The 70,690-nt window shown below is 48.6% G+C and overlaps 2 protein-coding genes across 2 annotated transcripts; one reads left to right on the forward strand and one right to left on the reverse strand.

Annotated features, from left to right (window-relative positions):
• The first annotated feature begins 29,193 nt into the window (after window positions 1-29,193).
• Window positions 29,194-42,146, forward strand: GTF3A (general transcription factor IIIA). The gene is made up of 10 exons (XM_047073073.1): window positions 29,194-29,242; window positions 30,222-30,421; window positions 32,633-32,733; window positions 36,543-36,639; window positions 37,034-37,122; window positions 38,385-38,458; window positions 39,678-39,758; window positions 40,277-40,506; window positions 41,593-41,652; window positions 41,884-42,146. The coding sequence occupies exons 1-10, from the start codon at window positions 29,194-29,196 to the stop codon at window positions 42,046-42,048; spliced, it is 1,146 nt and encodes a 381-aa protein (XP_046929029.1). The 3' UTR covers window positions 42,049-42,146.
• MTIF3 (mitochondrial translational initiation factor 3) lies at window positions 42,094-59,343 on the reverse strand. Its single transcript, XM_047078099.1, has 4 exons — window positions 59,252-59,343; window positions 46,316-46,776; window positions 43,297-43,451; window positions 42,094-42,349 (listed from the first exon to the last, which is right to left on the reverse strand). The coding sequence occupies exons 2-4, from the start codon at window positions 46,773-46,775 to the stop codon at window positions 42,131-42,133; spliced, it is 834 nt and encodes a 277-aa protein (XP_046934055.1). The 5' UTR covers window position 46,776; window positions 59,252-59,343; the 3' UTR covers window positions 42,094-42,130.
• Between the last annotated feature and the right edge of the window lie 11,347 nt (window positions 59,344-70,690).

Genomic DNA, 70,690 nt, shown 5'->3' on the forward strand with positions numbered 1-70,690 from the left:
CCGGGAGTTCGAGCCCCGCGTCGGGCTCTGGGCTGATGGCTCAGAGCCTGGAGCCTGCTTCCGATTCTGTGTCTCCCTCTCTCTCTGCCCCTCCCCCGTTCATGCTCTGTCTCTCTCTGTCTCAAAAATAAATAAAATGTTAAAAAAAAATTAAAAAAAAAGTTTTAACAAGGATTTGCATTATTGCAATACACAGATCTTGGTCAGACCCTCACTCAAACAAAACAATTATTAAAAAAAAAAAGGTTTGTATCAAAACCAGGGGAACACCCATGCTGTGCATTTAATTAAGTTAAGGAGTGTGTGTGTGTGTGTGTGTGTGTGAGTGTGTGTATGTGTTTGATAATGGTATTGAGAAGCTATTTTTTTTTTTTTAGTTCTTTTCCTGTGATGACAGATTAAATCATGATTTACATTGGCTTCCAAGTAATCCTGGTGGTGGTGGGAAGGGAGATAGATGAATTAAGATGGCCATAAACTGATGCTTATTGAAGCTGAGTGATGGGTACTTGGAGCTCACTTTATCATTCTATTAACGTTTATGTTTGTTTAAAATTTCCCATAACAAAAAGCTCTAAAAAGAGAAAGGGGTTTCAAGTTCTGAATTTTTTGAAGCGTGGAACAGTGTAAGACTTTTTTAGGGGCGCCTGGGTGGCTCAGTCGGTTAAGCATCCAACTCTTGGTTTTGGCTCGGGTCGTGATCTCACGGTTCGTGAGTTCGAGCCCCACATGGGGCTCTGGGCTGACAGTGCGGAGCCTGCTTAGGATTCTCTCTCCCTCTTTCTGCCCCTCCCCTGCTCATGCTCGCTCTCTCTCTGTCTCTGTCTCTCTCAAAATAAATAAATAAACTTAAAAAATATATATGACTTACAAAAATCAGGTTTAGCAAAGAGTGGGCACTTTGTCTAAGGAAATTTGCAGTCAGAAGTGGGTACGACAGAAGTCGCAACAAGAGAGGAAATGCTTTGCAGTGGGCAGAGTACCAACCTGGCCCAGGGTCAGGTACATTTCCTAGTCGTTCTCGCCATTAAACATTTACCTGTAACTGAACTACATCCTCTCCTGGGACTTAAAGGTCCAATACAGGCCTGCCAAATGCACACACCCGAGGAGCTCCCGAAAAGCTGGGTTTAAATATTCTGTTAGCCTAGCATGTGGCCCAGACGTTTGCTTTGGGTGGTCCTTGAAGTTTGTAAGTGTTTCAAAAGGACAGAACAAATAAGATGTCATAAGTATCCCTTTTATGGAACTCCTTTCACTTCTCAGTGACGTATTTTTTCAAAACAAAGAGCTATCATAGGCTATAGACCGTATACCTCCTAATTTATCCTTTCCACACTTCAGCACTTAGGTGATTTTTGTTCAATGTGTTTTTTTTTTAATGCTTATTTATTTTTGAGAGAGAGAGACAGAGTGCAAGCAAAGAAGGGGCACAAAGAGAGGGAGACGCAGACTCCGAAGCAGGCTCCAGGCTCCAAGCTGTCAGCACAGAGCCCGACGTGGGGCTTGAACTCAAGAACTGTGAGACCATGACCTGAGCTGAAGTCGGGCGCTCAGCTGACTGAGCCACCCAGGCGCCCCAATTTTTGTTCAATGCTTAAAACCAGCATTTAATCCCACTGATTGGTACCCTCTGTCCATGGCATAGTCTGAGGACTGGGAGATTGAGGTCTTAGCTCGCCAGAAGTTAGCACTTTGCCAGTCCTTTTCAAAACTTAAGAGATTGTGTGAGGAAAAAAAAATACAGATGGAACTGGATAGTTGGAATTAGGGAGGAGGGAAATAAATACATTCCCTTTGATTCCTTTTTAAATTTAATCCTGGCTACATATATTACCTGTTAAACAGGAATAGATATAACTACTTTGAGAAATAGCTCTGTATTGCCTGATAGTAAAGACAGAGATACGATGACCCACAAACCCAGCTCCTGAAACACACTTTGAAGATGCAATGTAAGTGCAACGAAAAGGATAAATACATACTTGAATATTGATGCATTGGATAAACATGCAGCAATGAGGATGAATAAACCATGGCTACACTCAGTAACACGGATCAATAGTACAAAAGTGATGTTGAGGGAGGAAGCAAGACAAACAAGAATATAGTTGAATTATTTCTGGACCAAGTTGTTTGCGGATCACGCAGAGATGTTACAGTAGGGAAAACAGTGATCAGAATACTGAAAAATAGAAATGTGTTAAACTCTATAAGTAACTACAAAGGATGTGATCATCATAGAAGACGGGATAGTGGTTGTCTTGTGGGGAGGGGGAGAGAAACCAGAAAGGACACATAGACACATCTGGGGTTCTGGAAAGGTCCAACTGATCATCCTGGTTGGTAAATGCATGGGTCTACAATGTAAAGAGACTTATTAAACTGAACATTTATTTATATGCACCTTTGTGGATATGGTTTGCACGTCTCAATTAAAAAGTTAAAATAGGCAGTAGGGGCGCCTGGGTGGCTCAGTCGGTGAAGCGTCCGACTTCGGCTCAGGTCATGATCTCACAGTTCACAAGTTCGAGCCCCGCATCGGGCTCTGGGCTGACAGCTCGGAGCCTGGAGCCTGCTTCGGATTCTGTGTCTCCCTCTCTCTCTGCCCCTCCCCTGCTTGCACTCTGTCTCTCTCTCTCTCTCTCTCAAAAATAAACATTAAAAAATTAAAAAAAAAATAGAAGATGAAAAAGCCAGCTACAAAGTGGGATAAAATATTTACAAACCCTAGATCTAAACAAAAGACTACTATCTATAATACATAAAGAGCCCCTACTACTCAACAGTGAAAAAAGCAAACAATCTCCTTGAAATGTGGACAAAAGACATTGCACTGAGGGCGTACAGATGGCAAACAGACCCACGGGAAGATGCTCAACGTCATTAGCTGTTAGGGAAGTGCAAAGTATAATCGCAGTGAGATCCCACGCTGCATTTGCCAGGACGGTAAAAACGAAACGCAGTGCCAACACCCAATGCCGATGAAGTTGCAGAGAAACTGGATCATTCACCCACTGCTGGCGGGAACGTAGAATAGTACCACCACTCTGGAAACAGTTTGGCGTAAGAACTAAACGTGTAACTCACCTATGACCCAGCACTTGCACTCCTGGAAATCTATCCCGGTGCAATAAAGACTAACGTTCACGCAAAACCCCGTACACCAACGTCTATCTGTAATAGCCCCGAACTGCAACCGACTTGGATGTCCTTCAATAAGTGAACAGACAAACCAGGTACATCCGTAGCGTGGAATTCTACTCGGCAATAAAAAAGGAATACACCACGGAGACACAGCAACTTGGATGGAGCCCCAGAGATTCATCTTTTTTGGTCAATGACCTACCCGGCTTTTTGCCATTTCCCCGGGCTCACTGGACTTCTCCAGTCCTTCCTTCTCTGTACGTCATGTGTCTCTGATTTCAGGCTTATTTTAAGGCTTTGGCTGTCAGGAGCCTGAGGAGAAGTTTGAGGAAACGTGCCACGGTTTCGTCCACCGTCTTAAAAATGGAGATTTAGAGCAACGTGCCATGTTTACAGTGAAATGCTCTCGAGTCTTTTTCGTGCGCAGTGCTGAAACTATTTGGTCTCGGGACCCCTTTAGATCCCTATAGGTTACTGAGGACCCCAAAGAAGTTTTCTCTATATTGGGTTCTGCTTACTCATATTTACCATATTAAAACAAAACCCAAGGCATTTAAAAAATATTGTATTAATTCGCTTAAAAATAACAGGAATCAATCCCTTACAATTTAGCGTAAGTATTTTTTATCGAAAAGAGTTCCATTTTCTGAAACAACCTAACATTTAGTGAAAAGAGTAGCTCTGCTTTCCATTTTTTTTCCATTTTCCATTTTTCCATTTTTCCAAGTCTCCTTAAATGTCTTGCTTTCTAGTTTGCAAATCTCTTTTAACAGCTGGGTTCTCGTGCCTGCGTCAATCTCTTCTAATCTGTTGGTTGGGTTGATATATGTAAGGAAACCCAAATTCTCACTGCCATGCGGTTGGAAAAGGGGGGACACCCGGAGGACTCCCCGGAAGTGAGGGCTCCCCCAAGGATCCGTGGACCTCACTTTGAGAACCACGGATCTAGTGGCTTTCCTCACGTCTCATTTATGTTCTTCTTTCCTCCAAGTTGCAAGAGCGCACGAAAAGCTTGACTTTTCGTCCAGGTCTTTAGAGGGCTCTGTCCTCTTAGGCAGCGCAGGGGATAGCACACCGAAAATACGGTAATGAAGGAAAATGGCACCTCCTTAAGGCTTTTTTGGTGGGGAGAGGGGGTGATGTCTGTTTTTTCTTAAAAAGAATACTCTGAAGACGAGGTCTGAGTGAGCCCAGGAGGCCCCAGCATTTGGCCGAACTGAACAATGCCACGAAACCAGCCCGAGCCCCCGAGGGTGCACAGGTGACCCAGTCCTGGGAAAACGGGGCGTTTTAAGCAGCTATGTAAAAGCAGCGTCTATCTTAGCTTTCCTTTTAACGAGATTAGTCTTGCTTTTCCCCTCCTCTTTATTTCACTGTCGGCAGGCCACCTCTTGGCTCTCATGGTAATGTGATTAGCTGGCCTGTGGCCCACACCGGGACCACTGTCACAAAGATCTCTGCTTACTTGAGTGCACCTCTTTCCTGAATGCAACATCTTGTGTTTATAGTCACAGGGGTATTGTTAACTCTTGGATTCCAATAGAATGGGATATTTACGACCTCCTCTTACCTCCCCCACCCCCATAAAAGTCGATTCAGGGAGACATTTCGGGAAGAAACAGACAGAAGACAGATGTGTTTCCTTCCCCAGATGCTGAAGAGCCTCAACTGTTCTGCATACGTAATGACTTTTTATGGCTCCTTGCAAATGCCTCTTCTGACTTTTAAAAAGGTGCCAAAGTCAAAGTCAGATATAGGTGGTTACTGAGAACATTTTAGCCATCTCACCGGACGCTGCAGCTGGCTAGAACCCCTCTGGCTGAGGATGTATAATAAGCGTGCGTGCCTTTCACATTTTTCCAAGGTTAGCTGTGATTTCTTCGCGTTTATATTTAAGACTGGGCACGTCACAGACGAAACGGTACGGCGTCTTATTCGGCCACCAGCTCTCTTTCATAAACGTATCATGGGTTCCGTAGTTGTTTTAAAAGCAGTTTATGTAAGTAAAGCAAAAAGGAAAGGAAATTAATGAAGAATGTGGACCCTCACGTTTGTTTGCTTTCACAAATATGTTATTATCGTGGTTCTGATTTTGTATGGCGCTTTACAAGTTGTAACTCTCTTTGACGTACGGTCAGCTCACGCGATCTTTGCAACAGCACTGTTTTGAAGACGCTTCTTTTCTTTTAATGCAAATCGTTAAATCCGATCATCTCTGAAGGGAGAGTGTGGTTTTAGTGATTTTGGTAATTTGGGTTGAACTGAACGGAAAATGTCCAGGAGCGGGAGAATTTTTTTCCGTCCGGAGCGCTGCATTTTTTATCAGCTCTTTGCTGTGTTCCTCTCACCTTCGAGACGGTCCGCTCAGAGTTTAAAGCACTTTGATCCCAGCGCACAGGGTCTTCAATAAGCACTTCTGGCTTGATTTCAGAGGGATACATACAAGAGTTTTGGGTGCTCCAAGATCTGTTCCTACTGGCATTTCTCCTTCAGAGCCGAATCAATCAAATCCATCATGGATTAAAAAAAAAATGGCAAGAGAGAGCAGAGTCCATGAGTAGGTTTCACCAAGAACACGTATCATTCTGCCTACAAGATGCAGTTCAAACATCCTGTCCTCGGTGAAAGTCCTCGATATCCCCCAGTCCAAAAATGCTCTTTTCTGGGCTCTTCAATTACGTGTGCTCACTGGTAGGCTGACAAATGTCTAACAACCAGATCTTGGCAGCAGTGGGGGGGGGGGGGGGGGAGGGGGATGGGTAGAGAATGAGCCCTGATTTGTAGTGTTTGTGATTCTCGTGGAATAAACACTCTGGCTGACTTCAAACCACCACTGAGACGTCACCGAACCCAGAGTTGATAAGATGGGCTGTTGCCCACCCAGGCCCTTGTTCCAGCACATTTCTGCGTGTCCTTGTGTTTCTTCTGCTTAAATTATGAGTTAGATGCCCACAAGTTTGTCTCTCCGGGGAGATTTATAGTTAGGGAGAAGGCGAAGAGAGTGCCCTATGTCTTTACACGATCCATTGTGCCTGGCACAGTGCCCCACAATAAAAACTCCCTGTAAATTGTCCCTTAATTGCGTCTTTACTGTTTTTAGTGTTGCTGTTGTTATTGTGAGTTCATATGAATCGACTTTAAATTTACTCTTAGGAGACCTTCTTTCGTGTTATCTCATTTGCTGCCGACGAATACAAGGATGTATGAGAGACTATGAAAAGCGGTATGGTCGTTTCTCAAAAAATTAGAGACAGATTAACGCTACTGACCTGTATACTTAGAAATTGTTAAGTGATAAATTCTATGTTATGTGGGTTTCTTTTTTTTAACCACCTTTAAAAATTTTTTAAATAGAATTACCCTATGATCCAGGAATTGTACTTTAGGGTATATCCCAGAAGAATCGAAAACATGGACTTGAACAGATATTTATGCACCCATGTTCATAGCAGCATTATTCATAATAGCCAAAAAGTGGACATAAGTCAGTTGTCCGTTGGCAGATGAACGAACAGACAAAATGTGGCACATATCCAATGGAATATTTATTATTCGGCCTTAAAAAGAGCATTCTGACACACGGACCTCATGGATGAACCTTGAGGGCATTATGCTCAGTAAAATAAGCCGGTCACAGAACAACAAATTCTGTATGATTCCACCTCTATAAGTACCTGTATACTTTTTAAATGTTTATGTATTTTTGGGAGAGAGAGAGAGACAGAGCGAGAGTAGGGGAGGAGCAGAGAGAGAGGGAGACACAGATTCCGAAGCAGGCTCCAGGCTCCGAGCTGTCAGCCCAGAGCCCGACGCGGGGCTCGAACCCACAAACCGTGAGATCGTGACCTGAGCCGAAGTCAGACCCTTAGCTGATTGAGCCACCCAGGTGCAATCTATATAGGTGTCTAAAGTAGTCAGAAAGGAGAATGGTGATTGCCGGGGGCTGGAAGGAGGAGAGAACGGGGGACATCGTGTTCACTAGACGCCGGGTTTCGGTTTTGCAAGATGAGAACGTTCTGGAGGTGGTTGGTGGTGATTGCTGCCCACGATGTCTGGAGCCCAGCGCGTGGTGTGAATTTCCTAATCTCTCCTCCTCTTGCTCTTTCTCACTCCACAGAACATCTCTCCCCCCCCCCGCCCCCCTCGTCTTCCGTGGCCGTCACTCTCCTCCGTTCCTTGTCATGTGTGTGCGCACGCAATCCCCGGCAAATACTTCTCAGTCACCAGGGTGATAAAATGCATCATCTCAACTACAGTGATCCATGGCTTCCTTCTGCAAAAACCCATCTTTTGTGGGTCTCGTTTTCAAGGAGTCGGGGGTAACCCCTGTAACTGTCTCCGGTGAAATCCATTGCCCTCCTGGCTTGGATTCCCAGGACAGCGGACACAGGACGAGTCAGAGGGGGTGCGGGGAGGGCCACATCTCTTTCGGGCCCCCACCTGCCTGTGAGGGATCTCGGGGGAGTGCTTTTGAAGCACCCCCGAGGCAGAGTGGGCAGTTCAGCGAACCGGAAGCCGGGAGATGTGGGTTATCATTTCGGCTCAACCACAGAATTGTGTGGCTCCCGGCAAATCATTTCCCCTACATTCATTCAACATTTAAGAAAACTTTCCGTATCTGAACTTATTTATCTATAAACCGGGAATCATACAAGTTCTCTAGTTGTTTTTTTTTTTTTTGTATAAAGTGCAAATGTATGGGGTTGTGCATTAAAAGCACAAAGTGTGATATATGCCCACATATGTAGAGAGTGTGAGAGCCCTATAGTGTATCTTGTAGACACATCGATGTGAAGTATTATATTTCTTTGCACCTTAAACTGGTGACCTCGTGGCGGCTAGAGACCTATAGGTACTTTACCATGCTGATCCAAATGTAGAAACACTTACTGTTAGCATTAGCATGAAAAATGCGTGTCAAATATTTATTAAACTTCCATTTTTGTTGTGTGCTGGTCCTTGTAGTCCGGGTGGTTATTTGTCTTTGAAAACAGGGTGGTTCAGTCGGCTAAGCGTCTGACTCTTGATTTGGGCTCGGGCCATGATCTACCTACTCCTAATGTCTTAGGAAAGGCTCTCAATTCCAGGTCCTGGAGGTGACGTCTCACCTAACATCTCCCACATTTCTGAGTTCCGAAAAGTTACAGAAATCTCCGGTGACCAAGTTTTCTCCCCCACTTTTATCCATCCAGGCCGTTGTGGGTATAATACATCGTCTTATCCTCAGAGGTGAAATCTGGCTAAAATGTAGATGGGAACATTTCAGTAAGAATTTCCTTCCGACTACTTCAGCCATTTGATCTATAACTATTGAGGGCATATGTTCAGAGGACAGGTTTCTCCCTCGGGTTAAGGATTATCGAGTCAGCAACTTCTTTGTTTGTTTCTTTCTTTTTTTAATGTTTATTTGCTTTTTAGAGAGAGAGAGGGCGAGCAGGGGAGAGGCAGAAAGAGCGGGGGACAGAGGATCCAAAGCGGGCTCTGTGCTGTCGGCAGAGATCCTGATTCGGGCTTGAACTCAGGAACCATGAGATCATGACCTGGGCAGAAGTCCAACGCTTGACCAACTGAGCCTCCCAGCCGATGAGTCAGCAACTCCTCGTTAAACAAATGATGTTTTAGGATTCACAGCTAGTCCCCCCAAGGTGCTGTTAGTAGACTTTCACTCAGTTCTACAGCTGGGGAAGGAGTTCCAGCTTCTCCTTCCTCCTCCTTACCCACCAGCTTCCGAAGGGAACTTGACTTCTGGTGTTTAAAGACAAACATACTGGGCGCCTGGGTGGCTCAGTTGGTTAAGCATCTGACTTCGGCTCAGGTCACTATCTCGCGGTGGTCGGTTAGTTCGAGCCCCGCACCAAGCCCTGTGCTGACAGCTCAGAGCCTGGAACCTGCTTTGGATTCCATCTGTCTGTCGGTCTGTCTCTCTCTCTCTCTCTCTGTCCCTCCCCAACTCGTGCTCTCTCTCTGAAAAATAGATAAACATTAAAAAATAATAAAATAAACACATAAAATGTTAAAAATAAAAATGAAAAAATAAAGACAAAATACCAACGGGGGCCCAACACTAGACAACTGCATAAGCTCACGAGTCCTTGTTCAACTAGCTAGTTTTCCGTTCTTGGCCAGTTGTAGAACGCCGCCCCCTGGGCTGGGGCTGCGGGAAATCCGAGAAAGAATGGAAGCCATAGTTTGTTTCAGATGATGCATGCCCACACACCCTCTCCTACGGGTCTCTCACAGCCTCTCCAGGAACAGGAGGGAAGTGACTGCTATGTTCGGGTTCCCATCAAACAGATGGTACAGAGGGGGCAGACCCAAGTGGGTCAAGACAGGGAGGCCCAGGGAGATGTGCGCCCTACAAAACCCCTCACTGCCTGTCCCCTGCACCCTGCACGCTGGTCACTAACAATAGGACACGAGTTGAGAGCTAGATGTACTAGGAAAAAAGGGGACATTGAAACCTCATCAATTAAGCCCAACGAGGAACGCTTCCTCCTTCTAAAACGAAAATGCTTTTGTCGTCAAAAGACCTTTTCGTGAAAGAGGTTATGTCAACACGCCATCTGGGCACAAAGAAACGAGTTCATCCGAATGTACGTAAATGCTATTCGTGTTACAGTTATTCAAACTGCAGGTGACAGTTGTGTTCAGCCAGTGCTGCCTGCATTCCTACCTCTCCGGGTGCCTCTTGGAAACCAGATCATTCTATCTCAACATTGCCGTTTCCCCTAATAAAAAAAGGAAGTTTTGAGGCTGCCTACTTTTCTCCGGGTTCTTGGGTCAAGTAGAGTTTGCTCTTACTTTCGTTTGTCCCACCTGTTATGAAATATCAGTTCTGGGTAGAAGGTGCTATAAGCATAGAATAAGCATAGAATTACTTATTAGCACGAGCATCTCAATATATTTTTCCCATCGTGCCTTTCAAAGGGCAGAGTTTAGTGCTCAAAACTCTACGATGGCTTCCAAATCAATAATTTGTTTCTTTGAACTTTTTTCTCCCAAGAAGGTCAGGGTGAGGGTTCTTCTGAGAAGAGAATAGTTTCAAAGTCTAGGATACTTCCTTACCGGACTGGGGGTAGGAAGGGAGACTGGGGGCAGATCTAAAACGGTCCCAGATGGGAGGAGGGCAGAATCCTCGTTTGTTTCAACAAAAAAGCAGGGGTGGGGGGGGTGGAGAAATGCTTTTGTCTTGTTATCTTTTTAAGCGAATGGACCCTTTTCGAAAGGCATTTAAGGTCATCACTGAGAATTAGATATTGTGAAAAATGACAAGCAACAAATTCCACACTTGACCGATGAAAGCATTTAAAAAAAAAAAAAAAAGAAGGACATGTTTGGTGATTTGATAAAGCCTTACAAAAAAACGTAGAAGTCATTTGTGTGACTTCTGTCATATGTAGAAGACATATCCTCAGACATGTCCCCCGACACTGGAATTTGGGGTTTTACGATCTGCCTGTAATTGAAGTTTTTGGTTCAGTTTTTAAGGGAAAGAAAATTAAACACTTTAAAAGCCAACACCTTGTTTCTCAAGACATAACCCGGGGCAGATTTTTATGGCTGCACTAGGCTCTTAGTCGCTGGCTGGCACTCTCTTCCTAATTCTCAAACTGCTTCTAACACTTCCTCTTTATGGTGGGGGGCTGGGCTTCCGGCGGGGCGCCAGTGCGGACCTGCCTGGGCCCATGTCCCTGCAGAAGGGTTGGCTGCAGCCCTCGGGGAGGGGGGGACCCAGGGCCTCCAGGTGGGGGGCTGACGCTGAGGGGCGGGGTGAGCCCAGGCCTAGCTGCTGGCCAGATTACAAACTGAGGGAAGCGAGAACGAAAAATACAATCACTGTGTCTGAAAACAATAACTAACCTTCCTTAAGTCACAGCCGTCTTCGCGCAGGACATTCCCTGGTGCAGGCTCGCAGGAACCTTCCAGCAATCAAACCGGTTATTGAACATAACCGTTATTGGGAACTAAAGTACGTACAAAGGACAAACAATACTCAAAGATCATCACTTCCTGGTTGGCTTTTACTACATTTTACTATCATCTGCGTCCCCCAGGTTGTTTGGGTCGCTGTGGCTGTACCGCAGACACCTTCTGAGGGTGTATAAGCGGGTATCTTCCCACCCGCTAGTTCAGTGACGTCACGGCACCGTCGATCGAAATCAGCCACGACGGGAGCGTTTACGCCATAGAAGTCGGCTAATAAATGCTGTAAATCAGAGCTTGGTTTATTGTTTCTTTGATCGTCTAGGCTTAAGAAGCTGACGGAGAAAGCGCCAATGACGCGGATTAAACTTAAAAGTGTGTCAATGGGTTAGCCGCGCAGCTGCGGATAGCTGAAAAATTAAAAATCTGTTCTTCCGGTATTCGAAAACGTTACCTGATGTAGCAGTCACACGCATCCTTGGTAAATGACTGATGCTCTGACAGAGTCTTTGTTGTTTTACTCCCGTCTTACCCTTAAAACCTATCAACCAACATGTGTGTTGGAATCGCATTTGTTCGGTTGCGACTACAGTTTGGCCCCGGGTACAAGAGTTCAGGAAACATCCACTGAAAGCTTTCTGTGAGAACCCACCGGCTCTGTGGAATTTCCGATGGGGAGTGCTGTGTGTTTCCTTATTTGTACGTTGGGGTTGTGTACCACACGTCTTCTACATCGGTACCGTTTGTGATAAAGCCATATGTTGAACATAGGACGCACACCCATGCACACACACACACACACACACACACACATGCACACTGATGCAGTGTGACTCCAGACTCCCAGGACAGTGGCTTGAGAAATTTTTGGACAGCAGCCCACTTTGACAAGCGAAAGAACGTGGCCTGCCCACTTCAAACAGTTTCCGCACGGTATAGAAAAAGATCTCCTCGAGTGCGGTCGGCAGAATTATGCGCATTTTTGATTTTGCAATCGGGACATGGGTGGTTCACATTTGAACCTCAGTGCATTGACGTGTGTGCGTGTAACTACTGGGAAAGTAGAGAAGGATGCTGAAATACGCCCACCCCACACAGCCCGGCTCATCAAACAACCCACCACAAGCCAAGCTGACGGTAAGGAGGCGAAGCCAACAGTGGGTTATAATTTAAGAGCAAGAAAAGCGCCGCACTTGTAAAGCCTGACCAACTCAAGACGGGGCTGATAACAAAGCGTGCGTCCCCCAAACTGCAGGAATCCCAGCTATGCGGCACATGCTAATCCCTGCTGGGCAGCCAGAGCCCTGGGGAGGAGCCAGGGGACCTGTCAGTATATTCCAGTCCTGTGCTAATTTTGGTTCGTGAATGACAAACGATGCTCACTCTTCGTGACCCGTGGCTTAGATCACAAATAATTAGGCGTTAGTCATCTATAAAAACGTAAGTGTCTTGGGGCGCCTGGGTGGCTCTGTCGATAAGCCACCCGACTTCGACTCAGGGCATGATCTCATGGTCTGTGAGTTCGAGCCCCGCGTCGGGCTCTGTGCGGACAGCTCGGGGCCTGGAGCCTGCTTCCGATTCTGTGTCTCCCTCTCTCTCTGTCCCTCTCCCGCTCATGCTCTGTCTCTGTCTCTCTCAAAAATGAATAAATGTTAAAAAAAAAAAAAAACCAAACTGTAAGTGCCTGTCATTTACAAGTGAGAAAGGAAAGGAGAAAGGAACTGACTGGTCACCTCAGTTCCTGGCTCAGCACAAGGGCCACGTGACAAGGTGAGCCCAGACGTCCCGCATCCTAGGGCGCCCTGTGGCATTCGAGATCATGCTCTGTCCACCAAGGGCGACTCAGACTTTGGAGTCCTCGTGCTCTGTTAGGATCCTTGCTGGTAGTTACTGGCAGGGCGTGGGGATCTCTGTGGAAACATCAACTCCGTCAGGCCATCAGAGAGTCAGCTGGTGCTGGGGCCAAGTCCGAGAGGCCACCCTCTTCCCCAGGCAGGCGGAAGGGGACCCTCCCTCCGGTCACCACAAAGGCCCGGGTCCGTGCCAGGCGCTTGGGCAGACAGGCCCCTATCAGATGAGGGCCCAGCGGACGGTTATCTCCTCTTGGGAAATTCTGGGTCTGCTTCATTCATGGTGCGCTTTAAAGAGCTTATCTTTCTGTTTATTTGTTCTCCTGATGGAAGGAGCATCGGCCCGGTGACAGACGGCACCCGGAACTGACCCAGCGGCCCGATCTCCTCAGCCTCGGTCCCGGGTTGATTTGGGGGTTAAAGGTTATACTTTTTGAGAAAGGTAGTAAAACATTAATGGTGAGTAAAGTTCTTTCTCTTTCGCCCCGTAAGTTAACTGGGTGATCCTGTTTGCTCTATAAAGTGAACCGTATTTGCCAAGGGTGATGTGAACTCTGAAGCAGAAATGACCTTGATTTCCTCCTGCCGCTGGGCTGCTGGGTCGAGGTGAGCGCCGCAAGGTGTTATCCGGCGGCCGGAAACAGCCCTGTCATGCCCAGGACCACTCTCATCACGTCCCTCCGGTAGGACGTTTGTGAGCGCCACTGGATTTGAGACCAGAGGACCTAACACGTCAGCAAGGCACTGACTTCCCAGAGCCCATCCCTCGCTGCCAACGGGCTGATGCGTGTACATCATGCACAGTGGTGCCCGCTGAGGTTGAAGGCTGACTCGCTTTCATCATTTGGAGGCTCTGGCGTTGTTCCCGTTGTCTGGCCCCTGGACTCTCGGGTGCCCTTGGACCGCGCCTCGGGTTCTACATCGTGGTTCGTCGTCTTCCCACCGGAACGGAAACTCCGTGAGAGCGGGACGTTGGCCTGTTTTGTTCATCACGGCCATCCCAGCGCTTAGAGCGCGCCTGGCACAGAGCGGGCGCTCGGTGAGGACTTGGCAAATGACCAGATGAATCCTCTCACCCGTTTCACACTTGTTGCCCCCCTGTCTTTGCGGCACTCACCACCCCCCCCCCCTTCCCAGGCAGCCACGGGTGTTCCGGGACACTCGTGAAACAATGAGACGGCAGGATGAGACCAGCAGAGCCGGGAGCTAACACATGGGCTGGGCTGGCACGCCTTGGCAGGAAGTCCTCGGCCTCAGAGGCCCTCGAGGGCCAAGGGCTGAGGTCAGGCAGGCGCCTACGTGTCTGCTGGGCAAAGATCAGGTTGGTGCGGGGTGGTGGCTGGATGAGCTCAGATGAGCAGAAAATCCATCCCATGTTGCCCTGAGGACATGGGGAAAAGTGCCGGTTTTAAGGATCGCGCCGAATTCTGTCTTCGTTGACTCCAAGAGCGCGGCCAAAGCCATTTCTAGAAGATCATCCCCCATCTGGTCGGGGGCTGTTCCGTAGCGCCTGGAAATGTCTCTCACCATGCTGAGGCTCTTACGGTGCTGCTGTGTGTGGTCCTGAGTCTTGGCTTTCCTAAACACAGGCCAGAAGCTGTCCTTTTCCCAACGCTGGGCAGGCTGCCGAGACATCACCCAAATCGGCGGAAGCACGTAAGCAAGTTGAGACAGACCCTTATCGGTCATCGCATTAAAAAAAAAAAAGTCTCTCTCTCTGTCTCTCTGTCTCTCTGTCTCTCTGTCTCTCTCTGTCTCATTGAGCATCCAAGATGGGAGCATCCCCCCGAGCTTGGGCAGGAGGCTGGTTGCTTCCACGGGGCCTGAGGTTTGAAGGCGGAAAAGCGCACGTGCGTCCGCAGTCACAGCTGATGACCGGGCGAGGAAGCCCTTTGTCGCCGTCCTGGCCTGTTCGCAACAGTCCTGGAGACGCAGGTGAGACTTGCAGCCGCGGGTGGCCGGGCTCAGGAAGCACCTGCTTGGCCGCCCACACTCCGAAAGCCCGTCCCGGCTGCCGGATGTCGCGCTCCACGCGCTCTCAGAAGGCAGCCGTGCGTCGCTGCTGTTCGCAACGTGACAAAGGCCCGCATGAGATGACCGGGGCGTCCGGGAGAGGCAACAGGAATCCAGGCAGCCTGCAAACGGACACCCGTGCCGTGCAGCCTCTGACAGATTAGGCTTATCCTTGGCACAGAGGGGTGGCTGCAGGGTGTTTGGCAGGAATCGGACTAACCTCTTATTTCCTAACAACATCAAAATCAAAACCGCATGGCTGAGGCAGATAGCCAACCTTTCAGGACCGCGATGACGCGATTTGGCTGTTGACTCTAATCAAGGCACAAACTAGCGATCAACTTTGGATTCGATGATGTGCCTGTAAAGATAACGAAGGAGCCGTCACAAGTGACGGTCAAAGGCTTTTCGGACAATAGCTGGCATTACAACATGCCAATTACGTTTTTATCAGGTAGTTAAGATAATTACCTGTGGTCACTGTGCTAGCGGGACAAGTACAGATTGCTGTAAACGTCTGCTGACCGCGTTAAAACGCTGCCTGCCCGCCTGGGGGGGATCAAGGGTACACGACTATGCAGGTGTATTCCCACCAGCGGATGTCATAAAATCCAGTGGTTTTTCACCCGGAGCCTGTGTGTCTTTTCTCCACCACCAGATGGCTCTGTACCATTTCTCCTTAGGAGCAACGCGGGCTCCAGGGCAAAGTCAGGGGGGGCAAAGAGGGCGAGCCCTGGGCGGTGGGGGCGGGGTGGGAGTGGGTGGGTACCATTATCAAAGCTGGACCGGCAACTCGAGCCAGTGACCTCAGCCCCCTTCCTGGGCGAGTGAAGCCCCATCAGAAATCCCTCACGCCAGTCCCCGATGCCCTGGGCTTCCCTCCATGTGCTGGATCCGTGTTGATTCCATGTGGCATCAGCCTCCAGACGGGAGGTGCACTGCCTGAAATCCTCCCCCCATGTACAACGGTGGTGAAACTTTATACATAATTTTGAATATACAACTTACTCCCCTTGGCTGTTTGCATGAAGATGGTCCTTTTCCCAACCCCCCCCCCCAACTTAACGTGATCACAACGTGCTTTCCATTAGGAATGTTAGCCTACCCCCTCACCCCTCCACCCCCCAGTTCCTAGACGGTGCCCACTGGTACCCGCCCTTTTTTTAAGGAGGTCTGGATTTATCTCATGGTCGCCCAAGTATTTTCTTTCTCTCTCAGCCTAAGAGCCTCCAAAATGGTTTCGCTGCATGTGACCGTTCTGAGTACTTACCCTGCATTAACCCACCTAATTTTCCCTTTGGCTTCTTGACTCTGCCGAATCAGTCACCAGCCAAATTCCTTGCCTCGCAGCGTCCCAAATTTTGTGGCCGCAATCTTGTCTCTTGTTCTGTTGTCCTTCTGGGGTAATGTGCTTTGGGGGAAGATGTCCGTTCAGTCTGTTTATTAGGGTTTCAGAAGCGAGCGGGAAATGCTCACACTTCGTCTACCCTCTTCATTAAGAAGCCCAAAGTGAGCCCCCTCTGCATGTAGGGGCTCATGTACTCATGTACTCATCACCATAACCCTGTACTGTTAATGCTCCCGCTTCTCAGATGAGGAAACTGAGGCACAGAAAAGTTGAATAACTTGCTCAAGGCCACACAGCTAGAAGTGGAAATGGAGCCCGAATCAATTCCAGGCTGACTTTACAGCATGTCTGTCTACCTCTGGAAGAAACGGAAGAACTGACTGACGGTCTGTTTAAGAAGCAGTCAGGGGGCGCCTGGGTGGCTCAGTCGGTTGAGCGTCCGAACTTCGGCTACGGTCATGATCTCGCGGTCCGTGAGTTCGAGCCCCGCGTCGGGCCCTGGGCTGACCGCTCAGAGCCTGGAGCCTGTTTCAGATTCTGCACCCCATTGGTGAGGGAGGGATCCGAACAGCGTGTGATGGCTGAGCACGTGACACTTGACCCCGGACAGGGGGGGGTGACAGTAGTCCGTTAGTCACATACGCTCACTGCTCGGGAGAGGCGGACACAGCCTGCCACGCAGGGCCATACAAAGCTCGCGTCAGGGGCAGAGTGAACCAGTAGAGACAACCTGTACGGTAACAAGGGGCGGGGTGCCCCCCGCTTCCCACGGGAGGGTATGATTGGTTTGTTTAAGTCACGGGCTGGCAAGGAGGTGAAGTCAGGTTGAGAAATGGGTAGAATGTGGCTGGTCTGGCTGGCAGGGGATCTCGTCGAGGTGGGGGGGGTGCCCTTCTTGGTTGGTGGGGGGAACATGCCTGGTCAGAGTAGGGAAACTTGCGGTTAGAGCTTTGGGGCCCCGTGAGGCTCTAAGATGTCAAGGCAGCGTAATGAAATTTTAGGTCTTACAACACACACGTGCACACACACACACACACACACACAGAGTCGTCGCTTTAGGCAATTTCCCCTTGCCCCCTGCTCCATCAGAAGTGTGGAATTACACCCAATGAAGGAGGAAACATGAGGTCTCTGGATTAATGGGGATCTAGCACAGTGGAGGGTAAGGGAGACTGAGAGAAAATCTGTCTAATGAACAGGGAGATTCCCAGTCTTGTCCTCCACAAAGCTTCTGGGATTCTAGCAGCCGGAAGCACCCCGTCTGCAGACATCTGGGGCACGTGACCAGCCTGAGCGCAGAGCCTTCCAAACACCGGGCTTCCCCAGTTCTCCGTCATCATCCAGGCGCACAGGGATTCAACTGGCTTTGAGTTGAATCGGAGAGGGCAGCCAAGGATCGCCAGGCAGCTGAAGAAACTCTGTAATGTAAGACAAAGACCGACACAAGCAGAAAAAAGTAGAGTGGAGAAGACAGGATCTAGATAGGGAGATGAATATCCTCAAATAGGTAAGAGAAGATACCTTATGCCTGAAATAAGAACAGGATGCTATTTTTTAATAAACCCAGAGGACACATTAAAAAAATCTTAAGGGCGCCTGGGTGGCTCGGTCGGTTGGGCGTTCGACTCCGGCTCAGGTCATGATCTCACAGCTCGTGAGTTCGAGCCCCGCGTGGGGCTCTGTGCCGACAGCTCGGAGCCTGGAGCCTGCTTCGGATTCTGTGTCTCCCCCTCTCCTCCCCTCCCCCACTCTCAAAAATAAATAAACATTATGAAAAATTAAAAAACATAGTAGCAGAAAGTATAAACACATAAAACTAGTGTAGAAAAATGTAAAAACCTGGTAGATAGTTTAGAAGATAGAGGTGGGGAAATCTTCCAGAAAAGAGAGCACAAAGAAAAAGAAATGAAAAATAGGAAAGAAAAGGTGAGAACACGAAGGCACTCAAGGGCATCATTTAAGAAACAATTAGAGACGAAGTCTTCTGACTGCAGATCATGGTTTCCAGAATACGTGAGCCCACTCCGCCTGGTCCAGTGGTAAAACAGGCCACAGCAAGACACAGCGCTACATATCCCCAGAAAATTCCAGAACACTAGGGGGAAGAAGAAGATACTAAAAGTTTTGGAGCCCTTGGGGATTACAAAATCCATGCCTAAAGGAGATATATATATATATATATATATATATATTTATTGCCTGATGCGGGATTTGAACTCATGAACCGTGAGATCACGACCTGAGCCGAAAGCAAGAGTCGAGGCTTAACCAACCGAACCACCCATTAATAAGTTCTATAGAAGAGTAACCTAGTATTGTCAGTTTATAACCGTTTAGGAGAACGGAAGGAGAAGTGTGCGTGCACGTGTGCGCGTAGGTGTTAATCTTCATATTCGGTTTGGGAAAATCAAGAGAAAAGGAAACAGCGCTGTAAGACCATGATTTAGAGATGTCATGTAAATGAACACACCAAAAAAAAAAAAGCAAAAAAAAAAGCTAAGATGAATGTAACATAGTTGCTTCTGGAATACCAGAAATTGAAGGGAGCCTGGGGGTGGGGTAGGGTTCTCCATGCCATTCAGAGGCATGTTGCTTTGTTAAATGCAAGAAGCCTCGTTAAACGCTTAGCTCTCGGTTCCCCAGAAACAGACCCTGAGACTCGGACTTGTGCGCAGGATTTAACAAGGAGACACTCACTCCCAGGGGAAGCAGCAGGGCAGGGGGAAGTCAGGGCCAGACTCAGCCTGACCCTGCGGCAGGCGAGATCCCTGGGCTGGTCTGTCCCGAACCGCTGGCTGGGGGCCAGGGTCTCCCACGGGCCCACGGTGGGGGAGGCTCCCGCGGCCCCAGGGTGTGCCTCTGGGAGTCCTGGCCGCCAGCACCCAGAAGGATGGTGTCAGGCCTCAGAAATGTAAAAGGACCTGGGTGGTGGCCTTTAGGTAGCTAGAGGCCCTAAAAATAGAGTTCAAAACTCTCCAAGTTGTATCTCCAGCCAGACTTTTCCAGACTTCGCTGGGATGGGCAATAAACCCACCTGTTCAATTACAGGGGCTCTGGAGGGTGCTGAGACAGCCTTCCAGGGAATATTTGCCGTTGTTGTTTTTTCGGGTAGCCGGATACCTCAGTGTGTACTTTTAAGCACGGGGTGCGGTTCTTCCTCGAACCCCTGAAATCACTCCACGGAGACGGCTATGCCTTCCCAGCTGGTCTCAGCGCCATGAGCGGGCCGCCGCTCAAGAAATTTATCCTTATTATTTTTATTTTTATTCTTTCTTTATTTTTATTTTTAAAAGATGTATTTATTTGGGGGAGAGCGCAGGTGGGGGAGGGGCGGAGAGAGGGGGACAGAGGATCCGAAGTAGGCTCTCCACTGACAGGCTAACAGCAGCGGGGCTCGAACTCGCAAACTGCGAGATCATGACCTGAGGTGCAGCCGGACGTGCAACCGCCTGAGCCACCCAGGCGCCCCAGTTTATCCTTACTATTTATTGTCATTTCCCTGAAGCGGTTTAAATAGAAACAACAGTGCTTACGTAACTCGTCGTCCAATTATAATATTCAAACAGCACTTTTTGGCAAAGACAACCAGCCACCAAAGATTCTTAATGGCTCAAGGTGATTTGAAAGAAAAAAAAAAAAAGTCCTTCCACTTTCTCCAGAGGACACTGAGGCCCTTTCTTCCGGATTTACATACTTTCGTTGCTTGCTAAATAGAAGCTTAATAAAAAAGTGTGTGTGTGATGATGATGGGATTGAAACTCACGGAGAGCCTTTTTTCCGCAACCCGGCTGTAAGCAAGGGGAAATCTCACGCCGATGTTTTTGTGCCTTTTACCACTAAAATGGCACTGGCCCGGGTGGCCCGACTGTGGCTGCCACGGCATCTCACACAGAGATCCCCAATAAATATCTGAAAGAACCAACCTGAAGCCATTACGAGCAGGCTCACTCCCATGATCACAGATACTATAAACACGTGAGGCTCTGTGGCGATTGTTCGGTGCCAAATGGTAAATCTCGGTAGGGGGGGAGTAAGCAAGCCACGCGTCTATGGTCAAGATTTATTGTCACACGCGATCGCACAGGAGAACGTGCTCCCTTCTGAGACGACGGTGCTTCCTCTCCTGGGCTGCCCGCCCTTTGGGATGTTGGAGGACGCCACTGAGCTGGAGACAAGCCATTCGAAATAGTCGCTGACTCCAGGACTTAAGACGACGGCGACGACAACAACAAAAAAACAAGGGAAAGATCGAAAATTCTAAACCAAGTTGCTGGCTCTGTTTAGTGTCAGCTGCCCTAAACATCACTTGCGAAAAATCTTTTTCTATTCACCCTCTGGAGCAAGAAATTCTTTTTTTTTTTTTAAGTTTATTTAGTTATTTTGAGAGAGAGAGAGAAAGAGAGAGCATGAAGTGGCGGGGGTGGGGGCGCGTGGGAGCAGAGAGAGAGAATCTCAAGCAGTCTCCGTGCTGTCAGCCAAGAGCCCGATGTTGGGCTCAAAGTCACGAACCGTGAGTTCATGACCCGAGCCGAAACCAAGCGTTGGACGCTTAAGCGTCTGAGCCACCCAGGCGCCCCCAGAACAGGAATTCTTTTTTTTTTTTTTTTTTTAATTTTTATTTTTTTTTATTTTTTTTTTCAACGTTTATTTATTTTTGGGACAGAGAGAGACAGAGCATGAACGGGGGAGGGGCAGAGAGAGAGGCAGACACAGAATCGGAAACAGGCTCCAGGCTCCGAGCCATCAGCCCAGAGCCTGACGCGGGGCTCGAACTCACGGACCGCGAGATCGTGACCTGGCTGAAGTCGGACGCTTAACCGACTGCGCCACCCAGGCGCCCCCAGAACAGGAATTCTTAACGTGGGCTCCAACTCCATGACTCCATGAGATTGTTGGACAATTTTTTTCTGCTCAGATGTGTATTTACTTGGGAGAGGACCCTGGGGACGACCTCCCGGTGGTAGTGGTGGGCAGGAAGGTGACAAAGGGAGAGTTTTTGGTGAGCAGTGGAATATGTTTTTTGTACATTTGGTGGAGGAAATACCCGTATAAATCAGCTCCCTTAACCTCATCTCCAGTGGGGGAAAGAATGACAAAAGGCTGGAAAAGCCAAGCAGAACCATCATTTCATCCATTCTAGCTGCAAACGGATGAAGGCATTTCTCTTTATATAGGAGCAGGGACCTAGGCAGGAGAGGCGACAGCTGTCCCTACCTGTGCTCAAATCCCTATGCCTCCCGAACGCAGGGGACAGATAAGTGAGATCGTGCATGTAGAGTGCTATAGAAATGGGCCAAAAATTGACCTCAGTGATTGAGAAGAAGAGGGGGGAATGGTATTTCAAAGTCAACGTACAGGACACAGGGAGCCCATGAAGCACGTGAGGGAAAGGTAGAAGATGAAAACGTCACCAGCATGCTAGAAAAGCGATAGTTTCATCTTTTAAAAGTTCAAGGCAAAAATTAATGTTTCCTATGAACTGCTTTCGGGACCAAGAGACGTTCCACCGAGCGAAATGTCACAACACGTCCCGCTGTTGTTTCTGCTGCTTCTTGGCATTAGTGGGAAACACACTGACTTAGCTCGGAAGTACCTGTTGGCATCTACGACGTGCCAGGCCGCGTGCCGGATGGCAAGGAATAAGGCTGGGAGGCTTCTCTTGCAAGGCTTGAGGCGTTGGGACTCTGTCCTGAAGCTAAGGGACGCCGCGGCAATCCCTGGCACGCGGGAAGGACCCGTTGGCAGTCATGCGGAGGAAGGATTGGAAAGAGTGAGCCTGGGTGCAGGGCGCACCTGGAGATCGGGTGAGACGATGGTGGGCTGGACCTCAAGGCTGGCAGTGGAGGTGAAGGGAGCGTGAGGAATTCTGCCCCTAATGTAAACCCCAAACCCCTGAATGTGTGCCGCTTCACCTCTGCCACAGGTGTGTCTGGTGGGGCAGTGCACAGAGCTGGTGGAAGGATTTATCAAACACAAAAACCTTGCATTGGGCTGTGGGTGGAAACCGCACTGCTCAGGCACCTGTCCCCGTGGGTAATCAGAGGGCAGTTAGGCGTCTCTTGTCAGATGGAATCTGGCCACTCCAGACTAAAAAGGATTTGAAGTGAGAGGCCGTGATTAAGCCTGGCCTGTGGCCGGTGGGCCAGTCACAGCTGCGGGAACACTGATGGTCAGACAGAAGCTGGGGGAGGGCGAATTAGAGAAGCCAGCTTGGAACGGCATGGTGAGCACCCAACCAGGGAGGAGAAGGTACTGGGTTTAAGCCCTGAACACTGGATCGCTCCGGGGGGACATGCAAAGAACGGGTGCCGAGAGAGGGCAAGGAATCTGTTGGCACAGCACAGCTGGGAGCAAGGACGAAGCTACAGGTGACAGCCCGGGGGGACCTCTTTGAACTGGCCAATTAGACAATCAGTGACTCCTCAAGGCTCCTTGGGAGATGGCCAGTAGGGCGAGAATGTGGCCGAGGGGTGGAATCTCTCTTGCTCAATCCGAAGGCAAAGTGGAGGGACCTTTACCTAACCATTGACTTCCAGCTCACTTTGGGTTGACCTTGGCCAATGTAATGGTGGCCATCCATCCATTCATTTTTTGTTTGAGCCAATATTTGAGAACCCAGTGTCAGGTTACGGACGTGTGGCGCTTCGTGGTGTTCACACGGATCGCAGGAATGATGACGACAAGAGCTAACATTCGCTCCGAGCCATGCGTTTGGCCACATGCTTTATATGCGTTTTCTTGTTTAATCCTCACAACCTGTGAGGTAGGTACTGTGGTCCTTAATTGACTGGTGAAGAAACTGAGGTACGGAGAGGTTAATTAACCTGCCGAGTTCTCTTTACAACGGCCCCGTGAGGGAGGTAGGGCAGGGTCTCCTCTATGTTACAGATGAGGCAAACTCTTCTTTGGGAAGAGTTTTCCAAAGTCAGACTTGAGTGGTTAGTGGTGATTGGGGCCCAACCCAAAGGTCTTTCTCACCACAAGCCTAGAAAAACAAGAAAGAGAATGTGGTTCTACTTCTTTAAGTTAAAGGTATGTTTCAGGCAGGATGTTCTGGTTCCTTGCCTGAGCCAAAGGGCAATGGCTCTAGCTAACCACCTTGGCCGTGCTGGACGGGTCCAAGAGAACTCAACCCTGGAGATAAGGGTAAAACTGGGATAAAAAGAACCACACGTTGAAGGTCTTCCAGAGTGGGACACATTTGGGCTATTTTGCCCAGCTATCACCACAACTACATCGATTCTTGTCACACCGTGCATCTGGCTTGGTTGAGAAGAGACTTGTACAATGGCTGGATGCCGTGTCAAGGTCCCCTCTCCGGTCAGGACCCTCTTTGTTCAGATGCTCTCTCCTTGTGTCAGTTCGGGACCACCAAGCCTAGAGTAATCTTGTGCAGTGCAAGATTCCGACTCTATTGGTCGGTTATACTGCATAACAAATTACCCCCAGACTCAATGGATTAAACCAACACATACTGATTACCTTACAATTTCTGTGGGTCGGGAATCTAGGCATAGCTTTACTAGGTTGCCTGCTGCGGGGGCCTCTCCCAGGCTGCAGTGAAGGAGTCAGCCAGGGTTAGGGTCTCATCTGAAGGTTTGACCAGAGAAGGATCTGCTTCTATGCCCATATGGTTGTTGGCAAGATTCAGTTCCTCTTCAGTCCTGTTGGACTGAGGGCTTCAGCTCCTACTCGGCTGTTGGCCAGAGGTCACCCTCAACTGTTTGCCGTAGGCTTCTCCAACATGGCAGTGTGTTTCATCAAAGTGTACAGGCCAAGAAAAGGAGGAGAGCCTGCTGGGAAGACGGGAGTCCCAATATTTTGTAACCTCATCCTATCCCATCACCTTTGTTTTATTCTTTGAGTTAGAAGCAACCCACAAGGTCCAGTCTGCACTCGAGGAGAGGGGTAGTTACCCAAGGACATGAATACCAGGAAGCAGTGATTACTGGGGGCTATCACAGAGGCCTGCCAACCACAGGTGTATCTTGAGGGTGAAAGGCAGAAGTCAGCAGCAAATGGGGGAAAAAATTAAAGACTGCTATTTTCGGATGACCTATTATGTGCTGAGCACCACACGAGAATTAACTGCCTCATATAATTCTCACAACAACCCTGTGGCATATATATATTATTATTCCCATTGTACGGACCACACAAAGTTCAGAGGGATTCAACAACTATCTTAAGGTCAAAGAGGAAATGGGAGAGCCGGGATTCAAAGTTGGATCTGCCAAACTACAAAGCCCATCCATCATTGAGTTTCCTTTTCACCTGTGCATTCAGATGCCTCCTACTTGTCTCCTTGTCTCTGGTCTCATGGCCACCCCCTTGAGCCCGGACCTCCCGCTCTGTTGACAATAATACACCATAGGGTGCGCCTTTCTGACTCCAGGACTCTCCCTTCTAATCCTACTCTCTTTTGCTTTAGTACCATATTTGTTAGTGGTAGAAGGTCTGAGTATTGTTGCAGTAACTGAAGGAGAACTGGGGAGATCTGGAGGAGTTTGGGGGAAGAAAGCTCTGAGCAGAATTCTCTCCCCGTGGTTGGGGTGTGGCCCAATTTGATCCCCAAATACTCTTCTTCTGACGGGAATCGTAGCTGACCATGGCAACTAGAAGGATCAGGGCCTTCCTTGGCCGTAACTGAAGATGGGAAGGTAAAATCGACGTCGATGGGCCATTTAATGAGTGCAGGGGGTGAGAGAAGGGAAGAAGCCATGGGTTCAGTCAGCTGGGGGGATGGCGGTCCCATTCACTGGGACCAGAAGACCCTGGAGGAGGGGCGGGGGAAGAGGAGAGAAGTTTTGAATATGCTGAGTTTGAGGGTCTGTGGGTGTTAGACAGTTTTAAGGGTCTACTGTTCATTTTGCTGGGTATGATAATAGAATGAAGATATAATTACAAAATTATAATAAGCAGGGTGCCTGGGTGGCTCAGTCGGTTAAGGGACTGACTCTTGATTTCGGCTCAGGTCGTGATCTCACGGTTGTGAGACTGAGCCCCACGTGGGGATCTGTGCTAACCCTGTGGAGCCTGCTTGGGATTCTCTCTCTTACCCTCTCTCTCTGCCCCTCCCCTGCTCTCTCTCTCTCTCTCTCTCTCAAAATAAATGAATACACTTAAAAAAATACTCCAGCAGACTCTTAAATACAGAGAACAAACTGAGGGTTGCTGGAGGGGTTGTGGGTGGGGGGGATGGGCTAAATGGGTAAGGGGCATTAGGGAGGGCGCTTTTTGGGATGAGCACTGGGTGTTATATATACATAGGGCCCAAATCACTGGAATCTACTCCTGAGATCATTATAGCACTATATGCTAACTAACTTGGATGTAACTTAAAAAATAAACACACACGTAAAAATAAAAAAATAAAGAGAAAGTCAAAAAAATACTCTAGCCAAAAAAAATAAATAAATAAAAAGCAGGGGGGAAGTTGGGGCTGGGGGCAGTTAGCATGGCAACAAATGAGGTCCATTGGGGTTCTCTGTACTCTTCACTCTATTTTAATGTAGGCTTGTAATTTTGATGATGATGAAGAAAATGATGATGGTGGTGATGGTCAGGGAAAGAGGAGGAAAGGCACAGACTCTTCCTTTAACTTGGCTGTGAAGGGAAGAAGTGAAATCATGCAATGGTCAGGAGAGGCATAAGGACACAAAGGAATTTTGTTCGGTTGGTTGGTTTTGTTGTTTTTAAAAAAAATTTTTTTTAGTGTTTTATTTAATTTTAAGGGAGAGAGAGAGAGACAGAGTGTGAGCAGGGGAGGGGCAGAGAGAGCCAGAGACACAGAATCGGACGCAGGCTCCAGGCTCTGAGCTGTCAGCCCAGAGCCCGACACGGGGCTCGAACCCACAAACCGCAAGATCATGACCTGAGCCGAAGTCGGACACCTAACCGACTGAGCCACCCAGGAGCCCTGATTTTGGTCTCAAAGATGAGATACTGGAGCATGTTGGTTGGTGGAGGGAAAGCGCTCGTGAAGAGAATGTACAACTCAGCCATTGCTGCAAAATTGCTACCTAATAACTCATCCCACGACCCAATGGCTCGCAATCATTTACGGCCAAGATGCATAGACCGGCGGAGGGTCAGCTGATGTAGGCTGATCCACGCTGGGTTCAGCTGGGATGACTCAGCTTTGTTCCTCACGTCTCCCTTCTCCCTTGCCAGGCTCAAGCAGAAACGTCCTTTGTGGCAATGGCAGAAGCCTGAGACAGCCACACACAAGTTCTCTTGTGGCCCAAGCTTGGAACCCGCACGCTGTCACTCTCAGAAGGCCAAAGCAAGTCTCCCAGCTGAGCTTAGCGTCGAGGAGAGAGAAAATGTCTCCAGCCCCCTTCACGGGAGGAGCAAAGCCACGTGGCAAAGAGTGGCGAAAAAGCTGGGGCCAGTGAATGCAATCATTTAGCTAAAACAGGTATATCAGAATTCTGTCTCTGTTACCCTTTTGGCTTGACCTACGAGAGGCATAGTCTCATCCCTTCCAGGCTGACGCCGTTGGGCTTGGGGAAGAGAGCCTGAACGTCAGGTGGGCCTGAGCTTCTCTTTCAGGAACGAGTAGCCGTGGGGAGAGAAGGGTCGGGGCTGCTCGGGTTGCGCCAAAGCCTTTGGAAAACCCCAGTTACAGGGGCAGAAACTCAGAGTCTCATTGAAGAGCTGATGTGCAGAGAAGAGTGAAAAGGCATGCAGCCCAGAGACGTGGGGCTGTGAGGGCATGAAGCCTCGGAGAGAAAGGGGGCAGGAAAAAACATGCACACACGGGCACGCTTATACATAGGTGCACACGCAGGCACCCACGTCCACGGGAAACCAGTAGTTTCCCGGAGTAGTCTAACAGATGCCCGGAGAGAGGCTAAGGAGGACAGCAGACCCAAGGAGCGACAGACTGGGAAACAGACTGCAGATGACTGTGATTCTTAGGCCTTTTTCTGCAGTCAGTGCGGAGAGAGAGATTCCCTTGAACGCTTTCCCTAAATCTCTTTTCACGTAGATTAGCTTGAGTGGGATTATGCTCCTCGTGCACAAAGATTCCTTGGTGAAGACGTTCATGCCGGACCTTTAAGATCTCACTTTGGGGCGCCTGAATGGCTCCGTCGGTTGAGCGTCTGGCTTCAGCTCAGGTCATGATCTTGCGGTTCGTGGGTTCGAGCCCCGTGTCGGGCTCTGGGCTGACAGCTCAGAGCCTGGAGCCTGCTTCGGATTCTGTGTCTCCTTCTCTCTCTGCCTCTCCCCTACCCATGCTCTATTTCGAAAATAAATAAGCATTAAAAAAATTGAAAAAAAAAAAACAATTTCATACAATGGTTCATGGCTGTGCCCATTTAACTAACAAATAATGTTAGCACCCAGGGCACACAAGTCACCTTGCCACTGGATATTCAAAATATGATTCGGACTCTGCCCTTGTGGAGATTAAATCAAGATGGGGTAACAGGAAATTATATGCCTGAATAGTTAAAGATAACCCAGCACATTCGAGAACCGTCTACTCAGTGCTACAGAAGGAAAGGGTTGTAGAAGTTCAAAGGCAGAAAATATGGGAGGGGGCTTGAGTTATTAAATAAGGCTTATCTAGAGGAAGTAGGATCTTATCTGGGCTGAAAATTGTGTCCAAGGGAGGAAGGAGCCTGCTGGGGGGGGGGGCGGGGGGCTGAGCTCAGGGCCCCCATTTCCCACCTGAGTGCTCTTACTTGAACTACAGGCATAATAGCTAAGAGGACTCAAAATGCTTTGCAATTACCAGTCTTGCACACTGAAACCCATAAAATCTTAGATGTTTTAGGGAGGTGATGCTGGCAGCCTCATGAGAAGTGGTTTAAGGTGCCTAGGTCCAGAGCACAGAAAAGCTAGACAGAGCATGAGAAGGGGAATGGACAGGACAGGTGTATAAGTCAGCCAGGCCAGTGACGGGCGGAGAAAGGAGGACGACCTGGGACTCTGATTTGACAAGCGTGGGTGGAGACCCCAGCTGTCATCATTTCCAAAAGCTCCTGGGTGACTCTAACGTGCAGCCAGGATTGAGAACCAGTGTTCTAAAAAAAAATATTTTTTTATGTTTATTTATTTTTGAAAGAGAGAGAGAGAAGGGGGGGGGCAGAGAGAGAGAGAGAGGAAGAGACAGAATCCGAAGCAGCTCCAGGCTCTGAGCTGTCAGCACAGAGCCCGACACGGGGCTCGAACGCATGAACCGTGAGATCATGACCGGAGCCGAAGTCAGACATGTAACTGACTAAGCCACTCAGGCACCCCGAGAACCACTGTTCTAAGATTTCATGAGTGGGAGACAGAATTCTACTACTGTTGCCTGGGAGAGAGAGAGGGAAGGAGGTGTAAACAGAAGGAGATGGTAAGATTGTTTGCTTGGTGTTAAAATTAAAAAAAAAAAGTGCATTTGTCACTTAGAAATGTGGGACATTGGAAAAAACGCATTGGGGAGCAAACTGCAGAGAGCACGACGAGGTGGAGCAAAGGATCTGTTCACAGGAAAGAAAGAGACAGAAGAAACAAAGGCATGGCCTGGATCCTGGTAGCTGCTTAACATGCAGTGCTGTTGGGAGAACTGAAAGTTGGTGGTAAACGGGGCTAGCACAGGCGCATGTGACAAATGCAACTGTCGGTTCATATAATGTCATTCATTCCCAAAACGGCGGTAATTAACAGTCCACTTGAAAGGCGAGAAAGATTCAAAGAGCTCAGGGAGGCACCCTGCCACGCCCATGCACAGTAGGAGCAGAAAGCCAGATCCAACACAAAGGAAACCATTTGAGACTCTGGGAGTTGTCAGACCGAGGGATGTGTGTGACCTTGTCCCATGGAGCGGGGCTAGAGCGGCAATCAAGAAAAGCAACAGGTGCACCCACTTCCCGGACGCCCTGGTACAGTCCTTAATGACATTCTGAGACAGGCGTTATGATCATCATCTTCACTGTACGGATGACGCGACTGAGCTCAGGAGCGAGTACGATGTGAGGATCCCAGATCAGGGCTGGGCGGCAAGCCCCGGGCTTGTTTTCAAAACTGCGCTTCTCTGCAGAGACCTGTTCATCACCTTCTGATAAGGACCCGCTTAACGATTTGGAATGATGCAAGATGTGAACAAGCCACACCCGGTGGATCATCAGACAATCCATCCTGTCATTGTTACCCTCATCCAAGGACATCCTTAAACAAGTGATCCTGGTAAAACCACGACACCTCCATTCATTCAAGCCTCTGAAACGGCGCTTCTGAAATTTGAATGTGCACCACACCCCCTGGAGATTGCGCTGATTCAAGTAGGTCTGTGGTTCTGATTTCTCATGATGCTGCCCGTCCGCAAACCACACTCGGAGCAGCAAGGTCTCAGGGCACTGGTTCCCCAAATTTCCTGCACACCGGAATCCCTAGGGAGTTTCCAAAAATTGTGGCTTAGTTGGTCCGGGGAATGTTCTGGGCTCACAATTTGTAAGAGATTCTAACCGTGCCGACAACTTTTGGAACCAAGTAGAAAGCATGCAAGGAAATCTATCCATAAAAAAGACAAACTAATAATGTAATTTAAGTTATGCTTTATAGAGAGCGGTGGCGGGCGGAAAACGGGTCACAAATCAGGGGCGCTGGGGAAGCGGGCCCCTTAGAGCCCATCAGGGAAAAGCGCCTCTCGCTGGGGAAGAGGAAGCCGCGGCCGCAGGCACCGCGAGCAAGCTCCACCCAAAGTGGGTGGGCGCGGCCGGCGAGCGGCCCCCTGGAGCATGCGCAAATGCGGCGCCGGCGCGGGGCGGGGCCTGTTGTGCGCGCGCGCGCCGGCGCTCCAGTCCCGCCCCTCCGGGGTCGTGCTCCCGGAAGTCCGGCGGGGTCGCGCGTGGGAGCCTCCGGGAGTGGAAGGAGCGCGGTCCGGCGGCGGCCGCGCGCAGCCGTTCGTCGCCCGTGGCTCGGCACGTGGCTGAGCGCCCGCTGAGGCGTCCTGGAGCCGCAGGCCTCGGTCGCCGAGGCGGTGTCATCCCTGACCATCGCCGACGCCTTCACCGCGGCGGGCGAGAGCCCCGCCCCGCCGCCCTCCGCGCTCAGTAGGAGGTTCATCTGTTCCTTCCCCGACTGCAACGCCAATTACAACAAGGCGTGGAAGCTAGACGCGCACCTGTGCAAGCACACGGGGGAGGTAACGGGGCCGCCGGCCCGGCCACGGAGGGGTGTGGCGTCCGGGCCCGGGGACTCGGGATGGGGTGGCCCGCCAGCTGGGCTGTGTCCCAGAGGCCCCGGGGCAGCGTGTGGCCGCACAAGCCTGTGCGAGACCTATGCAGTCTTGGCAGCCTGGATCACAGAGGCGAACCAGCTCTGCCTTAGGTTAGGGAGGAGCCGAGGAGAGGTAGACAAGTTCTGAGACCCAAAGACAGCCTTGCCATGGGCTCCAAGCACCCTGAGCCGCTGCTTCTCGTTTGATCTTGAGGCTTGGTCCGTCACCGTCTCCTGATAATCTGTAAATAGGTGTAGAGGAAGGATTCATTTACTCGCATGCTTTCTACGCCCTCGACCCCCAGCAGACACCTGCCTTAATCCCTGGCCTCCTGGAACTGGAACGGGGAGCGGGGGGGTGGGGGTGGGTAACGTCTTAGTAGTGGAGGTTCTGCAAGCAGCATGCGTTCATTCCTTCACAATTCAGTACCTTTTTAGCTCTGATGGGAGTAGTCGACAAAACAAAAGGCTCCTGCTGTCACCGACCTTGTCCTTGAATGGGGACAAAGGAGTAAGTAGGAATGAGACGCAGTAAATTGAGGGCTCCTGGAGGATGGTCAGGAAAGGTCTCTTTTGACCTGAATGAGAAGGAAGGGATCCAACCGGGAAGACACAAGGGAAAACAGTCCCGGTGGAAAGAAACTGCAAAAGGACCTGTGATTGTGATCGAGTTGGGGGCCGTATAAGAGGAGGTCGGAGAAGCAGGTGTGGTGGGATCATTTGTAGGCCAGGGTGCAAATAGGGTTTGGAGTTTGGGTTTTCTTTTGAGGGCAGTAGGAAGCCTTTGGAAGATGGCAGTTGGGGAAAGGGAAGCTCATGGAGGCCAGGGAACCTGTCCAGTTTCCCAGTGTCAGTTCCCAGCTGACACTGCCTCAGCTAAAGCCCTTTACTTCTTAATCCAGGGACCTGCAGCCCCCGCCTTTGCTCCCAAACCTACCTAACTTCCGGGCCGTTCCTTCGTGTGACCTCATGGCTCCCTACCCTCTCTGCCATTGGAAGGTTGACCATTTCCTCCAGCTCTTTTCTACGCGGACCGTTTGCACTGCTCTTTTCTGTCCCGGACTTTACCCGTGCCACCAGCTGTCGTGGCAGTCTTGCCCAGTGACTGGCTCCCCTCGGAGCAGCCGTTGTGTTCTCCTTCCTGTCCTTTCTCTTGCCCATTCCACCCCTCAGCTTCTGGGTTCTGAAACCAGTATGTCCAGGGAGAGAAGCACGTGGTCACTTTTATGTCCCTCTCTGAGAAACCCTGGGGCAGCGTGAGCCTCCTGTCCCCTCTGTGGATTGCCCCCAGAGCCATGGCCCAGGGGAAGGACAGATTTGTGTCCTCGGGGCATGGGAGCGGTAGCCCTGCACCCCCCTCCCTCAGCTGCGCCTCTCTCAATGAATTGCACTTTCTTTAAAACAAAAACAACGACAACAAAAAGAATGGCAAATATTGTGCAAAATTCTGTGGATCTTCCCCTGGTAATTCAGTTCTTCTGTCTTCCAGTCTACTTGCTTTGTTACTAGCACTGACATTTGAGGCCTCGGTACCTCCCCCCTGGACTGCCATGGGGCTATGTTTTTCGTAGGTAAATAAACCACACTGGTTATTTGGGGGATGTGTTTCGACTTTTCCTGTAGGTTCAGAATGGAGACCCCCTCCTCCCACCTCCTGGGTCCCAAGCGGTGGTCGCAGTGAGGCTGCGAGCGTTTTCCTATGGGTGTGTCAGGCCTTCTCTTAGCACAGACTGTGGGATTGTCCGGGATGAGAGGGAACCCGCACCTTCCTCTGCCGTAGGCTTTCAGCGGATAAAAGCATGCAGTGGTGGCGATCTGTGCACATCGGCCAACGCTAACAGCACACAAGTCATCTGTAAGGGGCTTGCTGTGGACGCTTGCTGTCGGGTTGGGAGCACGTGAACGGTGCTGTTACCGTGAAGGCCACCCGCTAAGTTCGCGTGTGACTGACGGGGCAGGATCTGCTGCACCGACTTCGGGAGGCAGTTGTGGCCTTTGTGTAACTCAGTGGAAACCATCCCTGGAGGCAGAGTCCCTGCCTGGCTAAAATGTCCCCTACACGTTTTAGGTCTTTAAATGGTACCAGAGATACTGACTGGGGCAGGAGTGACATATTTTTTTCTTTCCTTCCTGCTAGAGACCGTTTGTTTGTGACCGTGAAGGGTGTGGCAAAGCCTTCGTCAGGGACTACCATCTGACCCGCCACGTCCTGATTCACACTGGGGAAAAGCCATTTGTGTAAGTAGAGAACAGTCTTACGGCCTTTAAAGAGGTTGCTTTTGGCATACAGACCTGGTAAGAAAGTAGATTGTTAACTCGTGAGGCCAGGGATGTGCAGTGTCCTTCATTTGCACTTCCTGGTACAAGAGGAGCCTGGGTTTCGAACGTGTGGAAGAGACGAGGGGTGTGTGGGTCACTCGTGAGAACTTCAGGAATGAGTCTGTCTGAAGTCCTCTTAAGTGGGCATCCTCTCTCCTCCCTTTAACGTGTGTACTAAGTGGGACACCTTCCTCGAGAAACACTCCGCTCAGACTAGATGGGGTCATGGTTCCCTGGCAGATTCTTGGCCCTGCATTGAACAGGGTCTTTATGAACCAATAAGCTGCTGGGAGAAGAGACAGAAGCATAAAGGAGTAGAGCTTTTAATAGCTGATCTTGTATTTCTTCAGATCGAGCCGCTCCACCTCTCCCAAACCAGGCTTAATTGTATTTTCCTTGGAGTTGCTGATGATCTCTGAAAAGGGTGGAGGTGTTGCTTGTCTTTTAAATCGGCTTCTTTAAAGTAGCGGGTCTCAAAATAGGGAGAGTGAGAATCACCTGGAGAGCTTGTTAAGAAAAAACACAGAGTATTGGATCCCACCCCGGAATTTCTGATTCAGTAGACATGGGGTGGGGCCTGAGAATTTGCATTTCTAGCAAAGGCTCAGGTGATGTTGATGCCGTTCGTCTGGCACCCACACTTTGAGAACCACTGGACAAAATGTTCCGTGAAAACACGGAGTTTTCATTGGAAAAAGAGTAACGACGCTATACATCCCCAGAGCTACATCCAGGAGACCACGTCGAAAAATAGCTGTATGGCACGTCCTGCAGATGTTAGAATTTGGTATCACAAGTGTGTTCTATGAGACAGCTCCTTGAGCAGTGAGGTTTTCTAATGATCTGAGTTCACTTCATCCAGGATGACGAATGTGAAGTGTCTCACGTCTCACTAAGGTCCAAACAGTCTGAGGAAGGGGAGCTGTCAGTTGTTGGCACGGGATCGTCTTCACTGCCCTTGTCCATGTGGAGAGCCACCTCCATCTGACCAGCGTGCTGGCCAGCGGGAACGGGACAAAGTCCTGAGGGGGCAGACGTGTTCAGTTCAAGCACACGGCGTATCACCGAAATAGATGACCCTAAGTGAAGTTTAACGTATTTCAGAATGTGGTTCGACCAGCCCAGCAAAGAGTAACGAAGCGTGGTCTGGAAAATGGGGCCGGAGAGAGTCTTTGACCTAGAAGTTTCACTTCGGGGAATTTATTCTACAGATACACTTGTGGCTGAATTAAATGCCGCTACGAGGTTCTGTGCACAGCATTGGAATCAACCCGTGTGCACATCAGGAGGGACTGAAAAGTGTATCAACACGGCAGAATCCTAGACAGCCGACAAAACAAATGCAGGTACCGTCTGTGAAGCCGTGAGTGAGTGTCCAACGGCATATTCATCAAAAGACCACAGTTCAGAAGAGTGGACAGAGGGCTGCCTTTTTGTGCATAAAAAGGAGGAGGGAGAAGAACGCGGGAAGAATCTGCATTTATATCTGCTTCTATCTGTATAAAGCCGAACAGGTCGCCTGTCCTGGCTGGGAGTAGTGGGGAGTCCCGGGGGGGGGGGGGAGGAGGCAGGGGTGAGGGGTGGAAGGAAACCTGCAGCTGTGTCCCTTTTCATGCTTCATGGTTTCTGAATTAAGCTACTGTATGCTCCTTAAAAAACTGGATCTTCAAGAAGAACTGGGGCTGGACAGATTCCCAGGGTGAATTGGGAAGGGAGGGTTCCCTCTGGAACAGGGCAGCTCGGTGTTACTCCCTTCCGGCTCTCTCTCTGGCCTCTTAGTTCCACGTGGCCCAAGTCTCTTGAAGTGCAGCCTGAGCTCTGCTTCCTTCGGCCTTCCTGTCCCTCGTTCTTGTTGGTGGCGTCCCTGTCCACCCGATGGCCCTCAGCGAAGGCGAGGCAGCTTCCCTGGACGCCCCGTCCTCTCGGCTGTCCTCTGCAGCTGGCGGGTCGTCAGGTTCTGTCCCTTCTGGTCGGACTCCTGCCCCTCCCCCCGTGGCCGCGGTCATGTTTCAGGCTTTGACTCCGACCTGAATGGTGTTGTCTCTGCTCTAGACGGCTTCCCTTCTTAAAGCTGTGCAGGGTTTAAGTGTTGCTTTCATAACGAAGTCCAGGGTCTTAGCATATTGTGCAAATGACCTTTGCGATCTGGCCTTTTTGTGATCTTGCCCCATCTGCTTGACTCTCAGACATAAAACCCGGTCCGTGCACCACCCTGCAACTTTGTCCACGTCTTCTGTGCCCCTGCGCCTGCTCTTTGCTCCCGGTCGGGACATTTCTGGGCCCTGTCCTCTTGCCCCACACTGGTGTTGGGTTAAATGCCTGTGTCGGGATTGAAGTCAAGAGTGACAGAAAACCCAGCACAACAGAGGCTCAAACAACACCGTCTCCGTTTCTCTTGTGTAACAGAAACGCAGACATGGACAGTTGGGGGTGTTCCACAGTCCATAGGACCTGGGCTCCTCGTAACTGGTCACTGCCGTCCTCATCTTGGGGTTTCGACGTCGCGGTCCAAGATGACCTTTGGAGTTCCAGCCATCATAGGCGTTCCAGCCACCAGGATGGGCGAAGGCGCAAAAGAGGCGTACCCTCTTTTAGACACTGTGGTCGTTGAGCCGGATGGGCCAGAAACAGCCGTGTGGCCACCCCTGATTGCAGGGGAGGCTGGGAAAAGTTATATTTCTGTTGACCGTGTACCCAGCTAAAAGTCAGCCTTCCGTCCCTGGGGTCAAAACCACCACCTGTTGGCGTCCGTCGTGTTCTCTGCCGCAGCCTCCGGCACGCTTCCAGTGGGACCTCCCGCTGCCCCCTGTAGACGGCACAGCGCCCGGCAGTGTCACCCTGCGTTTACTGGTCCGTGATGGCTGAGATTAGGGCCGTCATAGAAGTCCTGCTTCGTCCCTCAGGCTGAGAACTCTCACAAGAAGAGCACACGTTTAAAACACAACTTCGCAAAGAATTTGGATAATTCAAGGGCAAGATATAGAAACACTCATTAAGGGGAACTAGGATGGCTTGGTGATATGCCAGAGGGCATTATGGTTGGTGGTTTTGCTCTAAATACCCATTTCTACCTCTGAACAGAAGCTAAAAGTAGTGTTTTTGAGGGTTTTTTTCCCTTTGGAAAGGCAATTTACTTTGACATTTCAAGCAAAATGAAGGTTTTCAGATTCTAAATTAAAAAACAATTTCGCTTAAACGTGGAGTTAAGCCTGAGCAGGGTTTGGGTTTTGGAAGTAATGTCTTGCACCTTTTGTGTGCCGGCTCATAAAGGACGTGTGATGAACGTGCTTGGTTTCAGAAGCCTGGGTGAAGACGCATCTCGTTCCCTGGTAATCCCGTCAGAGTGAGGCTGACGCTTCAGCTTTAATGCTTTGGAGTTGGTTAAAGTCTGTTTTCTACTGTACTTTGGACAGTAGTTGTTTCTTTAAATTTTTTTAATGTTTATTTATTTTTGAGAGAAAGAGAGAGACCACAAGTGGGGGAGGGGGAGAGAGAGAGGGAGACACAGAATCCAAGGGAGGCTCCAGGCTCCGAGCTGTGGGTGCAGAGCCCGACGTGGGGCCCGAACCCACGAACCGTGAGATCATGACCTGAGCCGAAGTCAGACGCTCAACCGACAGCCACCCAGGCCCCCTGGACAGTACTTCTATAAAGGAGGAGGATATATACATCTTATAACTTCTCTTCCCTCGGTTTGTTAACATTTTGATTTATGCAATTTCTTACAGTTGTACAGCTAGTGGCTGTGATCAGAAATTCAACACAAAATCAAACTTGAAGAAACATTTTGAACGCAAACATGAAAATCAGCAAAAACAATATGTAGTAAGTACGAATGATTTTCTGTGCTTAAACTCTCTGCATATTTTTAGGCTTATTGTCTAATGTTCCTAAAGGGCTCATCAACGAGATTTTGTCTGGCAGATACCTGAATTTAGCCCAACTACCAGCTATCATAATAATGGCTTATTTTGAAAGCATCCTTTTTTTTTTTTTTTTTTTTGCTAACGAAGTTTATTATGGTAGACTGCCCCAGATGAAACCGTTTTGCTGTTTCCAGTGTGTTAAATCTTTAAAGCTTCCTGGCATGGGATTTGACGGTAACTCGGGGGGAGCAGGCAGCAAGTATAAAATCTTCACGGTGTCTTTCTCCTGAGGGAGTTCTCTTGTGAACCACTCTTTGGTTTTTTCCAAAGTCTAACGAACCTTTATCAAACAGTGCACTTTTGAAGGGTGTGAGAAGGCCTTTAAGAAACACCAGCAGCTGAGGACCCATCAGTGCCAGCACACCAGTGAGCCACTGTTCAAGTAGGTTCTCCACATGGGTGAGGTCTCTGGCATTTCAGGTGGCAGGACGGTTGACACGCAGGGGCGCCTGGGGGCTCAGTCCGACTCTTGGTTTCGGCTCAGATCATGATCTCACGGTTCAGGAGTCTGAGCCCTGGGACGGGCTCCGTGCTGAGAGCGCGGAGCCTGCTGGGGATTCTCTCTCTCTCTATCTCTCTCTCTCTCTCCCTCTCTCCCTCTCTCCCTCTCCCTCTCCCCCTCCCTCTCCCTCCCCCTCTCCCCCCCTCTCTCCCCCCCTCTCTCTCTCTCCCCGCCCCTCCTCAGCTCATGCATGTGCTCTCGCTCTTTCTCAAAATAGATAAAAAGTAAAAAAAAAAAAAAAAAAAGATTGAAATGCACAGGTGGGATACAAGCGTTTTGAAGCCACGTCTTAACATTTTTCTGTGCAGCGAACGCCCACGTCTATATCGGGGGCACGTCAAAAGTTTAATTTGGCTTTTATTTGCTAAAAGAAATAGCTAACGTGTTCCAGAATAATTTGTGAGATCAGTACAGTTGTGGTTAAGCTTGAAGGGAGCGCTGAGAAGTGGCTTTATTCAGTCGTATGAAATGTCACGGTGCAGACACGAAGCGGTCCCTTCCGACAGAGCCACAGCGATCGGGCCTGTCGGCCTTGCATGCGAGGGGCCTTCAGGAGGGACAGGAACGGCGACGGGACACACGGGGGGTGGACTCGGGGAGGGTGCGAAGGAGCACCCGGTGAGGTCTTGAGGAGCACGGGCTGGCGGTGCTCCTGGCCCACGCGGGGCCGGTGGGCGGCCACCGAGGGCTGTCGCACGGAGCTGGGACGTGCCTCTGCACCGGTCGCCAGACGGGTGCACCTGACGCTGCCTGCTCGCCACGCCGGCCCTCGGCCGCGGCGTTAAAACTCGCAGAGACCATGCCCAGTGCCTTAGGGGTTCACCCAAGCTGTGTTTTTGTAGCCAGGAAAACCGTGTATCTTTTCAGAAGCATAAAGATGAAAACTATTTAATTTGATCACATCCTTAAAAAAAAAAAAAAAAAAAAAGGTGCTGGCACTTGTCTCTAAGTTTATTTTGTCTCCAGGCTGGCCAGTCACCTGAATTTCACCTGTGATTCGGTCTCAGTTTTAAATCTCCTTTTTATGATTGGTTTGGTCGTGGGGAGAGACTCTGGAGCGGAAAAGGACGAAGTTCACTTCGACCCTGAGGGGCTGCCCCCCGGAAATGGATTGGCTCACGCCTCGTGTGTCGTTCGCCCAGGTGTGCCCATGAGGGATGTGGGAAACACTTCGCCTCCCGCAGCAGGTTGAAGAGACACGGGAAGGTCCACGAGGGTGCGTATGGGGGCCCCTGTGGCACCAGCTTTGAGTAGACACTAACCGCGACGCGTGCCGGCTGGCCTAACGCTTTGAGCGGAAAGCGCCTTCTCTTCTGTTCCACGGCCACGCTGAGAAACTCGGCGCTGTCCAGGCGGGGGTGGCACGCCGCAGCTCGAGGTGTTAGGCTCTCGACCGGAGGCCCGCCTGTCGCCTGTTCACGCACCGCTCTTGTCGCCGTTGGCAGCGAACGCTTTATGCCCTGCGCGAGTGCCTGGCGGTGCGTTACACTTCTGAGTGCGGCGCCCCAGCCGAGGTTGGCTTCGCCACCATCATTTAAACGTCTTCACGACCTGGGTCATTCTTTTCCTTACTGGCACTCGCAGGGCTTGGGTAACAGTTTGAGATTACGGAGGAATCAGGTCGTAACTTCTTTCAGAAAGACTGGATTAAATTACCTGAATCTGTTCTGTTTCCACGAGGGACGTTTTTATATCTGTATTCCGATTTTCTGAGTATAGAATATGTTTTTGGGTTGTTGTTTTTTTTTTAAAACGAGAGAGTAGTAGGTGAAGCCTGAGAGGTGGCCTCGCTCCTTTTGGTTTCACTCTGGTATCTCGTGGGTGAAACACGGGCTGGCCGTTACCCGGACTGATTCTTCCAGCTGCGGTGCTTTGCACAATGTCCACTGTCGTCCGCGGCGTTTCCTCTGGGGTCTTATTTTCTCCCTTAGTCACAGCCCGAGTCTTTTCTGCAGTGCAGAAGCTACCAGATGGTAGGACTTAAGGCGGCCAGGGATGGGCACACAACCACCGAGACTTAGTGTTGGTGGTCTGGCGAACGCAGAGGACCCCAGAGCTCTGAGGAAAACAAGAGGCGAGCACAGAGCAGGGGGGGAAGGGACCGTGAGCCAGCGGCCGGGGAGTGACGGCGGCCGGGAGCCCACGCGCGGTCTACCCAGCTCACTGACCACAGCGGGAGAAGGCACGGCATCCTTCCGTGAAGTCTGCTGAGGTGAAACCCTACGTGCAGTGAACACCTTGCTGTGCGATCGTTGGGTTTTACTGTAAAACAAACCTTAGTTTTTATTCCCACCTCCAACGGCTGACGGAACAGAATGGTATTGGGAGGTAGGAGGGCAACTGTATAGGCTTGTAAGTTTCCTTTCCAATGACGAGCGGCGTTTACGCTGAATATTCACAGAAGGCGATGCGCCAATCTGCTTTTTCCTACACAGGCTACGTGTGCAAAAAAGAATGTTCCTTCGTGGCAAAAACGTGGACAGAGCTTCTAAAACACATGAGGGAAGCCCATAGAGGTGAGGCAGATGTGCGTGGCGCAGTGTGACATTTGCCCCCACGGTTTTGGAGAGTGAAGTGCTAGGCGTGTGCCTTAAGACAAAGGCGTTCCCGTGACGTTTGTGAAGCTGGTACCTCGGTGGCCCGGCAGACGCGCGGGAGCCGGGGTCCCGGGTCGGGGAGGAGCCGCCGTGCAGTTAGCGGCCGGAAAGGCTCCGGCAGGGGGGGCGGTCTGGGAGGCGGTGCCTTCTGTGCTGGAGGCCGAGGAAGGACACGGGTCTACTTCATCTTGTCCCCTGCCCACGGCCACCAGGCTGAGAACCCCTGCTCCCTGGTAAGGGAACGGAGTGACTCCACGTAATAGCCGCACGTGGGAGCATCGAGACCGGCTTCCAGGCAACAGACACTGCAGCCGGTGTTCGGATTTATGATCATCGTGACCTTTTTGGCCCCAAATACCTGCCTTACAAGCTCAGCGTTCATTTTGCCGAGTGGCGATACCCGGGGAAATGGGTTAAGTGTGTGTCTGCTCCACCAGAGGCCGTAAGATGTGAAGTCTGCCAGAAAACCTTTAAACGCAAGGATTACCTGAAGCAACATATGAAGACTCACGCCCCGGAGAGGGAGGTGTGCCGGTGTCCCAGGGAAGGCTGTGGTAGGACCTACACGACGGTCTTTAATCTCCAGAGCCACATTCTCTCTTTTCACGAGGAAAGGCGCCCATTCACCTGTGAGCACGCCGGCTGCGGCAAAACGTTCGCAATGAAAGTAAGTACTCGCCCTCACAAACGCGGTCCTCTAGACGGGCGGCCTCCCGGCGGGGTTCCTGGGAGCCCTGGGTCCCAAGACGGTGTCCCGGGGCCTGCCGAGGGGGAAAGCTGGGTGACCCGGACCTTCCCCTCTCACCTCAGCAGGGGTGGTTCTGAAGTCCGCACAACAACCGGATTCACCCGTGCCAGTGGTTCTCAAAAGTGTGGCCCTTGACCGGGAGCTTCCGCATCACCGGAGAACTTGCTAGAAATGCATATCCTTACCACCCCCCCCACCCCCCCCGAATCAGAAACTGGGGATGGGACCTGGTAATTTGTGTTTTAACAAACCTCCCAGGTGATTCTTACGTACCTACATTTGAGAACCAGTGGCCTCAATGTGGTACATTTGAGTACCACATGCCTATTAGGTGTCCTTTTAGACTCACCATCTAGGGATTGAGAAGTGGGCATCAGGACATGAGGGACCTTAGGACTGGAGTCTAGTCTAGATCTGGGTGAGATGTGAACAGGTGAGCACGTGACACTCACTGGAGGGCCCGTGCGGTTCGGCAGGCTCTCTGGCCGGTACTCTGCCAAGCGTGTGCCGTGCGCCATGGTTAAGACGGAACACACAAGTGAGGCAGGCCCAGCGAGGGTGCAAACCGACAGGAGCTCGGAGCTGATCGCGGTCAGCATCATTATCAAGGGCAGGGAGACCGGTCAGGTGTTCCGTTGGTGTTTGGGAATGCTGCTGCCTAGATTCAGTTACAGGAAGCTTCTTCAGCCTGGAATAGCTCATCCAGAACTGGCTCTCCCCCTCCTCCCCCTCAGGAAGCAACTCAGAAGCCATGGGGGGGGGGGGGCGGTGAGACTGTCTAAATTCCGAACCTGAGTCCTCGGCAAAGGTAGTGATGAGGTGTAGGATGTGAGGAAGAATTCTGCTCTGGTGGGAGAATCTTTAAGTAGAGGTCAAATCCCTCAACGGTATGTAACAGAAAGAAGGTCGACAGTTTATTTAAAGAACTCGTGAAGTTCTCATATTAATAGGCACCCAAATGGCAGCGTTTCAAAAACATAACTTTTTCTTTTCCCTTCATCGTAGCAAAGTCTCACTAGGCACGCTGTTGTGCATGACCCTGACAAGAAGAAAATGAACCTCAAAGTAAGTTAACTGGGGCCCGCTGTGGGTTTTAAACCCAAAGTGCCCCAGCCGGATGCAGTCTCGGGTACTTTCGGCTCGTCACTGCTGTGTGAGCTGCTCTACTGGGAACGCGATCGCTGGGCTTCACTTTCTTCTAAGGGGGTGCTGGGTGCCTGTTGGGGGGTACAGCTATTAGGTTAGTTGGATAGTTTGATTTTGCGTTCTCATTGTCTCGCTTTCTTATTTCCAAAGGTAAAACCGTCTCGTGAAAAACGGAGTTTGGCCTCTCGTCTCAGTGGATACATTCCTCCTAAAAAGAAACAAGGACAAGGCTCATCTCTGCCTACAAACGGAGAGTCACTGAACTGTACTGAAGGCAGGGTGCTCTCGACGGTCGCGATACTTACCCTCAACTGAACACCAGATTGCTTTGCTTAAAGGACCACAGACCAGCCAGCTCAGTTCTTTCCTCCCAGAAGCACATTTTTCTTTATTAAAATCACGGATGCACAACATCTGATTCTCTGTTGTTTCCATTTTCTTTGTTCAAAGGGTCCTCTTTCTGGGCTCCTTGGGTTTCTCTATATGCATGCTCTTCCTTTTTGCTTAAATGACGAAGAACACACATTACAGCTTTCCCTCCCCTAACAGGCTGTGGGCGGGTTGAGAAGGTAGCTATTCCGGGCATAGTTTGGAGTATTTGATTACATATCTCCTCCTAGAAGGGGAGAACGGCCAAAGATTAATTTAAAACCAATGTCTTCGACTCTTTCTAGTGCTAATGCTCTAATACCCATACAAATCTGCATTCTTGATTGAGTTGCTGTTACTTAAGTGATCAGCTCAATCAAAGTGTGCCTTTCTGGTTAAGCAGTCATTGAAACCTGTACCATAACCAGGCAGTTTTACAAACTCCATGGAACTATACTCCCGCACTAAAAGTCGATAGTTTAAAATCCCCGCTGTCAATGGCCCTGAGGGGCTGTGTTTGGCTCCAACTACCCTCTTGGAAAAGAGAAGTACAGAGCGGTGGGTTTGGGCATGGGCAGAGGACCTCCTTATCCCCACAACTGTCAGTCCTGTGCGGTTCCTAACACCCGCTCACAGAGTCATTTGGGAAACACACCCAGTTCAGAGATCCAGGATCAGCTGGGCTGGGTCCTAGGTCTCGGTGATTCTAACATGAACAAGGGTGGAAACCACTGGACCCATGCTGCCGTTTAGCTGCTGAGTTCTCGGACTCTAAAAGTGAAGTAGATACTCTGTAGACTGACCCTGGGAGTGTAAACTGATACTTTTCACAAAGACCATTTAACTTTATATGGAAGAATTCTCAGAGGCGTTCATAAATCGTAAATAGACTTTAAAAAAATGAGTATGTTTTTCTACTTAAATGTTAGATACCGTACAATTTGTCAAAGAGAAGAGTATACATTACTCTTTCACTAGATCACGAAGTGCAGTGTTTTCACATGACGATACTTACGCTTCAGTGGAAGAAGTATATGGAGCGTATGTTTGCATTTTGAAAAGCGAATTGGGAAGCTACTGCCGTCACGGGAGAATTCGCCAGCTACTCTGCCTTTACGTTACCCAGACTTTCTACGATTGTTCTTTTAGATCAGCAAACAGAATGAGCAGTTTCTCAGACCTGCTTTCACTTACCATTTTATTTTCTGGCTCTACGTTCTTCCCTTTCTTTATAGTAATTTGAACTCTGTATTTTTTCTCAATCCATTGCTGAATCTGTTTACTCTTTGTGTCCAAATCATGTCGTCCAATATTTGAAGAAAAAGTTAGCTCCTTTGTCAGGGTAGGGCCTAGTTTAAAACAGAGACTTTTTTAGGACTGTTGACTGGTCCCTTTGGGGGACCTGAGCTGGGTCATGCACACTTCGTGAGATCTGCGGTTGCCACAGGGGCCCGGACACTCCTCTTCCTGACTTAGTCTGACAGACCGGTGAACACTTTTTAAACAAAGAAAATAGACATAAAGGTACCAGTTTTTACCTGTCAAGTATCTAGATATGAAATGCTTCCATTTATTAGTACCCTCATTTGATGACAGTACAAAAGAATGGTCCTTTAAAAGGAACAAGTTTAGCTTTATGATAAACTTAATCGGCCTTATTTTTCTTTCTGACTGGAGCAGTGTTTAGGAAGTACTCCTTTTTCAAAAATTTTTTTAAAATGTTTATTTTTGAGAGAGAGAGAGAGAGAGAGACAGAGCATGAGCCGGGGAGGGGCAGAGAGAGAGGAAGACAAAGAATCCGAAGCAGGCTCCAGGCTCCGAGCTGTCAGCACAGAGCCCGATGTGGGACTTGAAACCCCAAACCATGAGATCATGACCTGAGCTGAAGTCGGACGCTTATCCGACTGAGCCACTCAGGCGCCCCTGGGAAGTACTCTTCTCATCTGACTCCTTTAGTGGTGCCCTTCTAGTGACAATGGGGTCACCCAGACTGCATCAGACGAGAGCGAGCTCTCTATGTCCTGTATCCAGCAATGGAAATCCTGACTTAGAAAATTACAGGGAAGGAACAGATTCCTTAGTAAAAGCTTTGGAAGATTCAGAATTTTCATACGGGGGAAAAGTTAGGTTTTAATCCACACAACAATCTCCCTGGGAGCACTAACCGCGTGTGAAAAAATACAACTTTAAAATAGAAGAAAAGACCGGGTATGCTTGTGACCTCAGGCTAAAAGGATTTTGTTAAGGGACGGCTGGGTGACTCAGTTGGTTGAGCATCTGACTTCGGCTCAGGTCATGACCTCACGGTGTGGGAGTTCGAGCCCCGCATCGGGCCCTGTGCTGCAGCCTGGAGCCTGGACCCTGCTTCAGATTCTGTGTCTCCCTCTCTCTCTGCCCCTCTCCTGCTCATGCTCTGTTTATCTCCCTAAAAAATAAACGTTAAAAAAAAAAGACCGATTTTGTTAAGGAAAAAAATTGATAATTTCCTATGTCAAAGACACTATGGTGTAATTTTGAAAAGGGCAAAAAAAAAAAGAAATCTAACTAGGATAAGGTTTTTTTTGCATCACACAGAGAATCTTATAAGTTGGCGGGGGTGGGAGGGGGGACCACGCAAGTAGAGGAAGAGGGCACATAAACAGGCAGTTCACAGAAGAGGCAACTCAAATGGTGAAATGAAACCCAAAGAAATAATAAGATCGGGTTTCTCACCCATTGGCAGGACAAAAATTAGATGAGAGTACCAAGTATGGGTGAGGATGTAGAGAAAGAAATTTTATATATTGCTGACAATTTGCCCCATAGACTCTGGAGACACTGACAGACATGCCCTTTGGTCTGGAAACGAGCCAGCTCTGGTCTGGAAATGAAAGGCTGGAAACGAGCCCAATGCCCATGGAAAGGCCCTGACCAATCCACGGTATCTGGTACATTCTGAGGATTCCATTGAGTAATTATAAAAAATTAGCTACAGCTGTTACATAAACCTAGCTCTTGAAGACAGCATGACATAATTTTCACGTGTACAGAATCATGCCATATACCACGGATTTGTACGTCACTGAAGTTTAACAGCACAGACCCACATTCATGTCCACGGCAGCAGGGAGGGAGGACGGCACAGGAAAAGGGAGCACGGAGACTTCGACTTTCCTGTAATGTTTTGTTTCGTTTAACAACGTTAACGCTTGTTCATTTTGGATGGTGGGTAACAGGTGTGTATAGTTTTCTGTATGCTTTCTAATTCCCAAAAGTAATTTTCCTAAAAGACCTCCTTTTAGGAACACCTCCTCGCTTCCTTCAAGCTCCCGCAGCTGGTCCTACGTCGCCACCGGAACAAAATTAATGCCTTTACCACCTTAGCGCTTCAACTATCTCTGCAAAGAGCACCCCTGCCAAAGCTCTCCAAGCTTCTCGGTGCTGTTCTGCGTTTTTTCTGCGATGCAATGTGATGCCCTTACCATCCCGGTTGGCCTCTTCTGAAGACTTTTTGTTTCCCAGCCAACATCCTTGTTGAATGTGGTGCCACAGAACCGAGCCACAGAGAAGCGTGTGATTTTCCTAAGACACACAACCTCGCCGTGGCAGCTCTGGGACCCGTCTCCTGCCCCCTGCCCCAGAGTGTTTTCCATAAAACAAGCTTTCGTAACGGTCAGCACTTATTAGGACTCATGAAAAATTTTCACTTGATGTCTAGTTCCTGGCTCCATAAGGCATAAAAGACAAGGCCGTGGTAAGGTGATCGGTAAATGTGTAAATGAGCCTTACTACCAACAGGGTGTGGAAGATGCTCTATGAATCCCTTCGGAGATCAGAAAGGGCTTCCGGCCAACTGGCCAGGCGCCTCCACGTTAGAGATGAGGGGGAAAGAGGGGAACAGGGTCCCCATCCCACTGCTTCTGAGGCTCATTTCATTCCGGCCGCCAGAGATGCTGCCACCCCCGGGCCAGGCCAAGAGGAAAAGGGGTCCCGTCGTTCTGGGGTGCCTCCCTATTTCCCCCTCATTTTACACGAGGAAGCGACGCCGACCACAGGGCATCGAGGAAAAAAGACGGGAGGAGGAATGGAAATGAAGCGAGAGCTGGAGAAAGATGCGGGAGATGTGGGGAGGCCGTGAACTACCCCGCTGCTCACACCCCCGCTGTCACCAGGCACCTCGGCAGACACCCTCTGCGGTCCCTGGGGCTCAGGGCGTGGGCAGCAGGTCACCTACCGGGTTTTGGGTGGGTCTTTCCCAGCTCCCGGAGTCGCAGGCGCTCCTCGTGGATCTGTGCCCCCGTCAGGAGCTGGTACTGTGGGGGCTCCGCGCCGCTGTCCCTTGTCACGAGCCTCAGGTCCCGCTCGTTCATGAGCCGGATCACGTCTGCTCGGTGCATGTTGCCCAAGTCATTGCCCGCCTCATCCAGCACGTGAATAACCCGCTCGTGAATTTTTCTTCCGATGTTGCTAAGAGCTGGTTCATTCTTCTTTTTCTTCTTCCTCTCGTCCTGGGTGTCTGCAACAGTACCGAAAGCTTTTGCGTGAATCGGGCAGGACAGTCTCGGGCCAGAAGCTCGGAGGGACGGCCGTGCTGGTGCGGTCTGGTGCAGGGTGTATGTACCAGGACATCTTATGCAATTATTTCCCGTCTTTACGGTATGCAGCGTTAGCCTCTTTAGAAGAAGAGTGGCCATCCTAAAAAGTAGGGAGAAAGGTTTGTTACCGTGCCATCATTTCATCCCCGTGGTCTGATACGGTGCACGGAGGGCGTGTGTGGGGCTGCAGGCCTGTGTCATCTGCAAACATTGTGGACCCGTGCACAGGAAATTTCTACCAATGACATGGACTGTCAGGTGACTGTAGTCACACTAGGTCGCGGTGGTCCCGGCTCCAGTGCAAGTTACTGTCAGAACAAGTCGTATTTGCACAGTGCTTTCCTTTTCCATCGTTTCCTCCCCCAGTGCTGCCGCATTTGATCTATTTCCCGAGGATCTATTTCCCGAGCTGCCTCATTTGATCTATTTCCCAAGCACTACAGTGCTGACTCTGAGAGCAAGTATCATCCTACAGGTTTATTTAGAATGCAGTACATAACATCCTCGGTGATTCACAAATACCAAGTCATAAACTGTGAATACAGTCAGCTGTTGAGAACTTATCAGTGTATCTGGAGGTATCCAGAACACAAAAGCGCTATTCTGGGAAAGCTGGGAGCACTCTGGGAGGACTCTCAGAGAGGAAATATCCCGACAGGAATCAAAGTGCCGCCCTCATAAACCGAACGGATGACTCACGAGGTAATAAGGGGTGACGACCAAGCGTTAACTAAGCGTTAGGCACACGGGGTGAAGCTGGTTTACTGCATGGGAATAACCGCTGCTCTTATTAACGGCATTTTGGCTTTTCACTTGCTTCTCTCGCCCACTAAGTGTCTCTCTCCTTCCATTCGCACGTTAGGCCAAGCCCAGAGGTGCGGGCTGGAGGGATGAGAGGACCCACTCACATCCTCTGGGGTTTGCTGAGCAACACAAGAACTCAGGGAGGGGGCCCTGTCCACGACAAAAGAGGAAAGGACGAGGTGCCTTCAGCAGTGCTTCTCAAAGAATGGTCCCCGGGTCACCTGCAATGAGAGTCACCTGGAGTGTTCCCTAGAACCGGAAACCCCCTCTGGTCGCTAGCTTGGATCTCACTGGGCTGTACGACCACCGATCCTGCCCCCATCACCCCCGCCTCACGCCTCTGGTGGCAAGTGATACGACCAAAAAAAAAAAAAAAAGACATACGGTAAATCGAGTGAAAGTGAAGGGATGCACGCAATCTCAGCGTCCTAGCTGGATAACACCCGCCACGGGCTGCCCTGGCTCCGGCCTCTCCCCTGACTCCCCAACTTGTAGAGTTGCCTGCCGCCCCGACCTGCCCGCTAAGATATCAGACGTCACCCACAGGGAACACCACCGCCCCCGCACTCTCGCTCCTCCCTCGGTCTTCCCTAGCTCACAGAAAGGCCGCGTGCCCTTCCGGCTGCTCAAGGCCCCAGACAGCAAAGGCATCCTTCCCTCGCCTTTTTCTCTCAGCGATTCGTCGGTCCGGCTCTGTTCACCCTCTACAAACCTCCGGGATCCAACCACCCCCCCTTCCCTGTTGCTATCACCCCGCTCCGAAGACAGCATCCTCTCTCACCTGGTGTGCGGGTCCTGGCCCCCCTCCGGCACTCGGCTTCTGCCCTTCCCCCCCGTAACTGATCACCCGCGTGACGCCCAGGGGTCCTTTTACAAGGTACACGGCAGATGACGCCCCTCCTCTGCTCATCACCCTCCACCGGTTTCCATCTCACTCCGGGGGAGAAAGCCAAGCCCCTGAAGGGGCCGACAGCGGCCCCCAGCCACCTCTGCCCGAAGCACCTGTCCCGCCTCCGCGGCGCGGTTTCAGCCTCGATGGCCTGTGAACAGTCTTCCTCCGGGCGCATGTAACGTGGGTAGATCCGCCGCGCAGCCGGCTGTGTGCTTCGTGAACCCGGGGGCTCGGCCCCAGGGTTACTGCCCAGCGAGGCCTCCCCCCCTGCTCTGTAGAATACCGCACCCTCCATCGCTTTCAAAGCCATTGCCTTGCCTTTACAGACGTCCCCTGCCGGACATACTATCTGGTTATTTGCACACATGTTCACAACCAGTCCCATTCTGTTCGCGGCTGCCTTCCGAACGCTAGAGCCCAGAGCCCAGCGCAGCCTGGACGTGCTCAGTGAATGTCTGAGACAAGGGGAACAGCCGGGAGGCACCTCTGCGCGTCACTCCCTAGCACTGTGCTGGGGTCCCCCGGTTTCGCATTCTGGCTGGCACTTCACGTGTCCGCTGACCTTAGTGAGATCTACGGCCAACGCTCCACTCCCAGTGAATGGGATGAATTCCCTTTCGGTCATTACCTGGTTGGGGACTCCCCCCCCCCCCCCCTCCGTCCTTGTGCTAAAGGCTCTAAGACAGGAGCAAATTGGATTTTAAATAGCTGCCATACCACTGTTTCACCAAAAAGCCAGGTATTTGTTGCTGGAGGAAGCCCCCAAACCCAAAAAGCAGGACAGTCTGAAGAGACCAGAGATGACCTTTTCTCCATTTATCATCAGGAAAACAGCCGCAGCACCAAATTTCACAGTGAGTTAGGACGGCCCTGGCAATAACAGACGAAAGCTGATGCGTAGTGTGTAATGAATCCTCAATACATTAAAACAGATAATATTAATTCCAAATGTAGGATTTTTGACAACAAGTAAGCAAATAACAGACAAGGCATAGGAAAAAGATGAAAAGAAATTTATGAAGACCCTGGCTGTCTGTGGTCGAAGACCCAAGTGATTTTGTCCCCCTATCCTTCTTGCCATTTTTTTCCTCAATCTTTTACAGGGAAGAAGTATTTCTATTTATGTATTTAGTTTTAATTTTATTTTAAGTAGGCTCCACGCCCAATGGGGGCTTGAACTCACGACCCTGAGATCAAGAGTCACATGCTCTACCCACTGAGCCAGCCAGGAGCCCCCGGAAGAAGTATTTTTTATACTAGTACATTTATTTACAAAATAAAGACTATTTCAGAATAATGATGGGGAATTGTTTTTAAAGCTTTAAAAACACTTTCCAAGAAGAGGAAAAGGTAGAGAAATACCGTAACCACGTTTTTCTTTAAGTTCTTTACCATTACTTACATTTTAGAGAGTTTCAAATTTCCTGGATTTACACAGCAATTAAGCTCCAATACGAGCTCCATTTTGGCTTTGCGTCAGCAAAGCTGAACAGGTACACATTCCTTCAAAATAAGCTTTTCATAGATTAAAAACATAAATACGCAGTTAAGAAAAAAGAGCTGTGAGATTACTCAATCTGAACTGCAAATCCCACCTTAGGTTCAAATAATTAAAAAACTTGTCATTAGGAAAAGTTTCAAACATGTCCCGAAGGAATAGTATAATCAAACCCTAAGCATCCCTCACGCAGCCTCATAATTAATAAAATGTGGCCAAACCCGCTTCCTCTCGGCCTGGACTATTCCCCTCCCCCCACCGCCCTTGCCAGCCACCCATGAACCACTTCAAGGTAAATCCTATCTTGCCAACAAATACTTCAATATGTCATTCAATATGTTATCTCTAGGAGGTTAGGACTCTTTTATCCGTTTTTAAAATTTATTTTAGAGAGAGGGGCGCCCGGGTGGCTCAGTTGGTTGAACGCCCGACCTCAGCTTAGGTCATGATCTCCCGGTTCGTGAGTTCGAGCCCCGCGTCGGGGTTTGTGCTGACAGCGCGGAGCCTGGGGCCTGCTTCGGATTCTGTGTCTCCCTCTCTCTGTCTCTCCCCTGCTCATGCTCTATGAGTGGCTCTCTCTCAAAATTAAACATAAAAAAACATTATTTTAGAGACAGAGAGCTCTTGAGCGGCAGGGGTGGGGGTGGGGAGGGGAGAGAATATCTTAAGCAGACTCCATGCTCAGGGCAGAGCCCAAAGTGGGGCTCGATCCTATGACCCTGGGATCATGACTTGAGCTGAAGTCAAGAGTGGGATGCTTAACTGACTGAGCCACCCAGGCGCCCCCCTTTTATCTTTTTAATAACCATGATAACGCTACCCCAACTAATAATCATTCCTTTAAATATCCAGTTTTCTGATTGCCCCGATAATACTTTAATATCGTTTGTTGACATTTCATTCACAGGTTGGTAGCATGGACAGACTCCCACTGGTCAAATGTGCGGTAATTTCAACATTAAAGAATAATGGCTGAAAGTTATTTCAACACACTGAATATGCAAAAATCTATCAAAAAGAAAGATCGTTTGCCAGAGCCCTGCGTGACTATTACCCTGACTCCTCACTGTGAAAATTGGTCAAGAAAAAGAACGAAGCGTCATCCTACGTTTAGGATGTAGTTTAGGAAGAACTACAATCAGTAATCATCCCCAGTTGGTGAAGGAAAAGCTCTTCGTTAGAGGAGAATGCCAGCTAATAAATGGAGAAGAGAAGTAATTTACAAATCACCATTTTGCCACCTTCAATCAAATCACGGATTCAGGCAAAATCATGAGGTAAAAAGCTAATGAGGAAACGAGGTATTCATATGGTGCCGAAGGGCGGCGCAAAGATTACCTGCAAATCGAAATGGGGAAAACACACTTTGGCCGTCACCCTGCCTGACCTAAGGTCAGACTCAGCATCCCGCCGGTGGGAAGAAGCCAACATCCTAGGGCATGCCTCCTTGTGCAGTGTGGCACCTGTTCGGTGCCTTCTGCAAAGCAGTCCTGCTGGAAAAGGTCTAACAGGAACCTGGTCTAGCCTCTACACTTAGCTTCCAGTTTCCAAGGAATACAAGGGCCAGACTCAGAGAGGAACAAATCAGATGACAGCACAAGGAAACAATCGGACAGTTCCAGACTGTTAGGACAAGACAACTGGCTCGGTGTCTTTAAAAAAAAGTCAGTGTTATGGGGAATAAAAAAGGGGGGGGCTAATCTTGATTTAAAAAGACAGAGGAGACATAATGATAAAATACAGTGTGTTTGAAAAAAGCAACTGAAAAGGTATGTTGAGATATAGGGGACAAACTCTCACCGCTGTTGTTTAACATAGTGTTGGAAGTTCTAGCATCAACAATCAGACAACAAAAGGAAATGAAAGGCATCAAAATTGGCAAAGATGAAGTCAAGCTTTCACTTTTTGCAGATGACATGATATTATACATGGAAAACCCGACAGACTCCACCAAAAGTCTGCTAGAACTGATACATGAATTCAGCAAAGTCACAGGATACAAAATTAATGTACAGAAATCAGTTGCATTTTTATACACCAATAGTGAAGCGACAGAAAGACAAATAAAGAGACCGATCCCATTCACAATTGCACCAAGAATCATAAAATACCTAGGAATAAACCTAACCAAAGATGTAAAAGATCTGTGTGCTGAAAACCATAGAAAGCTTATGAAGGAAATTGAGGAAGATACAAAGAAATGGAAAAACATTCTGTGCTCATGGACTGAAAGAATAACTATTGTTAAAATGTCAATACTACCCAAAGCAATCTACACATTCAATGCAATCCCAATCAAAATTGCACCAGCATTCTTCTCAAAGCTAGAACAAGCAATCCTAAAATTCATATGGAACCACAAAAGGCCCCAAATAGCCAAAGTAATATTGAAGAAGAAAACCAAAGCAGGAGGCATCACAATCTCAGACTTTAGCCTCTACTACAAAGCTGTAATCATCAAGACAGCATGGTATTGGCACAAAAACAGACACATAGACCAATGGAATAGAATAGAGACTCCAGAATTGGACCCACAAATCTATGGCCAACTAATCTTTGACAAAGCAGGAAAGAATATCCCCAACAGAAAAAAGACAGTCTCTTTAACAAATGGTGCTGGGAGAACTGGACAGCAACATGCAGAAGGATGAAACTAGACCCTTTCTTACACCATTCACAAAAATAAACTCAAAATGGATAAAGGACCTGAATGTGAGACAGGAAACCATCAAAACCCTAGAGGAGAAAGCAGGAAAAAACCTCTCTGACCTCAGCCTCAGCAATTTCTTACTCGACACATCTCCAAAGGCAAGGGAATTAAAAGCAAAAACGAACTACTGGGACTTTGTGAAGATAAAAATCTTCTGCACTGCAAAGGAAACAATCAACAAAACTAAAAGGCAACCGACGGAATGGGAAAAGATATTTGCAGATGACATATCAGACAAAGGGCTAGTATCCAAACTCTATAAAGAACTCCCCAAACTCCACACCCGAAAAACAAATAATCCAGTGAAGAAATGGGCAGAAGACATGAATAGACACTTCTCCAAAGAAGACATCCAGATGGCACATGAAAAGATGCTCAACGTCACCCATTATCAGGGAAATACAAATCAAAACCATACTGAGATACCACCTCACGCCAGTCAGAGTGGCTAAAATGAACAAATCAGGAGACTATAAATGCTGGAGAGGATGTGGAGAAACGGGAACCCTCTCACCCTGTTGGTGGGAATGCAAACTGGTGCAGCCGCTCTGGAAAACAGCGTGGAGGTTCCTCGAAAAATTAAAAATAGATCTACCTTATGACCCAGCAATAGCACTGCTAGGAATTCACCCAAGGGATATAGGAGTGCTGATGCATAGGGGCACGTGTACCCCAATATTTATAGCAGCACTTTCAACAATAGCCAAATTATGGAAAGAGCCTAAATGTCCATTAACTGACGAATGGATAAAGAAATTGTGGTTTACATATACAATGGAATACTACATGGCAATGAGAAAGAATGAAATCTGGCCATCTGTAGCAACATGGATGGAACTGGAGAGTGTTATGCTAAGTGAAATAAGTCAGGCAGAGAAAGACAGATACCTTATGGTTTCACTCATGTGGATCCTGAGAAACTCAACAGAAGATCAGGGGGGAGGGGAAGGGGGGAAAAAAAAACTTATAGAGAGGGAAGGAGGCAAACCATAAGAGACTCTTAAACACTGAGAACAAACTGAGGGTTGGTGGGGGGTGGGGAGAGGGGAAAGTGGGTGATGGGCATGGAGGAGGGCACCTGTTGGGATGAGCCCTGGGTGTTGTATGGAAACCAATCTGAGAATAAATTATAAAAGAAAAAAAGAGAGATACAGGGGACAAGCTGGATATGGACGAGATTCGTGATGGACCAGATGCTACCAGAGAAGTCCTGTGCATGGTCTCAGGGACAATGCCATTCTTGGGAGGGGACTTGGTTGTTTGCGGGGTAGAGGACTGCGACATCTGCCACTTACTCTGACAGGATGTGGCGGAAAATATACGTGCAGTATGGCAACACTTGCTGAATCTACGTTATGGTTACACGGGTGTTCTGTTACCAGTCTTACAACTTCTCTGTATAATTTTGTTCATAATTAAAAAGTTTTTAGGGGCACCTGGGTGGCTCAGTCGGTTAAGTGTCCGACTTCAGCTCAGGTCATGATCTCACAGCTTGTGAGTTCGAGCCCCGCGTCGGGCTCTGTGCTGACAGCTTAGAGCCTGGAGCCTGCTTCGGATTCTGTGTCTCCCTCTCTCTCTGACCCTCCCCCGCTAATTCTCTTTTTCTCTCTCTCTCTCTCAAATAAATAAACATTAAAAATTTTTAAAGAAAGTTTTTAGAAGAGAAGCAACTGTCCACGGGAAGGAAAAAGTCCACTAGTCATGCAATTATGACTGTTCCAGTCTAAACAGGCTATAGATTTCACTATAATTTAATAAGCTGGCACTCTGGCTTTACGCACCTTTAAAAAATGTTCTCTTCATTAGTTTCAGTGCTGTATCTAAATGAAGCCTATGTCTAGAGACTTAACAGATTTAAAAGTCTGAAGTTTTTAATAATGCAGATCGCCTTTATTTCCCCATCTAGTTTTCATCAAAGCAGCCTGAAAGTGTCCCACCGTCGTAAATGGAGATGGTTTCAGTCTGAAGTAGAACTTGTACGATGCTAACTGATTAAAAGTTAACATGTTTTGGAGCAGTGTTTCTCAGAAACCAGAGGCCTACCAGCATCATCTGGGGATGCTTTTTCAACACACGAGGTGTTTCCTTTTTCCTCTCTTGTTAAGAACCCCTGGGTCAGGGGCGCCTCGGTGGCTCAGTCAGTTAAGCAGCCAACTTCAGCTCAGGTCGTGATCTCACGGCTCGTGAGTTCGAGCCCCACGTCGGGCTCTGTGCTGACAGCTTGGAGCCTGGAGCCTGCTTCTGATTCTGTGTCTCCCTTTCTCTGCCCTTCCTCCGCAAAAAACAAACAAACACCCGCTGGGTCAGGACCCCCTCAAAACAAGATGACATAAGGAAATAAGTAATAAAACATTATTATTTTTTTTTTGAAGTTTATTTATTTATTTTGAGAGAGACAGAGAGTGCAAGCAGGGGAGGGGCAGAGAGAGGGGGAGAGACAGAGAATCCGAAACCAGGCTCTGTACTGTTAGCACAGAGCCCCACGCGGGGCTCCAACGCATGAACCTTGAGATCACAACCCGAGCTGAAATCAGGAGTTGGACACTGAACACACCGAGCCATCCAGGTGCCCCAAGAATAAAACACGATAATGTTAAGTGGGTTCAAATAGTTTAAGCTATAGGATGTCTGGGGTTATGAGAACAAAGGTTAAGAACCCTTTCAAGGTGGACGTAAAATAGGAAGCCTTGCTCTCTCATAAGATTTCTCTGATTCAATGTCTCCGATACTCTGTCAAACAAACAGTAGGCTGAATGAGCCAGTGGTCTAAATCGAAACAGAAATGCTTACATTCTCATGACAATATCGGTGCATTTGGTTACTTTCTGCCACAGCTATCCCTTCTGAGACATCCAAAACTATTTTAAAAGCCAATTATCTTAGGGGCGCCCGGGTGGCGCAGTCGGTTAAGCGTCCAACTTCAGCCAGGTCACGATCTCGCGGTCCGTGAGTTCGAGCCCCGCGTCGGGGCTCTGGGCTGATGGCTCAGAGCCTGTTTCCGATTCTGTGTCTCCCTCTCTCTCTGCCCCTCCCCCGTTCATGCTCTGTCTCTCTCTGTCCCAAAAATAAATAAAAAACGTTGAAAAAAAATTAAAAAAAGAAAAAAGCCAATTATCTTAAAGTCATTTACTTAAATCACACAATTTTATAGTATGGGTATCCATTTCTGGTCTCATGGTAACTCAGACCTTACTAAGATCATCCTAAACTGGGGGAATCTGCATCTAGCTGTAGTTTTTAATTCGGTAGCTAACTCTACCTCTAGGGGGAAAAAAAAAACAACCATATAATTTCTTTTTTTTTTTTTTTTATTCCTTATTTACTTGAGACTGGATCGCCCAAAATGTATCCTGCAAGCACTGGAGGATAAACTGACAAGTGCCCTCAAACCCCTTCACCCCTACTAATTTCGGTCCTCTCTCCACTGCTTGGATCTCTTCAACACCAGCACTAACCTGCCTGGGACCATGGGAGAAAAATGACAGCTGCATTATTCCAAATGCACACAACACGGAGTAGCTTTAGTGTTTGACCCACATCTTCCATAAGAAATTGAAATGATTCTAAATATTAAGCCGTAAAGCGGGACATTATGAAATAAACATGTGGCTACTTCCATACGCTGTGTATTTCTGGTGAGCTTAGGGCTGCGTTATCTTTTCACATTGGTCTGCAGTTGTTTAAAATGAACAATATTCTTTGAGGACTAGTTTCTTCCCATTTTTATTATGAAAATGTTTAAACATACAGAAAAGTTGAAAGACTATACAGTGAACACCCAATACCCATTCATCTAGATGCTACATGTTGCTATCCTTGTTTTATTTATCTATTTATTCCTTCTTCCATCCCTTTGTGTTTGGATACATTTCAAAGTAGATTGCAGACACTGGTACACTTCATCCTCAAATACTTCTGCATGCACACCATGAACTAGTGTTCACTGTTTACGATTCCTTTCACTTTGGGGCAAAATTTACATACAATGACATGTACAAACATTAACTGTATCTTTTAATCGGTTTTGACAAGTACAAACATCTCTGGAACCAAAACTCCTGCCAACGTGTAGAATACTACCATCACCCCAGAAAGTTCTCTCATGCTTCTTCCAAGTCAGTCTCCGTCCCCAGCCAGGGGCAAAGACTGTCCTCATATTTTTCCACCAGTCTGCCCTAAGATTTCAAATAAATGGAACCACGCAGTATGTACTCTTTGCTGAAAGGCATCTCAGCATGTTTTGGGGACTCAGCTGTGTTGTTGCAAGTATCATCAGTTTGTTCCTTTTTATTTCAGAGGATTGTCCCAGTGTATGAATATACTCCAGATTTTAAACCCAGTTTTCTGCTGAGGAACATTTAGACCGTTCCTAGTTTGGGGCTATTATGAGGAAGGTTGCTAGTCATATACAAGAAAAAAAAAAAGTGGCCAAGTCATTACTGCTCCGAAGGACAGCTGCATTCCCGTTGATAGATTATTTTGCATTACTTTTGGTGGTATCTCTTCAGGAGGTACTGTCACGAACCTTCTCGGAAAATGATTTAAATATGTGGTTATGATATGTGGATACGATACAGGTTATGATCCTGTCCTGTAAGAGATTAAATTGCTTGCACCCTCACTGCTTTCCTTTCTGATTTTGCCGATATTCACAAGCTCGTATTTACTGATGTTATTTCCAGAGAGGTTGGATCAAAGTTACATAGAGTCTAGTGAACTAAGTATTTGTGAAATTAACTTCGCCAATCCCTAGGGCTTTAAGAAGCCTCTCACACCTCTCACAGGAGTTTCACAAAGTCCTTGCTTCTGCCTGTCGACCTGCCAACTATCCATCTGCCCCATTCCAACAGGTTTGAGTTGTACAGCTTTAATCCCGGAGGACTGAAGCATGGTCACTGAGCTTGCCCGCTGCTGTCCCTTGGCCCTGGTTTTGCTCTTCCATAAGGAGAACAAAGTACTCTCCATACTCAGGTTGGCTTTGTAAGAGCTAGAACGTTGATTTGCAACACTGGAAAAAGCCAACACATGTCTCTGGCCAATTTCTTAGCCACATTTCTTTAGCTACGACATTTTTCATTTATTTTATATTTTAGTTATTTTACTGTAATAGCTTAATAACCAACCATCCAGGAAACTTTTTTTTTTTTTTTAAGCTTTAAATCCAGAGCTACAGACTCAACATTAACGTCGGACTTATTCCTGTACATGAATCTTCTACACGGTCATTTCCTCTTCCACAACCGTCATCTCAGGGACCAGCATCACAGCCCACCCACATCGTTTCCGTTTTTGCTCTCCCTCACTCTCCTAGCTAACCCGACACCAAGTCTCACAAATTTTACTTCCTAACACCACTCAAAATCCATCCACTTCTCTCCATAGCCACTGCCACCAATCTAGTTCAAGACGTCTTGAACTTGGACATCTCTTGTCTGGATTCCCACCAGTCTCCTAACTACACACTTGAGTCCTGCAATCCCTTCCCGTCTCTGCGTTGCTCTCACCACACCCCATGCCCTCCTCACCTCAAAACCGCCCCAAATTACAGGCCAACATCGTTCATGAGGCCAAAGGCTCTTGCCACGTCTCTAGCATCGTTCTATACCAAACTTCTTCCTTGTCTAAACAACACTGGCGGTGCAGGGTTGAAATGCTCTTCCCTTAAGCTTAGGAAACGCCAGATCATTGCTCAATGCTCCCTTTCTCTGGGCATTCTTCGGATTACCTTCCAAACTACTCCCATCAGCCACTACTCTCCCTGCTCCCTCATCTGTTTGTGGAGCTCAACATCAAGTGCTTGTACAGTATAGTTTATCTGTTCTTTATGACCCTTATCGCAATTACAATTTTGTGATTTTCTTACTGCCGTTTCTCTCCTTTACTAGACGGCAAGTTCTCGGAGGCTGGGAACGAATCTCAGTTATCTTTTACTGTATCGTCCGCGGCACAAGAAACAGTCGTTGACTTTACAGACTCCCCTCCACTCCCTGTACTCAGACGGAGGCCTTCCACGAACGTAGAACTGAGGCTTTTCAAGTCGGAAAGCTATTTACTTCTTTCAAGAGTCTTAAGCCACGGAGCCTATTAAACAGTAAGTAGGGAAAACGGAGATCCCTCAATCGCTCAGTAACCCTCCCCGCCACGGCCTCCTCCGGCGGCTACGGGTTGTAGAAAAGGCATGTGGCCGAAGCCAGGGACTACAGTACAGGACGCGGAGCGCTTCCGCAGAACGGACGGCGGTCAAGTGTTTTGGCTGCGGCCACGCCCACGCAGGGAAGCGGGGGGCCGGGGGGGGGGGTCTCTCGGCGCGCCTCTGCCAGGGAAGGGGCGTGGGGACGTGGGGCGTGCGTGCGTGCCCGTACGTGCGCCCCGATGGCGGGGCGGGCCGCCCAGGGGAGCGGGAGGAGGCCGGCGTCCAGCCTCGGTTCCGCGGTTTCCGAGCGCAGGCAGCGTCCCGGTCCCAAAGACGGCCCTAGAGGCCGGCCGGATCCCCGGCCCCGCGGCAGGGCCTGCGGCGCCCCTCCGCGCTCCGCTCGGCGGCTAGGGCGGCACTGACCTTCCAGGGACACGGCCGAGCGCGAGGCCGCTCCCTCCGCAGGTCTTTGCCTAAGCCCAAACCCTCCTGCCACAGGTCCCCTCACCCACTCGGCGCCCCTGGCCTTTAGCTGTACCTGTGCCGCGCCGACGATTGTAGGTCTGGCGGAAGAAGCCGGGGAACGGCCCTCGCGGGGAGGCCCTCTTCGCCCTCCGTAGTGGGCGGGGCTTCGGCCCGCGTCTTTTAAAGGAAAGGTGACGTAGGGAGGAGCGCCTTCCAGCCGGCGGGCAGAGGTCCTCCGACAGAAAGTGCGGAGGGCGAGGGGCGGTTCCTGCGCCTCCTCTCTTTTAATTTAACGTTGACTAAAATATTTCGTCAGTGTTCTTATAGTTACCGTGATTTAAGGAGCACTGCCCCCGGTTTGCAGGTGAGCAAACAGATCCGGGAAATAAAAGACCGTCTTAGGTTCCCGAGCGCTGAGTCCCAGGAAACAGATCCGGAGATGGGGCCGGGAGATGGGGCCGGGCGTGTGAGATTCAATGGATGTAACTGGGAGAGCTTCCGGCAGGCCGTCGGTTTTACGAAGGCGAAAACGGGCCGGTGGTGGTGAAGTGGTTCGTCCGGAGTTCGTGGGGCCGTCCCAAAACTCGGGTGCAGTCGGGTGCTCCCGGGTGTCACCTGCTTGTCCGCGAGGCTGCTCTGTGGGTGTCAGTTTCCTGCCCTCTCACCTCGTCTTCGATCGGAAATTCCTCAGCGCCCAGTGGAAATCTGCCGTCGTGACTTAGTGAAGCTACATCATTAGGGAATTTACCGTATTGCGAGCAAACCACGTTTAGAGGATGTTATAGCCCCGCCAACACATTGCTTTATTCTCGTTAAATGACTTCTTGAATCCGATTTTACCTGCTTTATTGCAGATCAAAACACTAGTTCAGCTTTAAGTAGCTCCTTGAGAGCAGAGGCCCAAGTTTCTGTCCCAGTGTCTGGCATCTTACGTGCTGACTATTTTGTTGAAATAGTGAAGTGGGAAACCCAGAAACAGCGTGTAGGTGGCCTGAAGTCCACGGTTAGTATTTGCATGTTGGCCATTTCCAAGTTACACCAGAAGAGTTAGAGATTCATGTTACTCTACCAAAGTTATTCCGTAATACCAAGATGTGAATTTGTTTAGTGTAGATACGGGGATAGAGTGACTATGAGATACCGTGGGTAGGTGCTCAACAATTATGCATATGCCCATTTATAGAATTTACCTGCCAGGCACCGTTCTAGGCATTTTACTTCTCTCAAATCACTTAATCCTCAATACAAGCATCTCACCCTGTTCCACAGATGAGAGAACTGAAGCATAAAGAGGTTCAGCCAAGGTCATGTACCAGTAGCAGAGTCAAACGTCTGGCTCTTGACCTTGGCTCAGGTCATGATCTCACAGTTGGTGGGTCTGAGCCCCACGGCGGCACAGGATCTGCTTGAAATTCTCTCCCACTTTCTCTGCCTCTCCCCTGCTCATGTGCTCTGTCTCCCTCTCAAATAAACTAAAAAAAAAAAAAAAAAAAAAAAAGAATAAAGGAATGCAGGCAGCCTGAAGCCAGAGTTGACAGTCTTAATACTAAATATTCCTTCCACTGCTAGACTCAACTAAGGAAGCAGGGGGATTACAAGTCTGTGAAGGTATTTGTGAAATACGTAAGATTAAAGGGCTTTAGTGCCCAAATTAAGGACTTGAAATTTGGTAAGTTTGCAATTTGAATGAATTCACATGAAGTAATCGTTAGGTAACTGGAGCTACCTGCCAGGACCCCGTTGGTATCCCCTCTTTGAAGGCTGTGTGTCCGGCGTAGATGATTCGAGAAGTTTCCTAGACTGTCGTCATCAGATACCTCAAGAAGGAGGTGCTTTAGTGTTCCTGGAAGCAGATGAGCCGGAAAATACACACATTGCAGACATGCCCTCAGAGAGAAGCTTTTTTGTTTATTTTGTTCTAAATCTCTTCTCTTGAACTCGGCCTTGACCTCCAGCTGAAATGAGATGCGGCAGCTTTTTTTTTTTTTTTTAATTTTTTTTTTTCCCAACGTTTATTTATTTTTGGGACAGAGACAGAGCATGAACGGGGGAGGGGCAGAGAGAGAGGGAGACACAGAATCGGAAACAGGCTCTGAGCCATCAGCCCAGAGCCCGACGCGGGGCTCGAACTCTCGGACCGCGAGATCGTGACCTGGCTGAAGTCGGACGCTTAACCGACTGCACCACCCAGGCGCCCCGAGATGCGGCAGCTTTTAAAAGGTCATTGGGAGTCTTGGATTCAGCTCCGTGGTGGCAGATTTTGGAGACCCTTGAATAAAGATAGTAAAGCAGGTAACTGGCTCGCTTGGGTCCCCTTCCTGTATTTATGGCCTCTAGGGCTCTCAGGAACTTACACACATTCTCAGTTGCTATTGTTTCTACCCATAATTTACAAAAACCAAAACCAAAAACCCAAACAGAAGTAATAAAACTCAAATCCAGGGGACTCTAAAACGTTTGCATTTTCCTCCACAGAGTAATTTCCCCGCTAATTCCCACGGTTGGTCCCCAAATGACACGGTTTCTCACACAATGTGTACGTTGGTGTTTTGCTCTGAGAAAGGATTAAAGGGAAATTCCGCCCCTCGCCTTGAAAATCCCCTCTCTCCACAGGCATGGTGGGAATCTTTGGAACAGAGAAGCCCCTGGAGACAGTCTCGGCCTGAGGTCACTGGGGCGCAATGTACCCGCTCCACAAAGTAATTATTCTGCGGGCGATTTCTTCAAAAAGTGATTCACACTCGACTCTGTCGTGATGCCACAGTCACTACAGACAATAACTTTAGGAGGCTGATCTTCCACTAATGAAATCCTGTGTTTACTCTGAGGTCACACAGGTGACTCAGAGCCTGCGCGGCTTCACACATTCAGCATATGCTTCGACACCTAGTTGTTAACGGATCACGGCTAGCTTGTGTATCCCCTCCAACATTACATCGTAAGCTCTCATCAGGACAGTTTGGTGAAAATAGGGGAATTGACGTCCATCGTGTGTGAGATCCTACGTAGTCCCTACTAAATCTAGCTGACGGCAGTTGTCTTAAGTGGCGGCAACTTTCTCATTACGGTGCCTTCTTAACCGCTAAGAGGGTCCACGCTTTCCTTAATCTATGTTTACAAGCTTGTCAAGAGGGGCACGGAAAGCAAGGTGTGCAAGGGGGTGTGGCTGAGTGTGAGCTAACTCGTCAAAGACACCTTGAAGATCCCCTCGGCCCAGTACCATGTGCCCGTTATCACAACACACGAAAGCTGGAAACCTTCTCACCGGAGCTCTACTGGTGACCCCCAGGGGGAACTGTGATTCATCTATTCCAGCCGTGTAAACGTTCACACACTTAGAAAACTCCGAGGCAGGGAGATTCAGCCTTCCGTAGGAGCTCATGTCACTGTTTTGAAAGACCGAGGGAATGAATCTCTTCCTTCAACCTAAATCCATCATGGGGCTGCGTGTGCCGATTCCCCAGAAGAGCCGGAGAACATCTGGTGACCGCATCTGTGTGAAAACCCTTTCCGTCCTCCCCAACTGTTGCTAGATTCAGAATACGTTGACCACGTGCAAAGTTTCCCATAACATTAGTCTCCAGACCAATCATTCCTCTTGTCAGAAAATGATGGCACCAATTATTAAAACATGATGGCGGTTGCGGGCAAGGGAGATAAATTCATCTACAATGAATGACCTGTTGTAATAAAGTTTTGGAAAGCTTTCAGGTCTGCCGAATAAAAGAGGTCTATCGGGAAGATCCATTTATCTTCCTGTGAAAAGTCTTGTGCCACTGAACGAAGCAGAAAACAGCCTCGAGAGACCCCACTGGAAAAACGAGACCCTTCGTGAACGTAATTCCCGTTCCCGTCATAGGACGTGATGCTAAAGTGCCAACAGCTGGCATGGGAAACTTTGCAGAAGGTACAATGCATACTGGGTAAATCCAAGCACAACAGGACCAAGTTCTTAGCATTTTACATTTTAAATAACACCCACCAATGTTTGCCGACACGTGAGATTTTCTAGCTAGGCTCTTTAAGGAAGGCAACTACAATGTTAGTAACGAGATTTGTCCTCTCACTTTGAGAAGCTCGGTCAGATGTGAAGTTTTAACGTGCTCACCGGGTCGGGAAGATTTCCACTGTACGTTTCATTGTTTGCCTGCCCCCCCACCCCCTCCCCTAAAGTTGCTAGGTTCTGCTGCAAAGATTTTCGGGGCTGTTTTGTTGGCAGCTTAGGACGCATCCGTGACCTTACCAAAGTGGAAGTGAAAGCTCTCAGTATTTCTTCTTTCTTTCTTTCTTTCTTTCTTTTTTGCAACAGTAAATCTATTAATTTTACAGTCAGTTGAACAGCAATAGGTTAATTTGTTTAAAGTCTGCGTTCACAAAGAAAACCTGAACCGCAGCGGCTTGAATGCCTGAAACTGCAGCGTAGTGGCTGAAGGGTAGACACTCTTACAGCGCGCTCGGGACGGACGCTGGCGGTCCACTGTCACCTGCTTCTCCGCACAGGTGCTGACCCTTCGGTTGATCCGGGGCCTCCTGGCGGGGGTAGCGGGAAGGCTGGGCCTTTTGTGTGCTACAGAGAACGCTTTTCCAAGGACTGGGCCCGTTGTCTCCAGCAGCCACAGGAAGCAGAAGAAAGAAGAGGTTAAGGGCCACCGTGAGGGTCAGGATGGGTTAAATTTAGTTAACATCGGAGGTTATAGCTTTTAACAAGAGCTTCAAGAAAACTTATTCGAAGATGCAATTTGTCTCCTCTTTGTCAACGGTTATTATTATTTTTTTTTTGCCCTATTGATAGTGACAGCCTAACAAAGTTTTTATATGCTGGAGGTTTTCATCCTTTATACAGAAGAAAGGACTGTGTTCCTAAAGAGAGGTGCAGGTGGGGGACTTTATAAAGCTTCCGTGATTTTCAAATTGGGAGGCTTTAGAATAGGCTCCCTGCTTGGCTAAGTCAAAAATAATCTGTGAGGGATGTTGAAAAAAAAATCCCCATTAGAAATGGAGGAATGCTTCAGCAGTCAGATGCAGGGGCTCAAGTTTCTAGAAGCTTCTTTGTGTGTGTTTACTTTCAACCATCCCAGCCTAGTTTTCCCAGTTGTTTTTTTTCAAAGTTACCAAAGAGGCCCCCTCTTAAGTTTCCACATGTGTGTTTCTTTCCATTTCGAGCATAACACCGGCCATCACTAGTTGTGTGTTATTTCTCCGTGCAAGCAAAGGAGGTAGCCATAGTTTTCTGCATATGTCCTTCATGCCGTTTTCATTCTAGCATTCCATATTTTCTCTCCACGGACTGAAATCTTTCGGAAATTGGTCTTTGGGAAGAGAGTCCTGTCAACTCTAGCCTTTCAACTGGAAACACACACCTTTCCATAGGTATGATTTACCTCAACATCAGTTGAGGGTCTTGTGACACGTGAAGGCTTCAGGTATTATTTAACTGCATTTCTACGATAAGAGGCTCGACTTCTTTTTGGTGAGTTTTATACATTCACGGGGCTGAAGTTTTAGAATACTGAACCTGGGTTGCCAGAGCCACGGTTTTGCTCTGATGGTCGGAAGGGTAAGTGTAATCAAATAATCTAAGTGCTGTACTGTAATATGCATTTGACAACATATTTGCCTTAGGTACAGTGAGGACTCATTTAATTATTATTCGGGAAATACTATCTTTTGCATGAGAGAATCTTCCAGGTACCTAAGCATACCTTCCAGAAACACACAGAACTTCTAACCACTTTGAATAAAAGCGTCTTATATAACGTATTACAGCGTTTTGCATCCTGAAACGTGATATGATGAGTTTCTTAAAGAACAAGGGCATCATTATGACCATCCATTGTTATATGGTGCTGTATAATATAGTCGTGCCTATATCAAGTGCCACTGTACCAAACTGCAGTCGTTTTGAACTTGAAACTTTTGCTTGTCATAGGTTTTCTCACTCCTCTCTTGCCATAATACTGTCAGTGTCCCCTTATTGTTGGTACCCTGCTACCTAGCTTTATAGTTCTCCCCACCTTCTCACGTTCCACTCAAAAGACAAGTTCAGTCTCACCTGGCCTAATGCAGGGGTTGTTTAAGGAGACTGCTGCTCTCTAGAGGTCCTTGTTCCAAATCAGCCCTCACACTGCAGCCGGGCTAACCTTGTTTGAGTAAAGCTTCAGCGCCCCCCCCCCCCCCCCGCCATTTCCTTCTGGCGGGTTCCCTCATCCACCTGCTCAATTGGATTGTGAGCGTCTGCTCTAGCGTTTACCACCCTCTTTGTTATATCTGTTACCTACTGGAGTTGACAGGTCAGTCAGTTTGCCTGCTTTGCCCAGGCCCCTTCCTCCGCCCCTGAAAGGGGAGCCATCCAGACCCAAATTCCTGCCCTCGTTCCCTCTCTCTGTCCACACCTGGTTGCACTAGGGGAGAAGACTGACCTACAAGAATCTAGTCCACAGACTGTGACAACTTACACATTCCAACCAGGAAATTTGCTGGGTGTCAAAGGGTACTTCTGGCAGAGACAGATACTAATTGGATATTCATCCTGCCTTTTCCCGGGTTCCAGCGGGCACATGGCTGCACGGGGTAAGGAGGGTGTGTGCAGCCTCCCTGACAGCTGTGGCCACGTGACCAAGTTCTGGCCAGTGGAATCTGTGTATACCTGCTTATATATAACTTCTTCCCTGTAGCTGCAGGGGGGTGGGGGGGTCCTAGTTTATGCCTGCCATCCCAGCATAAACCTCTTTCACTCTGACCTGGCACATCCCATGGTCATCCTAAATAAGCAGCTGTGGTACGTGCCATTTCCAGAAAGTGTCCTCAGAAGGAGAGTGTGCTCTCCTCCCCTTCTTCCTTTCTGTCGGCTGAAGGGTGGACATGATGGCTGGAGCTTGGACGGCATCTGGAGCAGGGGGGGCTCGTTGCAATGGAAACCACGCCTGGCAGAGCAATGAGATAGGACGAGCCTGGGCCCCGACACCCCAGCACGCCGTGCCTCTGGATTTCCTGACCGTGCGAGAGACACAAGCTTTTATATTGCTCCTGACAACACATGACTGGGACACAAAGTCTTACAAAGTTGTTTGTTTCACAAGTCAGGCTCAGGCCACGCGCGTGCTGGCGCTCTGCATGCAGATGGGCTGGTCTGCAGAGAGAGGCAGGAGGGTGAAACAGACATGCAGGAAGAACCACGCAGAAAAGCAGGAGGGAGTGGGGCTCCGTGGAAAATGGGGTAGGAGCCTTCATTTCTAACTTCCCAATTCCAGTCCCCGTGGAGTCCACTGGTCTGCATTTCCCGTCTGCAGATACCCCTTAGGTGGATTTTCTTACAATAACTTTCCGTTCAGCGCAACCAGACATGTTTGTAGCTTGACCCTCCCTCCTCCACCACCACCGCCGACTTGCTGGTCCCGAACCGCATTTTGTGCTGTCCTGCCTCTGTGCCTGTTCGTGCCCTACTTTCTGCCTGAAGTACAGAGCCACGTTTCCAGCCCTAGCCCAAATGCTCCCTCTTCCATGAAGCCTTCCCTTAGCGCAACTGGGCGACCCCTGCCGTCTTATGTATGTTTATTCTGTAGCATTCATTTTTCTCTGCCTCCGCATGCAGTTGCTTGAATACTTGGCATTTCCTGCCCTCGACATTGTCAGCCCCTAAGAGGCAGGGACACACCCTTGCCGAGGTTGTTCTAGCGCCAGCCAAAGGCCCGCATCCCTTTAGTGTGCATTAAATATTTGCTGAATAGTTGCGGGCTGTCAAATACACAACGGAGCCTTTTCAAACGGTCTCTGGAATAAGAGAAAGCAGACTCTCTTGGATAAGGTGTATGAGCTTTGGTGCAGGACTTCGTGTCTCGTAGCGGCTTCCCTTCCCTTTTTCTCTGGCTCCGAGGTGAGAGTACTTAATAAGAGACGGCTAGGTATTTTATTATGGTTGTAGGAGGAGCCTTTCTAAACCACTATGGGAAGCACAAAAGAAGGAGGCATCTTTTGTTGAAACAAACTTCCGTGCTTGCTACTGTAGTGATTTACCGTTCCTGAATTAGAAGCGGAGAAAGTCTGGGGGCGCCTGGGTGGCTTAGTAGGTTAAGCGCCTGACTCTTGATTACGCCTCAGGTCATGATCTCATGGTTTGTGGGTTCGGGCCCCGCGTCGGGCTCTGCACTGGCACGGCAGAGCCTGCTTGGGATTCTCTCTCTCTCCCTCTTTCTCTCTGCCCTCCCCAACTTGTGCTCCGTCTCTTTCTAAATAAATAAACAAGCAAACAAACAAGCTTAAAAAAAGAAGCATAGAAAGTCTAAACAATCTGTGAAAAATATCATAAAAGGATAGTAACCACTGTCTTAAAGAGAAGTAACAACTGGGGCTTTGAGTTTCCTTGTATTAATTACTACATTAGGGGTTCTATCATTATAGCCTACACCCCATATAATCATCATCATTACTTTCAAAAGGATTATTAAATGATCACACATGTGTAACGTTGGGTTCCCCTTGCTACCTCTAAGGCAGAAAGTTCACAGCACAGTAGAAAACCCGGTCTAACGATTTCTTTAGTTTTCTGTACGTAATTGATGCGTTTCATGACTGACTTGGTCAAAGGTTTTGGTAGTAACGCTCACGGTGAAAAAAACCAAACCTGACATCATAAAATGGACCCATGTGTAATTATAACTGCAACTTTATTATAGTCTAGAAGTGATGCATCATAAATATGAGGCATGCAACAGAATAATGTGGGATAATGGAGATAAAGGTATGTGTGCCTCACATTTCTGATATGTCACTTAGTGACTATAATTGATAGCCTTTGGCATTCATAGTATCCCTTTCACACTCAACCATCATGTCATGCTGGGTGCGTGTCAGTTTATATTAATAATAGCGTAAGTTGTAGAAGTTGCCACTGATGTCACTTATTTAATATTTTTTACAAATTAACATGGATTCGAAGTTACTCTTCTTATAATTGGCTTCTGGCTCACTTGCTTTCTTTTTTAATTTTTTCAATTTTTTTTAACGTTTATTAAGTTTTGAGACAGAGCATCAGCAGGGGGAGGGGCAGAGAGAGGGAGACACAGAATCTGAAGCAGGCTCCAGGCCCTGAGCCATCAGCACAGAGCCCAACGCGGGGCTCGAACTCACGGACTGGGAAATCATGACCTGCGCCGAAGTTGGATGCCCAGCCGACTGAACCACCCAGGCACCCCGTCACTTGCTTTCTTGAATGGGGGGAGAGCTGCTGAGTTACAGGTGGTGTAACAGCATAGCCCCAATCTGGGGAGGCCAGGCCCTCCTTGCTTCCTGGACACCCCAAGTGTGGCCAGAAGGCTTACACACGAGCCTCAGGCAAGAGTGATGGCCAGAAGGAACGGCTCTAACGGGCTAAGTGACACGTTCATGTTGTTAATGCAACAAAGCCAGAGAAGGAAACCCAGGGCAACGAAGAATTTGACGTGTGGAAGGACGTGTGAAGAGTCACACGGCCACCCATCGGTCGCCAAAAAAAGCTGAGCAGCACGAGTGCAAACCCGGACCAGTGACTTAACGTTCTGCTAGTTTGGCCACCGCGTGCCTTTGCTCAAGTTATGTACCCTGTAAAGTTGTGTTTCGTCGTCGGCCACATGGGGATAGCAAAAGTATTTTCCATGTGGGCTTGCTAACATTCAAAAAATACCCACGGCACGCGTGCAGACACGCTCGGTTCCTGGCACTTAGGAGTGCTTGGCAAATGTTAGCTAGTAAAGTCATACACAGAAAACATACCTATGAAAAGTGTGTTACTCGCAGAAAAGACACAGACAAGCCTTTTAGGAACAGCAGTCGGTGAGACTGTGTTGGCTGAATTTTCCCCGATCCCAAACCAATCTTTTTCTATCACCTTTTAATTTTTTTAGTTTTTTAAAATGAAAAAAAAAAATTTTTACCCTCTTATTTTTTTGCTCATAATGTGATATAACACTGGATGATAAAAGCAATCTTCCTTATTTTCCTTCATTTTAATCCATTCTTCTTAATACCTGTAGCATTGCGTAATTTTTTTAGGCTTTCTCTGATTGAGTGAATCTTGATTACAAGTAGTCTATGGGTTTGTATACCTTTTGTATTTCATACCATTTCAAGGAAACAGAGTTGAGGACTTCAAAATGGAAGTGTGATCCCTCCCCCGCCGAAAAAAAAAACATTCATAAAGTCTTAAATGTTGACCTTGGATGAATTTAAGGATTCAAAAATTCAGGGAGAAATACAAATCAAAACCACAATGAGCTCCCTTTTCTTACCCCCTGGAATGGCTAGAATCAAAAAGAAAACGATATCAAGTGTTGGCAAGGATATGGAGAGACTGGTACCCTTCTAAGTTGCCGCTGGGAATGCAAAATGGTGCGACTACTTTGGAAAACAGTTTAAAAGTTCCTTTAGAAGTTAAACATAGACTTACAACAGGATCCAAAAATTCCATTGGTTAGGTGTCTAACCAGGAAAAATTAAAACACACGTCCGCACAAAGACTTGTACGTGAGTGTTCGTAGCAGCATTATCCACGATAGTCCAAATGTGGAAATAACCCGAATACCCATCAACTAAAGAATGGTTAAACAGAATGTGGCATATCCATACAATGGAATAGTATTGAGCCGTTAAAAGGAACAAAGGACTGGCCTGTGCGCCAACACGGATGAACCTCAGACACGTTATGGTCAGTGAAAGAAGCCAGACAAAGAAAAACACTTACCATTTTCCTGTTTATATGAATTACCCCCAAACAGCAAATATTCAGAGACCAAAAGTCGAGTAATGGTTGCCTAGGGCAGGGAGTGAGGCTAGGGAATAATTATCGCTAGAAAAGGGTTTTGATTTTTTTTAGGGTGATGGAAATGGTCTAACCTTAGATTGTGGTGCCGATTGCCTAACTCTGTACATTTGCTAAAGCTCATTGAATTGTACACTTAAAATAGGTCAGTTGGATGGTATGTAAGTATTATGGTATGTATCAGTGCTATATATCAATAAAGGTATTTTTAAAAAAAAACAAAAGAAAATACTGATTTAATAATAAAGTAACACAAAGACTTCTAGGAAAATCTTATGTAATAAGACTGTCATTTTACCAAATCTCTATTCTCAGTATGGCATTTACTTTGTCTCGATCAACTGTGAAATACTTCCTGCGGAATTCAATATGAACGGCGTTTCTATTTTCTAAAATCACTCCTGTGCAGAAGCACTGCTTATATTTGTTCCAATTTCTGTGTAGGTAGGTAGGTAGAGATGTATTTTCCCCAGTGTGTCAGTATCTCGCGGGATTGATGGCGCTCAGATTTTATACTTGGCCTTAGTAATTAAAAAAATACAATCATAACGGTAAAGTATCGTTTTGGCCACGGCTGATAGACTATTATGTAAAATGAAGACCGAAACACAGCTAAATTTCGCGTTAGGCTGTCTATGAATCGATTTCGGTGACTGGTATGTTGTAAATTCAGCCCGTGTGTAAATGGAATTTCTTTTACAAATTAACCGGTATGAACTT

This window comes from Lynx rufus, unplaced genomic scaffold (genome assembly GCF_022079265.1).
Source record: "Lynx rufus isolate CCGP_SWC_20201006 ecotype Redwood Valley unplaced genomic scaffold, mLynRuf1.p SCAF_1, whole genome shotgun sequence".
Lineage (NCBI taxonomy): Eukaryota > Metazoa > Chordata > Mammalia > Carnivora > Felidae > Lynx > Lynx rufus.

Bases quoted from the DNA above. Each gene is read 5' to 3' on its own strand.
- GTF3A (XM_047073073.1), top strand. From the start codon at position 29,194: ATGATCATCATCTTCACTGTACGGATGACGCGACTGAGCTCAGGAGCG. The intron at 30,422-32,632 runs GTAACGGGGCCG...CCTTCCTGCTAG, and splicing joins TGTGCAAGCACACGGGGGAG to AGACCGTTTGTTTGTGACCG. The intron at 32,734-36,542 runs GTAAGTAGAGAA...AATTTCTTACAG, and splicing joins ACTGGGGAAAAGCCATTTGT to TTGTACAGCTAGTGGCTGTG.
- MTIF3 (XM_047078099.1), bottom strand. From the start codon at position 46,775: ATGGCCACTCTTCTTCTAAAGAGGCTAACGCTGCATACCGTAAAGACG. The intron at 43,452-46,315 runs GTAGGTGACCTG...GTTTTAAACTAG, and splicing joins AAAGACCCACCCAAAACCCG to GCCCTACCCTGACAAAGGAG. The intron at 42,350-43,296 runs GTAAGTGAAAGC...CTCCCCTTCTAG, and splicing joins TAGAGCCAGAAAATAAAATG to GAGGAGATATGTAATCAAAT.